Source organism: Lepidochelys kempii, chromosome 11, assembly GCF_965140265.1.
Source record: "Lepidochelys kempii isolate rLepKem1 chromosome 11, rLepKem1.hap2, whole genome shotgun sequence".
NCBI classification, from domain to species: domain Eukaryota; kingdom Metazoa; phylum Chordata; order Testudines; family Cheloniidae; genus Lepidochelys; species Lepidochelys kempii.
The window spans coordinates 53,183,720-53,255,808 of record NC_133266.1 but is presented as its reverse complement, the minus strand read 5'-3'; the positions used below and the strand labels follow the sequence as shown (position 1 = coordinate 53,255,808).

The 72,089-nt window shown below is 43.8% G+C and overlaps 1 protein-coding gene and 1 long non-coding RNA gene across 2 annotated transcripts; one reads left to right on the top strand and one right to left on the bottom strand.

Moving 5' to 3' along the window:
• Positions 1 to 43,112: 43,112 nt before the first annotated feature.
• LOC140895317 (uncharacterized) lies at positions 43,113 to 53,085 on the bottom strand. The gene is made up of 4 exons (XR_012154167.1): positions 53,016 to 53,085; positions 51,648 to 51,835; positions 48,333 to 48,527; positions 43,113 to 43,326 (listed from the first exon to the last, which is right to left on the bottom strand). It is a non-coding gene; the product is annotated as an uncharacterized lncRNA (long non-coding RNA).
• A 12,155-nt stretch (positions 53,086 to 65,240) lies between these two features.
• On the top strand, positions 65,241 to 66,074 carry LOC140895316 (testis-specific serine/threonine-protein kinase 6-like). Its single transcript, XM_073304759.1, has one exon. The coding sequence runs from the start codon at positions 65,241 to 65,243 to the stop codon at positions 66,072 to 66,074; it is 834 nt and encodes a 277-aa protein (XP_073160860.1).
• Positions 66,075 to 72,089: the final 6,015 nt, after the last annotated feature.

The following is a 72,089-nucleotide window of genomic DNA, read 5'->3' as shown; positions in this document are numbered from 1 at the left end:
AAGTGTCTGTCATTTATGTATTCGGCTCATGAATGCATATGCTCAGATACTCCAGGAACTGCCAGCAACATTGTCATAAATATAAAGGGAAGGGTAAACCCCTTTGAAATCCCTCCTGGCCAGGGGAAAGCTCCTCTCACCTGTAAAGGGTTAAGAAGCTAAAGGTAACCTCGCTGGCATCTGACCAAAATGACCAATGAGGAGACAAGATACTTTCAAAAGCTGGGAGGAGGGAGAGAAACAAAGGGTCTCTGTTTGTCTATATGCTGTTTCTGCCGGGGATAGACCAGGAATGGAGTCTTAGAACTTTTAGTAAGTAATCTAGCTAGGTACGTGTTAGATTATGATTTCTTTAAATGGCTGAGAAAAGAATTGTGCTGAACAGAATAACTATTTCTGTCTGTGTATCTTTTTTGTAACTTAAGGTTTTGCCTAGAGGGATTCTCTATGTTTTGAATCTAATTACCCTATAAAGTATCTACCATCCTGATTTTACAGAGGTGATTTCTTTACTTCTATTTACTTCTATCTCTATTAAAAATCTTCTTGTAAGAAAACTGAATGCTTTTTCATTGTTCTCAGATCCAAGGGTTTGGGTCTGTGGTCACCTATGCAAATTGGTGAGGCTTTTTATCCAACATTTCCCAGGAAAGGGGGGGTGCAAGTGTTGGGAGGATTGTTCATTGTTCTTAAGATCCAGGGGTGTGGGTCTGTAGTCACCTAGGCAAATTGGTGAGGCTTTTTACCAAACCTTGTCCAGGAAGTGGGGTGCAAGGTTTTGGGAAGTATTTTGGGGGGAAAGACGCGTCCAAACAGCTCTTCCCCAGTAACCAGTATTTGTTTGGTGGTGGTAGCGGCCAATCCAAGGACAACGGGTGGAATATTTTGTACCTTGGGGAAGTTTTGACCTAAGCTGGTAAAGATAAGCTTAGGAGGTTTTTCATGAAGGTCCCCACATCTGTACCCTAGAGTTCAGAGTGGGGAAGGAACCTTGACAAACATAAAACCCTAAAATAAGCAGTATAACTAGGCTTGGCAAAATTCAATTTTTATATATTTTTGATTTGATTACTTTTAGTAATCCACTAAATAACCGTGACTACGATATAATTACACTCAATATCTTCCGGGGAAGAACTGGACTAGACCCTGGCACTGTAACACTAAAATTTACTATTCATAATAGTAAGGATTAAACAAACAGCCAAGATTTTGGAAGGGATCTTTAATACACATAGAGGTCATAGACTTTAAGGTCAGAAGGGACCATTACGATCGTCTAGTCTGACCTCCTGCACAACGCAGGCCATGGAATCTCACCCACCAACTCCTGTAACAAACCCTTAATTTATGTCTGAGCTACTGAAGTCTTCAAATCGTGGTTTAAAGACTTCAAGGTGCAGAGAATCCTCCAGCAAGTGACCCGTGCCCCATGCTGCAGAGGAAAGCGAAAAACCCCCAGGGCCTCTGTCAATCTTCCCTGGGGGAAAATTCCTTCCCAACCCCAAATATGGCGATCAGCTAAACCCTGAGTATGTGGGCAAGACTCACCAGCCAGACACCCAGGAAAGAATTCTCTGTAGTAACTCAGATCCCACCCCATCTAACATCTTATCACAAGCCATTGGGCACATCTACCGCTAATAGTCGAAGATCAATTAATTGCCAAAATTAGACTATCCCATCATATCATCTCCTCCATAAACTTATCAAGCTTTGTCTTGAAGCCAGATATGTATTTTGCCCCCACTGCTTCCGTTGGAAGACAGTTCCAGAACTTCACTCCTCTGATGGTTAGAAACCTTCGTCTAATTTCAAGTCTAAACTTCCTGATGGCCAGTTTATATCCATTTGTTCTTGTGTCCACATTGCTACTGAGCTTAAATAATTCTTCTCTCTCCATGGTGTTTATCCCTCTGAAATATTTATAGATAGCAATCATATCTCCTCTCAGCCTTCTTTTAGTTAGGCTAAACAAGCCAAGCTCATTGAATCTCTTTTCATAAGACAGGTTTTCCATTCCTCAGATCATCCTGGTAGCCCTTCTCTGTATCTGTTGCAGTTGGAATTCATCCTTCTTAAACATGGGAGACCAGAACTGCACACAGTATTCCAGATGAGGTCTCACCAGTGCCTTGTATAATGGTACTAACCTCCTTATCTCTACTGGAAATACCTCGCCTGATGCATCCCAAGACAGCATTAGTTTTTTTCACGGCCATATCACATTGGCGGCTCATAGTCATCCTGTGATCAACCAATACTCCGAGGTCCTTCTCCTCCTGTTACTTCCAAGTAATGCATCCCCAGTTTTTAACAGAAATTCTTGTTATTAATTCCTAAATGCATGACCTTGCACTTTTCACTATTAAATCTCATCCTATTACTATTACTCCAGTTTATAAGATCATCCAGATCTTCCTGTATGATATCCCAATCCTTCTCTGTATAGGCAATACCTCCCAGCTTTGTGTCATCCGCAAACTTTATTAGCACATTCCCGCTTTTTGTGCCAAGGTCACTAATAAAAAGCTTAAATAAGATTGGTCCCAAAACCGATCCCTGAGGAACTCCACTAGTAACCTCCTTCCAGTCTGACAGTTCACCTTTCAGTGTGACCCGCTGTAGTCTCCCTTTAACCAGTTCCTTCCCACCTTTCAATTTTCATATTGACCCCCATCTTTTCCAGTTTAGCTAATAATTCTCCATGTGGAACTGTATCAAATGCCTTACTGAAATCGAGATAAATTAGATCCACTGCGTTCCCTTTGTCTAGAAAATCTGTTACCTTCTCAAAGAAGGAGATCAGGTTGATTTGACATGATCTACCTTTTGTAAAGCCATGTTGTATTTTGTCTCAATTACCATTGAACTCAATGTCCTTAACTACTTTCTCCTTCAAAATTTTTTTTCCAAGACCTTGCATACTACAGATGTCAAACTAACAGGCCCGTAGTTACCCAGATCGCTTCTTTTACCTTTCTTAAAAATGGGAACTTTGTTAGCAATTCTCCAGCCATATGGTACAACCCCTGAGTTTACAGCCAAAGACAACTCCTAATTAACTGGGGTCAGGAATAACTTTCCTTGTGGGCAGATTAGTCCATAGCTAGTTCCTTCAGGATTTTTTCACCTTCCTCTGAAATAGCCAGTGCTGTTCACTGTAGATGGCATGATCTTGGACTAGATGGACCACTGATATGGCAATTCCTATGTTCCTAAATTGGGATTTTTTTAAAAAGAGGCTAATCAAAAAAGACCCTGCTGTCATTAGTAAATACATTAAAATTCTTAGACTCAGCATGGAGGTTATTTAAGCAACCACAATAGAGACACAGAAGCTGTGCATACTTCTTTAAAAAAGGGGCGGAGGGCATATGGTTAAATGGCAAAGTTCAAGAATTTGCTTGTACAACATGTGTCTTTCAGGAAATGAAAATCCAGCCCAAGTAAAGCCAATAGAAAGGTGCATACAGTATGGCTGCCAAAATCTAAAATGGAAATTAGAGGGACTAAGTGGGAATTTGAAAAGCAAAGATAAAGAAAAATAAAAAATATATTCTGTACATATATCTCAAGCACAAAGTCTACAACAGAATTGGTGGGTCTGTTACTTTATCAAGGATCATGGATCAAGATACCTACCCCAGATATTCCATACGGGTTATAAAAATAAGGCACTATCAAAGACTGAGGTGTAAAAAGAGGAGGGGTAAGAACAAATGGGTAAACTATGGTCCTTTCAGATGATTTCAGTAGGAGCTGGACAAGATCCTAAGTACCTTATCCAAGGTGACAAGGGGAGTTTGTGGCACAGTCAGGAGAAGAACTCAGGTCTCCTAACTCCCAGTCCTCTGCTTTCCCTTTAAGCCCTTCCTTCTTGGGCTTGCATTTGGCATTCAGTCTGTGCAAAGACAATTATGTCAGGTCTCTCTAAAATAAGTTTAAAAATAAACGTAGAATAACGCCATATAGAATTAATCTCACCAGGAAAGACAGCATGCAGCAATTAGGGTCAATGCTGCAAATCTTTACGTTTACATTGCAAGTGCCTCCAGAGCAGGATGATCTCTATTTTTCATTTTGTACAGGGCAGAGCACACCACCAGTACTTAAATAAAATAAATAAATAATCACACTGAAATCCTCTGAGTTACTGAGTGAGTAGGGGAACCTATGTGAGTCAGGGTTTGCAGGATCAGGCCAATTCATTGTATTATTTAAGAAAGACAGATTGTGTCTTTAATAACAAGCAGTTAGAGAAATGTAGGTCAATTCCCCAAAAAGGAAAACAATTCATTGAAGAATTTGATCCTTAGTTTCAAAGAATAAAATTAAAGTAGATAACCCATTTTTAGGCAATATAAGTAAGCCACACATCATGATTCCTGCACTGTTAGGAAAAATCCTTAAAATGGAGTCACCGACCTACCACAGCATTCCACAAGGCAACACTGATGTTCCACAATAGTCAAAAAGGCCAAATTTCCTTGCCAGGATCCATATTTAAATTCAGCCTGCTGGAGTAGTACACGGTGTTCAATAACATATATTTGAATAGTCTCTTAACTCTCCCTCTCATGAGAACTGCCATGGACTCTGCATTGTTACAGAGACAGTTTCAACATGGAAATGTCAGGGTAAGCGTGGATTTATTTTCTATGAAAAACCCACCAAATGCAATACAAGATCTGTGTATCTGTGAGCCTGGTGTTTGTTTAGCTAGTGCTAAAATAATTAACTGTGGCCATTCACAGTGAGGTTGAATATTATTTGTAACAGTTTTAATCTCAGAAAAAATAAATTATATAAATTGCAGGTACACGCTACTGGAGTAACTGGAAAAAAAACCCCACCTCAGTTTGAGTCTGCACATACATTATCCAGCTAATTAGAAGCCATGTTCTGTAAGTCTCTACTTTAACCACTTTTATGAGCATTACATTTTGCCATCCACACTTTTTTTTAAAGGAGAAAACCAATACTCCAAAATAGTCTCCTCATTAAGTTTCATAAAAGAATCAGATATGACTAAGGATAGCATCTACAGTTACACTAATGAAGATTTTAAAAAAATATGTAAAGGCTATTCATTTTCATGCTTCAGGCTCTAAATTGATCAACAGCTGTGGGCAGGAAGAAATTTCCCCTTGATGTAATTGCAGAATTACAGTGGTCACTATTTAGAAGTCAATATTTGTCAGTAGAGAAACATGTAGCAGTTGTTTTCTTTGCCAAAGGACAGATTGTGGAATCCTTACTGAAGCTCATGGGCATTAGACTTACATTAGTCAGTGCTCACCTGCACAAATAAAGGCTCCACAATCTACCCCTAAAGAGGGGGAATAGTTGTGCTACCTATGGGGTGTTTTTGAAATGACTAGCTCCTGGCAAGAACAAACAGCATCATACGAGAGTGGTTCCTTCTTTTCTTTGGGAGAGGTTGGTGCCCATCTACTCAAAAGGCTCCAAATCTGACTTTAAAAACCACTTCCCCAGAATTTCCACACTCCAGTGGCAAAGTGCACGTTCTAAAAATGTTTATTTTTTTTTAAAAAAATGAAAGGCCTGAAGTACCTACAACAACATAAAACTTAGAACACTAAAAACTTAAAGAAAATCTTGGTTCCAATATGCAAGGCAGGGCTGAATTTTCACTGTGTGATTAGGTAATGGTGTAAGCCCTGTGAATAAGAGATGAGGAGTGCCATCTACAGGATATAATTAGACTGCACTTCACTTGCATACTCCAGTCCTCCTGAATGCTTTATCAATCACATTATACATTGGATTTGTACTTCCTAACCCCTGACCTTCTGAATTTAAAAGTGACATCTTGAATTTTCATATCTAATCCTTCTGTATTTAAGGTATGTCTCCTTTCTGGAGGTTTGCTCTCCTTAGCAGAGACATAAATGTTCTCTTTCCTTTGGTGTTCTATACAAATCACCAAGGCGTGCCTGTTTCTTGAAGGGACGCTTTCTAGCTTTTGTGGTACTAATTTTACCTGCTCTGTAAATAACTAAAATGTTAATCCTGCAGTCCTTATTTGTGCACTCCTTACTTGGGCAAAACCTCTGTTGAATTATTGAAGTCAATTGGTTATTTTGCCTGAGGTTCAGATTGTGAAGCTCTTACTGCTGTACCACCATTGGTTTCAGCGGGAGTGCTTGTGTGGGCGTTCACCAGTGAAAGTAAGGGCCCTGTGACAGGGCATCATCCTGCTCCGTCCTGCGTCTCTTCTAGATACCAACTGCTCGAAGACCTTCTGCTAGTTAAACACCATGTGCAATAGTGTCTCCCCCCACACCCACATCCTCCTTTACAAACTTGGGCAGCTCTGTACATACAAGCACACAACCCTTAGCTCTCTCAGCTGAGGACAGGGGAGACAGAAGATATCTCCCCGCTCCAGAGATCTCTCCTGGCTCTGACTCTCAAAAAGCAAGCCAGTCAGTCCCCTCCCCTGAGCGCTTCCTTCCTGTGACTTTTCTATTTTCTGGGCTAATTAGTCTTTGGAGCTCTCGTCTGCCCATCCCAATCTATCAATTAGGCACAGCTTTGCCTCTCAGATTTACTCTAGGACAATTAAAATTGTGCTCTGTCACAGGCCCTAAGAACACTTGGTTCTACGTAAGAAAAACAGGGACTTGGCCCAGTACATCCAATTCTGATCCACAGCAGAGATGTTTCTAACCATGTCTAATGCTGTCTGTGTTTAATGTTTTCTGCTGATTTATATAGGCAGTACCATCTTGCTGTATTCCCTGTATCCCATTTTTATTGCCATAAGACTTTAATTTTCTCCTTGATAAATCCTTCCATTGGGATCTACTTCTCTGTATTGGGTACTTTTACCAGCATCACAATTTCCTTCCACCCAGCAGATAACTTCCCATCCTATTATATTTATGTCTCTGAATCTCACAGCAAACCTGTTTGCTGAGAAATAACAGTCTTTTGGGGGAGATATTTCTTATATTTTGTGTATGCCTGAAACAATTGCGCCGAGTTACTAAAAAAAACCAAATGATAAAATTATACAATATCCCTTGTGATTTATATATCTTTGAATGAGCTTTACAAAAGGGCTACTGCTTCTCTTGTTAACTCTGGATTGTATAGTTCATCATCAAATACTGTCCTCTACTCCAGTGTTTGTAACATACAGCAAGAAATAGACCTGTGAATCACATTTATTCTGTCCTTATCTATTTGATTTACAAATATTTGCTTTCTTACAGTACCATAATGGAAGATTCCTCACTGTCTCTATTTTCCTTCACTGGCTATTATACAATTGAAAACAAGCCTGTTCTAGCCACTCTTTCATCTCAAAGAGATTTCCATACTTTCCTCTCACTGCTCTGTGCTCATTTTTCTGTTGTTCAAGTTTCTAAAGGACGTAGAGAGTAAGAAAGATTCGAGAGCATTAAAGCGCACCATAGAATCATAGAATCATAGAATATCAGGGTTGGAAGGGACCCCAGAAGGTCATCTAGTCCAACCCCCTGCTCAAAGCAGGACCAATTCCCAGTTAAATCATCCCAGCCAGGGCTTTGTCAAGCCTGACCTTAAAAACCTCTAAGGAAGGAGATTCTACCACCTCCCTAGGTAACGCATTCCAGTGTTTCACCACCCTCTTAGTGAAAAAGTTTTTCCTAATATCCAATCTAAACCTCCCCCACTGCAACTTGAGACCATTACTCCTCGTTCTGTCATCTGCTACCATTGAGAACAGTCTAGAGCCATCCTCTTTGGAACCCCCTTTCAGGTAGTTGAAAGCAGCTATCAAATCCCCCCTCATTCTTCTCTTCTGCAGGCTAAACAATCCCAGCTCCCTCAGCCTCTCCTCATAACTCATGTGTTCCAGTCCCCTAATCATTTTTGTTGCCCTTCGCTGGACTCTCTCCAATTTATCCACATCCTTCTTGAAGTGTGGGGCCCAAAACTGGACACAGTACTCCAGATGAGGCCTCACCAATGTCGAATAGAGGGGAACGATCACGTCCCTCGATCTGCTCGCTATGCCCCTACTTATACATCCCAAAATGCCATTGGCCTTCTTGGCAACAAGGGCACACTGCTGACTCATATCCAGCTTCTCGTCCACTGTCACCCCTAGGTCCTTTTCCGCAGAACTGCTGCCTAGCCATTCGGTCCCTAGTCTGTAGCTGTGCATTGGGTTCTTCCGTCCTAAGTGCAGGACCCTGCACTTATCCTTATTGAACACCAGAACTTCTGTTTAAGTTTGTTTTTCTTTCCTTAAGTCTGAGAGTCGGTCTCTCAGCAGCACAAGGGACCTGCTGGCATTAAAGACCTATTGTGCTGCCTATGCACAGTATTCATCAGATAGCCAGAGACTCTTCATTCTGTTAGTCTGCAAGATACCAAACCCTACTGTGGTCTTGGCTGCTGCTATTGTGAGCCTGGAGCAATGGAACAAAGTGATGTATTTTGGTTACTTTTTCCTTGGGGGGAAAATGGATGTGGTCTCCGGAACTGGAGACATCTTTGCGCCACATGCCATCTTCCTGAAGTAATGTTTAACGTACTAATAAAGAATGAGCAACTTAAACTGCTCCTTTCTCATTCTTCACAGGTGAACACAGATGTTAGCGATACTGCTGGGAATGGATCACTACAAAGCAGCTTGTACTGCACATTACATAGCAATTGCACATAAGGAATAAATATTACCCGGGGATTTCATCCTGAGTCTGGGGAGGCGGGGCCCGTTGCAGCTGCATGTTTGCCAGCACTGTCTGACCCAGCCTGGGAGGACACTGGTAATTGAGGGTGATGTGGTTTCCGACCTGCTTCATCTCAGGCTTTTGCCCTGAGATTCACGCTTTCAGAGGATTTCTCCGGTGAGCTTCAGAAAGATCCCTCCGCAAGTGATGAAGTGAGGCTGAACAGAACACTGGAGAAACAGATAAATGCGTCTTGCCCAGGCATCCACATAATCACCTGGATTCTCTTCGAGAGGATGAAAGTTCTACATATTTTGTGCCCTTTTTAAAAACCAAACAGCAGCAACATTGGAATTTTCATTCCAGATCAGACCAATGGTGTGTCTAAGCCAGTATCCTATCTCTGAGAGTGGCCAGTGTCAAATGCTAAGATGAAATAATAAAAAAATATATAATAGAAAATTCTGGAATAATGTTCTAAACAGTTATAATCCTCTTCTGATTCCTACTAAGCTGTCTCTAAAATACCTTGTGATAAGGAGTTCAACAAGTTAATTATGTATATTTCCTTTTATTATTTTTAACTCTGTTGACTTTTCATTTTACCAGGTGTCCCCCAAGTTTTTGTATTGGAAATACATGCCCCTGGTTTCCCTTCTCTATACCATTCACTATTTTATATATCTCTATGATGGCAGGTTTGAGTCTCCTCTCTAAACAGTCCTAATCTTTTTATTCTCTCTCCACATGGAAGCTTTCCCATGCATCTAATCACATTTGTTGCCTGACTCCAATCCCCTTCTATTTCTGGTAAAATAACCCAGCTGTTTGGTGGAGGGGAAGGGGGCTGCCATTTGACAGGAACACACCAGATTTTTCTCTTTCCCACTGTAAGCTGGTGTGGCCCTTTCCATAATAACAAGTGGACTGTATTTGCTTTTGGATTAATACTGTTCAGTTATGATCTTGTAAGTTTCAAAGCATCTGATTCATTCTTTTTATAATGAGTAATATATGTCTTATGCGTAGGCTTGCTGTTCCTTATCTGTAACAGTCTGTTGCAATTGATATTAAACAAACCTTTCCTGGCTGTTATGGCACACAGTGCAAATCTATCTTTCATATTCTAGACTCAAGATGCCCCTCTTTCCTGACTCATTCTTCCTTTAAGACATAGTAACATGCCACATGAGCATCATCAAGGGTTCACGAAGTGCTCTGGTGGCAACAGATTTTTACTGGCAGAGTCTTCCCACATCTATTGAATATCTCCACACTCTATACCCCTGAGACAGCTGTGATTCTCTGTGGACACAATATGGCTTGTTCTTAAAACATAAAACTACACTTGATTATCTTTTCCCCATAATGGAGATTTATGCATTGTTTTAAACATGCTGTCCTCCTCCTCACACACTATCTCTATGCATGCCGCAGCTGGTATTATCTGCTGACTGGTCCTCTTGCTTTTCTTAACATATTAGCTATTCCTCACATCAGTGCAGATTTCAATGGTTATGTAGGGTCTTTTGCATATTGGGTGATCAGAAGTTATAAACACAAACTTGTTTACAGCATTTAAGTTGATGTCATGTCTTTCTTATCTGGATATTTTGCAATCACTGAAATCACACCCACTGACTGATATACACCTTACAAGGTCTCTCACCTCATGTTTAAACCAACCTCTAAGTAATGGGGGTTAGGAGGAAATTTTCCCTGTGGTCAAGTTATCCCACAGCTGCCTACTGCAAAATGTTTTGTCCTTTTTTCATCGAAGGTACCTGGTGCTGGCCACTGTCAAAGAGATGAATCTCTGGTCTGGTCAAATAAGGCAATTCCGAAGTTCCACTAGAGCAGATGGGTGCTTTATACACTGCATGGGGATGTGTAATTTTTGGCCCATCTTTTCCACGTATGCATATTTTATTCTACAAGGGAAGTTACAACACCCAATGTTTTTGCCTCAGTCCTACACGAGTTACTTATCTTGCATACATTTGCTGCATTAAACCCCAAATTCTGTTTCCACAGGCCACCAAAATACCACGACTGTGCAGCTCTCCAGGAGAAAGTGGAGAGAAATCTACTCTGCAAGCCACAAAGCTGCTCCTCTTACATTACACCAGGCTCAGGCCTGGAGCAGCCCTTGGGACAATAGCAGCCCACTCACGGGGCCTATAGCCAGAGGATCTCCGCCGTGGCACATTCAGAGGCCCCATCTTCTACACTCTCTACACCCTAACTCCTGGCACAGTCGCTGGTTTTGGGTGTGTCTCCACAGCAATTACACTACCCGTGACTGGCCCATGCCAGCTGACTCGGGTACACGGGGCTCAGGCTAAAGGGCTGTTTACCTGTGGGGTAGACATTAGGGCTTGGGGCTGGAGCCCAGGCTCTAGGACCCTGCAAGGTGGGAGGGTCCCAGCCAAACATCTGCCCTTTAGCCCAAGCCCCATAAGCCTGAGTCAGCTGGCATGGGCCAGTCACGGGTTTTTAATTGCAGCATAGACATAACCCTTTGTCTAACAAGCACTTTCTTTCTAGGTCATTTAATATGATTTTTTAAAACCTGGATGGATAGTTTTTTTCTGTAGGCCGGATTGTGAACTGCATACTGACACTCACAACCTCACTGGCATCAGTGGGGACACTCACGCGAACATATGCACAGCACTGGGAGCAGGGGGTTACAATCTGACCCAATACGAACAGGAATATTCGCCCTGTCTGCGTGTTCCCTCCATCATAGTCTTCCTTGCAGTATGTTCACCTCCATGGCTTCAAATGGTGCAAAACACTAAATGAATCTCAACACACTTCACAGTCAATGAGATCTGAGGGCACTTAGCACCCTAATGGTCAGTTCCTAGCAAGGTACATCCCTTTAGTTTGAATCTGTAAATGCTGCTAAATTCCTCTATGATTTCATTTAAACTCTATCTGTTTTTTCCACTAGGCCTAAACAATGCAACTAACAGTGACCACAAATGGGAAAAGTTTGTCTGAAGTCGCTAGCAACATTCTATTATCTTATCTTTACATTGTTTTTCATGGATTATAGAAATGTAGAATTATGATTTTTCCCCCAACTTCTCTTAATCTTGTATTACAATATAATCAAAATCAACCTGTTATAAGATCACTATAGCAAATCCTCTTTTTAAAATGCCTCTTCAACATCCTCCCCAATTTTCATTTTCCCTGCCTTTTCTTATTGTGCTAAAGCCCAGTATCTGAAAATTGAACCAGAGCTTTAAATTTTATTTTATTTTTTTTTTAATACAGGCCATATCTGTTCTCTCTCTGGATTTTAATGCTGTAAACATATTGTAGGACTCTAGCCTGTCTGCGGTTAAATGTCTTGCATTCCCATTGTGTTATTGTAAATACCATAATTATGTAGAAATGATTGACTTTGTTTAATACTCTGTTCAAATAGTCTGCAGAGATGTCTGCGATATCAGTGTCATTGCCATAGTTTAATTATAATTTTAATCATCTCAGATCTTCCCTCTGTTTGTGCTATAAGCTAATTATTTTTTTTTCTACCACAAAGCACCGGAACCGTGACTTAGTATTAATAATGTTTATTATTAAGCAGATTAGCACTTTACTGCTGCTCTCTTGCCTATGTGAGAGTGGAGGTAAACTGGCTGTCTGGATTTTCAAACCCTGCTCCTTAAAAATACTCTACTTACTAATCTCCTCTTCCTCTGACTCCCACCACTTTGTATTATTTGTTTAGATTTGTACACACATTAAGGCCGTGTATACACAACAGGCTCTATAGCGGCATAGCTACAGCACCTTAGCTAATGCTACCATAATCCTGTAGCGCAGACACAGACGACAGGGACAAAAGAGGGTTTTTCCACGGCTGTAGGAATTCCACTTCTGCAGGAGATGGTAGCTAAATTGGCAGAAGCAGTCTTTTCTCAACCTAGCGGTGTCTACCCAGGGGTCAGGTGAGCATCACAACAGCATTTTTCACACCTGTAGATATGTCGACCCAAGCACTATAGATAGGTCGACCCAAGTTTTAAGGGGAAACCAGGCCTATAAAAAGGCTAATTCATATGCCCTTGATATATCTTAAAATACAACAAAATCAAAACCCGTATACCTAAATAAAGTGCAGTACAATTCAATACAGCTCACTACCAGCAAACCCAGGAATTAAAATCTCTCACCCTTCACAATCTATACCTACCCCGTCTTGGAACGCAGCGTAACAAAGTTGAACGTAGCCGCATGCCCTGAAAGTCAATAGATATGGATACCGGGGGAAAGGGGAAAGTAAATCCAAAGCTGTGGGGCGCTCACAGAGAATGCCAGCGTATACCACCAGCACGGCAGCTTCAACATCTCTGCTGATTTTATTGCTCTTTTCTGGGCTGGATTCTGGCCTCACTATGGTAGAGTAACTCCACTGATGTTAGTAGAGTCAAGCCAGCATCAGACCAACTGAAGTGATAATTAATTATCTCAACCAGGTGTGCCCTTTTATTTCTATAATTAACTGTTTCACCTACACAGATGGAAGTAACACCACCTAACTAGTGAAGTAATATATTGCCGAACTCTAAAATATCTTATATTCTATTGAAACGTTTGTAGGGAGCTATCTTCCCTAAGATGCAAGCAGCACTGTAGAATACAAGCACACAGGGTAGAGTTTTCAAAAGGGCCTAGATTTAGGAGTCTAACTCTCATTGACTTTCAGTGGGACTTACGGGCCTACGTCACTTAGGCGCTTTTGAAATTTTTACCCATAATTTCTCTGTTGAATCTTAGCTTTAGTTCTAATCTAACCTATAAAAATGCCAGGTGAAGCTCAGATGCATCCTAGTTTACAAATATAGGAAGCCTTGAGGCAACTTGCTGTATATATTTACCGTAAAACATTAAAAAAATGAAATTACAAAAATAACTGAAAATGCAGATTTTGTAGGATTTTCTGTACTAATCCCTGGAAAGTCAATTCACTTTGATTTGTTTTGATGGAAACTCCCCTTCCCTGAATGTAAGTCTCGAAATGCTAACACCTGATGTAAGAAGAATATAGACAGAAAAGGAAGGATCACTTAAGAGGAACATGCAAGCAATGTGCAGCAATTCTAGCCTGATCTTTCTGGGCTGAATTTGCCAAGTGACTAATGCGTGGGTGCAGTGATATGCACTTTTCTGCATCCTTCCAATTATGGTTTATTTTTCAAAGGTGCCTGCAGTCAGGCTTCATTCCTGACAAAAGGACATCCAAAGTCTGGGTTGTATGTACAGCACAGGGAGTTTGAAAAGAAGCTTTGAGTATCCGCGCCTCCCACTGTCCCTTCTTTCCTTGGTCCTAGCAGGTCTGGGAGAAGCCAAGGCATTATCCAGCTACCTTTCTGCTCTGCTGGAATATCCACTGGCTCTGCACTACTCTCTGGAAATTGCTCACTAAGTTTGGATGTCCAGATAAATTGATTAACATTGTTTGGCGATTCCATAATTAGAAGAGGTAGTGTTGATGGTGAGCTAACAGACCCATTTCCAGTCACAAATGGGGTGAAGCCAGGATCTGTCCTTGCTCCTAGCCTTTTTGGTCTATTCTTGGCTATGATGGTAGAGGAAGACCTGCATGGCTCTGCAAATAGTATCTTTAGATGCTTTTGCACTGACAAGCTTTTTAATCTCTCTCATCTACATATGACTACCAAGGTGATTGAAGCATTTTTCCAGAAACCGCTCTACACTGATGAATGTGCCTTGGTGACACACACTGAAGCAGCACTACAAGATCTTACAAGTCACTTTGCTGTGCAGCTCACAACTTTGGCCTTACCATCAGCTGAATGAAAACTGAGGCTATGTAACAGACAGTTCCACCACAACCTTACCAAGATCCATCGATATGCTTGGAAGCCGTCAAACAGTTTACTTATCTTGGCAGCATGTTAAACAATAATGTGACAATCAATCACAAAGTGGATGTGCAAAATAAGAAAGCCAGCATCACATACAATTACCTCTGAATCTGGAAGCAACATGGAATCTGTCTAGAGACAAAAATCAAAGTGTATGTCATAAATATAAAGGGAAGGGTAAACACCTTTAAAATCCCTCCTGGCCAGAGGAAAAACCCTTTCACCTGTAAAGGGTTAAGAAGCTAGGATAACCTCACTGGCACCTGACCAAAATGACCAGTGAGGAGACAAGATACTTTCCAAGCAGGGGAGGGGGGGGAACAAAGGGTCTGTCTGTCTGTGTGATGCTTTTGCCAGGAACAGAACAGGAATGGAGTATTAGAACTTAGTAAGTAATGTACCTAGATATGTGTTAGATTCTGTTTTGTTTAAATGGTTGATAAAATAAGCTTTGCTGAATGGAATGTATATTCCCGTTTTTGTGTCTTTTTGTAACTTAAGGTTTTGCGTAGAGGGATTCTCTATGTTTTGAATCTGATTACCCTGTAAGGTATTTACCATCCTGATTTTACCCAGATGATTCTTTTACTTTTTCTTCAATTAAAATTCTTCGTTTAAGAACCTGATTGCTTTTTTTCATTGTTCTTAAGATCCAAGGGTTTGGGTCTGTGTTCACTGATGCAAATTGGTGAGGATTTTTATCAAGCCTTCCCCAGGAAAGGGGGTGTAGGATTTGGGAGGATTTTGGGGGAAAGACATTTCCAAGCAGGCTCTTTCCCTGTTATATATTTGTTAGACGCTTAGTGGTGGCAGCAATAAAGTCCAAGGGCAAAAGGTAAAATAGTTTATACCTTGGTGAAGTTTTAACCTAAGCTGGTAAAAATAAGCTTAGGAGTTTTTTCATGCAGGTCCCCACATCTGTACCCTAGAGTTCAGAGTGGGGAAGGAACCTTGACAGTGTATAATGCTGTTCTCCTCATGACATTGCTCTATGGGTGTGAAATATGGACTTGTTATCAATGGCACATTAAAAAGCTTGACTGCTTCCATTTGCAACACCTACAGCAACTTCTCAGCATCAGATGGCAGGACCAGGTGTCCGACAAAAAAGTTTTGGCAAAAGCTGGTTTGGTCAGTCTTAACGATCATTTGATTTGCATTCAACCAAGACACGTAATTCTTATGCTTCGGACCTGTCTATCAGAACAAATTCTATATTCCAAATTAAACTCCATCAGCTGTAAGTGTGGAAGGCTGATGAAATGCTTCAAAGATCCTCTGAAACAAAATCTGCACAAGACAAATATTTCCGACTCAATCTTCGAGCAATTGGCTACCGCAGCTGGAGCCCGGCTTGATTTAGACCCGGGGCTCTAAAGGCCCTGCCTCTTCCGGTTGAGCCCATACCCTTCCAGTTGAGGCCCTACCCCCTGCTCAGGACTCCCGAGTACCAGTAAGTCCCTTAAGTTACTTTCACCCCTGGTGTGTCCATAGCTTTGAGACGAATCACATGGCATAGCTGGAAGCACAGCACGAGGTATGGAAATAACATGCAGCTCAGTCAACACAACCAGGCAAAGGCTCTGTTGGTCAGAATAGTAAAAGTTGTTCTTCCCGAATTGGTCTATGAAGCCATGTGAAAACCCATTAGTGGACATTGTGGTTGTCAATGTCACCCTTGAAATCAGGGTGACTACTAGTAGAAGTTACTTTGCTGGAATAAAGTAAATGGTAGGCTGTAACTCTGCAAGAGAAAGCATAGAAGAAAGCCTTAGTGGATTTAAAAATTGCACTGGAAAATTCAGAGAGACTGATTCATGCACTTTGTTTGGCTATTCAACCCACCTCCAAGAAAATAAAAAACACGAACTCACCTTGCATGGTAAGGTCCTGCTCCAGGATCCAGCCTAGCATCTAGTTGACCAAAAGGTCCCTTTACCTCATTTTCTTTATTTCATAGATTTTTAAGGCCAGAAGGGACCACTGTGATCATATAGTCTGACCCGTGGTGGGCAAACTTTTTGGGCCAAGGGCCACATCTGGGTGGGGAAATTGTATGCAGGGCCAGGGCAGGGGGTTGAGGTATGGGAGGGAGTGCGGGGTTCAGGTACGTGCTCAGAGCAAGGGATTGGGGCAGAGGAGGGGAGTGGGGTATATGAGGGGGGCTCAGGAAGAGGGTTGGGGTGCAGGAGGGGTGCAGACTGTGGGAGGGAGCTTAGGGCAAGGGGTTGGGGTGCAGGAGGGAGCTCAGGGCCGAGGGCTGGGGTGCAGGAAGGGTACAAGAGGGGTGCAAGGTACAGCCGAGGGCCCAGGGCAGGGGGTTGGGTTGCAGGAGTGACTCAGGCTATGGCCCGGTGCTGCTTACCTAAAGCGGCTCCGGGGTGGCAGCGGCTCACACCGGGGCCAGGGCAGGCTCCCTGCCTGCCTGCCCTGGCCCCACGCAGCGCTGCTCTGGGAAGCGGCAGGCACACGTCCCTGCATGGCCCCTAGGGTGGGGGGGGCTCAGGGCTCCGGCACTGCCCTTGCCATGCCTCCAGGTACCTCCCCTGAAGCTCCCAATGGCCACGGTTCCCTGTTCCCAGCCAATGGGAGCTGTGGGGGGCGGTGTCTGGAGGCAAGGGCAATGCACGGAGCCCTCTGTGCCCCTCCCCCCGGGGCCCCAGGGACATGGTGCCAGTCACTTCTGAGAATGGCGCGGGACCTGCGGGACCATGGGAGACAATCCCGCGGGCCGGATCCAAATCCAGATCCGGCCCGCAGGCTGCAGTTTGCCCACCCCTGATCTGACCCCTTGCACGTTAAACCTTTTCTTGGATCTATGGATAGGCACATGCATACACCCGCTATTATCCTATAAGCTTAATTGACAATTTTAGGGAATAAGAAGTCAGCAGTAGGCAAAGTCAACTGTAACGTTTTCCTAGTCCTAAACAAACAAACAAAAAAGAGAAATATCACTTAGAAACAATTAGAGATGCGCTCAAACCACAAAATTTTATTCTCATTTTGAACCCCTCAAAGTCTGGAGGTGTTTGGGTTTGTCCATCTCTAGAAATAATTAAACCAAATTTGCATTAAAACATTCTAGTTCTGGAAATTCAACATACGCACGCACACGCACTGCAGAGCTAGTAAATTATAAAATACTTAAATCTGAAATCTAATTGCAGTCATGCCTATATGCTTTCTATATTTGTGTCTTTAGATTTCCTTGAATGGAAAAAAACAAGACAGGCCTCTTTTCATTTGCTCATAATGGTCCATCTAAGGCCTGTTTTCAGTGTGCACCCTTTTCTGGACAGACTGGCATAACATGATAGACTTAGAGAACCATGTAGAAAAGTTACAAGCAGATGATTTCTGTCTTGAGAGAGAGACAATGAGCCAAACTGGCTGTACATGTGGTACTCATTGACTTCAGGGGGAACTGCACATTTACATTAAAGATCAAGATTTTGCCCATGGTGAATTAATCTTCCCAGATCTATGTTGAACTAGCACATTTTCAAATTTAAATTTTTCCTGTATTTATAAACCCTATGGATGAGGTGTTTAAAACAAAGGGAGAGGGATGCCTTTGAATTCAGTAAGCAATAATCATTTGCTCCCCTCATGTTTGCAGACATGTTCTTTTATCTGCCATACAGCAGATAACACAGCAGCCATTTACGTGGGCACGTTATCGTTGAAGAGAATCTCCTGAGGTGCTGTGTTAAAGTAATCAAATCAAAAGTTTGAAATGTACTGCAGCCATAGGCTAGACTCTAAAGAAAACTTGGACTAATCACATTTAGGAGTAGTCTCCTGCCAATGCACTTTAATGCATCTTGAGAGAAGTAGAAGCTCAGACGGGATGAAATCCTGGTTCCACTGAAGTTGACGATAAAACTTCCATAGACTTCAGTGGGGCCAGGATTCTCAATCACCAGGTCCCCCAAGCCTTTTTTGTATCTATCAGAGAGACTGGGATAGATCATTGATACAGAAGTGAACACACACAGCTTTAAGGAAGTCCAAACAATTTATAAAACAGGATGTTTTCAGACTAAATGTGGTTACACAGTTGTGCCTTCCATTCCCCATATTGGCATTGAATTGCACCACTGTAAAACAGGCAGAATTGTGTCCTTTAAGTCTTGAATCCCTGCAGGCACTCAACAGCATAAATCGTACTCATAGGTACTGACACATATGTTGCAGATTGTGATTATTAGCGGACTTTAACTGTCCTGGCTGTGTGTGTGTCTGGCTGTGATAGAACTCAAATAATATTAACAAGATAGAAATGGAAATATGCTCATCTAGAGCCCAATTCATTTGTACCATTTTGTTGGGTTATTCCACCCCTTTCGCCACCATGCACTTTCATATCAAATTACCTCCTGGAAGACCCACTTACTTATCTTCCTGGCCAATGTCCTGAATTAACAGATGCAAATAGTGCCCTATTTTCAGTACTCCCGCTGTGAGGCTATTCAGAATACAACTACACTACTCCTTAACAAGCTTACCTTATGGGAGTACATGCATGTGTTCAACTGGCTCTTATGAATATATTTGGCTCTGCTTTGCCTCTATGTATCAGTTCCATCTACTGGCCAGTTAGAGCTGCTGCTTTGTCACACTAAGCAGAGGTGGCTGGTTTGAAGCCAAGGTCTTGCCAGGATTTCACCAATGTCAATCTCAGGTTGTTGAGATTTTCAAAAGTTGGCAGGTATATGATGGTTACTGCTAAGATTTTTACAATTTAGCCTGTTGCCTAATTAACAGTACCATTGTATTTTCCATACTGAGTATAGGGAATACTGCAAATACCAAGGTAATGTTAATTACTTGCCAATGGAAATTAAAAAGATTTTAGCAGTAACTTAAGTCTGTACATAGAGTCGGGGGCGGGGGGGAATGTTCAGTATAGTTTGGAGGAAATTAGATACACCCCTATATCACAGTCAGAAATACCACAGTCTGAACTTTTGGGGCACTTGGTTCAAACTTGTCAGCACCTTCTAATGTTCATCTATTACTTTTAAGCAGTTATTAAAAATGCTTAAATGCCCTTCCCTAAGCTCATTTTCAAAGCAGGCTTCTTAACTATTAAGACACCTCACCCCTTCGACCTCCCGCAGTGTCACAGAGGAATCCAATTTTAGCTCTTTTTAACCTCTAAGCTTTTCCTCAGAAAGAATATTCTTCAAAGTTATAATATATGAAAGCAGAATAGTGCGATTTTTGCTCTTTACCTTCCTAGCAACTGTTGAAATTCATTTTAAAGTCAATCCACAATGAGGTGGTGAGGTTTTTTTTTTGGGGGGGGGGTTAATGGAAGAAAAGGTGAGTCAGATTTAGCTGGCACATCATACACACTGAATAATATGGTTGCATGAAAATAGAAATTTTTTAAATATCTGCCCATATTTCTGAAGACCATCTTCCAGTAGTCCAAAAAAAAAAAGGATCCAATGATACTTAACATATGCTAAAATTCAAGTGAGATTTTCAACAAGTTTGAGTTTCCTGTGTGTGTTAGTTTCAGACAACTGTGTGCGTTTCTGACTTACATGTAGAAGACACTGAAAAGCTGCTGGTGTGAGACAATTGTGGATTCTTTGGTTTGAGTATTTCACCAATTTTCTGTTTTCTGCACAATCTTACTCTTTTCCCATGAATTGTTTTCTTTCTTTTACTGTTGCTTTGTCAATCCATGTGAACATAAAATGGTTTCCACACAAAAAAACAGCAACTGATCTTTACAATTGTACTTCACCTTCCTCTTTTCACTTCAGGTGAGATATACATTCAAAGACAAGTTGGAAATGTTTAAAATGTTATTAGGCAACAGTAAGCCAAGAGGCATACGTTCACTTGCAGCCAGAGCAGGTTTTTGAAAAACCGCTGCCCCATTTTAGGTTTCAGAGTAGCAGCCATGTTAGTCTGTGATCTTTGCTTGATATTTGAAGCACGTCTTTCCTGTCATGCTGCCAAGGTTACAAGGGCACAGAAAAAGGTCTCTCTCCCCATACTTCTGTTCATGCATGTTTGGAATTTTTTCTTTTTCTCCTTATCAGTATCCATTTCAATACGGAATGTGTATGAGACTCCCTTTTAAACTATTGTATATCGCTCGGTAAGGGGATGCTGAAGCCCTACACCCTATGCTTGGAAACTCAGTATTTAACTGCGCAATGCCTTGTCTCTTAGGATATGTCTACCCTAGGGAATTAAGTCGAATTTATAGAAGTCGGTTTTTCAGAAATCTGTTTTATATATTCGAGTGTGTGTATCCCCACAGAAAATGCTCTAAGTGCATTAACTTGGTGGAGTGCTTCCACAGTACTGAGGCAAGCGTCGACTTCCGGAGCGTTGCACTGTTGGTAGCTATCCCACAGTTCCCGCAGTCTCCGCTGCCCATTGGAATTCTGGGTTGAGATCCCAATGCCTGATGGGGCTAACACATTGTGGCGGGTGGTTCTGGGTACATATCGTCAGGCCCCCGTTCCCTCCCTCTCTCCCTCCGTGAAAGCAAGGGCAGACAATCGTTTTGCTCCTTTTTTCCTGAGTTACCTGTGCAGAAGCCATACCATGGCAAGCATGGAGCCCGCTCAGGTAACCATCACTGTATGTCTCCTGGATGCTGGCAGATGCGGTACTGCATTGCTACACAGTAGCAGCAACCCATTGCCTTCTGGCAGCAGACGGTGCAATATGACTGGTAGCCGTCATCGTCATGTCCGAGGTGCTCCTGGCCACGTCAGCCAGGAGTGCCTGGGCAGACATGGGCGCAGGGACTAAATTTGGAGTGACTTGACCAGGTCATTCTCTTTAGTCCTGCAGTCAGTCCTATTCAACCGTCTTATGGTGAGCAGGCAGGCGATATGGATTGCTAGCAGTCGTACTGTACCATCTTCTGCCGAGCAGGCAAGAGATGAGGATGGATAGCAGTCATATTGCACCATCTTCTGCCGGGCAGGCAAGAGATGAGGATGGCTAGCAGTTGTATTGCACCATCTTCTGCCAAGCAGCCATGATATGTGGATGGCATGCAGTCCTTCTGCACCGTCTGCTGCCAGCCAAAGATGTAAAAGATAGATGGAGTGGGTCAAAACAAGAAATAGACCAGATTTGTTTTGTACTCATTTGCCTCCTCCCCTGTCTAGGGGACTCATTCCTCTAGGTCACACTGCAGTCACTCACAGAGAAGGTGCAGCAAGATAAATCTAGCCATGTATCAATCAGAGGCCAGACTAACCTCCTTGTTCCAATAAGAACAATAACTTAGGTGCACCATTTCTTATTGGAACCCTCCGTGAAGTCCTGCCTGAAATACTCCTTGTTGTAAAGCCACCCCCTTTGTTGATTTTAGCTCCCTGAAGCCAACCCTGTAAGCCATGTCGTCAGTTGCCCCTCCCTCCGTCAGAGCAATGGCAGACAATCGTTCCGCGCCTTTTTTCTGTGTGGACGCCATACCAAGGCAAGCATGGAGGCCGTTCAGCTCACTTTGGCAATTAGGAGCACATTAAACACCACACGCATTATCCAGCAGTATATGCAGCACCAGAACCTGGCAGAGTGATACCGGGCGAGGAGGCAACGTCAGCGCGGTCATGTGAGTGATCAGGACATGGACACAGATTTCTCTGAAAGCATGGGCCCTGCCAATGCATTCATCATGGTGCTAATGGGGCAGGTTCATGCTGTGGAATGCCGATTCTGGGCTCGGGAAACAAGCACAGACTGGCGGGACCGCATAGTATTGCGGGTCTGGGACGATTCCCAGTGGCTGCGAAACTTTCGCATGCGTAAGGGCACTTCCATGGAACTTTATGACTTGCTTTCCCCTGCCCTGAAGCACCTGAATACCAAGATGAGAGCAGCCCTCACAGTTGAGAAGCGAGTGGCGATAGCCCTGTGGAAGCTTGCAACGCCAGACAGCTACCGGTCAGTTGGGAATCAATTTGGAGTGGGCAAATCTACTGTTGGGGCTGCTGTGATGCAAGTAGTCCACGCAATCAAAGATCTGCTGATATCAAGGGTAGTGACCCTGGGAAATGTGCAGGTCATAGTGGATGGCTTTGCTACAATGGGATTCCCTAACTGTGGTGGGGCCATAGACGCAACCCATATCCCTATCTTGGCACCGGAGCACCAAGCCCGCAAGTACATAAACCGCAAGGGGTACTTTTCAATAGTGCTGCAAGCTCTGGAGGATCACAAGGGACGTTTCACCAACATCAACGTGGGATGGCCGGGAAAGGTACATGACACTCGCATCTTCAGGAACTCTGGTCTGTTTCAAAAGCTGCAGGAAGAGACTTTATTCCCAGACCAGAAAATAACTGTTGGAGACGTTGAAATGCCTATATGTATCCTTGGGGACCCAGCCTACCCCTTAATGCCATGGCTCATGAAGCCGTACACAGGCAGCCTGGACAGTAGTCAGGAGCTGTTCAACTACAGGCTGAGCAAGTGCAGAATGGTGGTAGAATGTGCATTTGGACGTTTAAAGGCGCGCTGGCGCAGTTTACTGACTCGCTTAGACCTCAGCGAAACCAATATTCCCACTGTTATTACTGCTTGCTGTGTGCTCCCACAATATCTGTGAGAGTAAGGGGGAGACATTTATGGCGGGGTGGGAGGTTGAGGCAAATCGCCTGGCTGCTGGTTATGCGCAGTCAGACATCAGGGCGGTTAGAAGAGCACAGGATGGCGCGGTACGCATCAGAGAAGCTTTGAAAACCAGTTTCATGACTGGCCAGGCTACGGTGTGAAAGTTCTCTTTGTTTCTCCTTGATGAAACCCCCCACCCCTTGGTTCACTCTACTTCCCTGCAAGCTAACCACCCTCCCCTCCTTCCTTCGATCACCGCTTGCAGAGGCAAGAAAGTCATTGTTGCTTCACATTCATGCATTCTTTATTCATTCATCACACAAATAGGGGGATGACTACCAAGGTAGCCCAGGAGGGGTGGTGGAGGAGGGAAGGAAAATGCCACACAGCACTTTAAAAGTTTACAACTTTAAAATTTATTGAATGCCAGCCTTCTTTTTTTTGGGCAATCCTCTGTGGCGGAGTGGCTGGTTGGCCAGTGGCCCCCCCACCACGTTCTTGGGCGTCTGGGTGTGGAGGCTATGGAACTTGGGGAGGAGGACGGTTGGTTACACAGGGGCTGTAGTGGTAGTCTGTGCTCCAGCTGCCTTTGCTGCAGCTCAACCATACACTGGAGCATACTGGTTTGGTCCTCCAGCAGCCTCAGCATTGAATCCTGCCTCCTCTCATCACGCTGCCGCCACATTTGAGTTTCAGTCCTGTCTTCAGCCCACCACTTACTCTCTTCAGCCCGCCACCTCTCCTCCCGGTCATTTTGTGCTTTCCTGTACTCTGACATTATTTGCCTCCACGCATTCGTCTGTGCTCTGTCAGTGTGGGAGGACAGCATGAGCTCAGAGAACATTTCATCACGAGTGCGTTTTTTTTTCTTTCTAATCTTCACTAGCCTCTGTGAAGGAGAAGATCCTGTGATCATTGAAACACATGCAGCTGGTGGAGGAAAAAAAGGGACAGCAGTATTTAAAAAGACACATTTTATAAAACAGTGTCTACACTCTTTCAGGGTAAACCTTGCTGTTAACATTACATACATAGCACATGTGCTTTTGTTACAAGGTCGCATTTTGCCTCCCGCCCCACCGTGGCTACCCCCTCAACTCTCCCCATGGCTAACAGCAGGGAACATTTCTGTTCAGCCACAGGCAAACAGCTCAGCAGGAACGGGCTCCTCTGAATGTCCCCTGAAGAAAAGCACCCTTTTTCAACCAGGAGACCATGAATGATATCTCACTCTCCTCAGGATAACACAGAGAGATAAAGAACGGATGTTGTTTGAATGCCAGCAAACATACACTGCAATGCTTTGTTGTACAATGATTCCTGAGTACGTGTTACTGGCCTGGAGTGGTAAAGTGTCCTACCATGAAGGACGCAATAAGGCTGCCCTCCCCAGAAACCTTTTGCAAAGGCTTTGGGAGTACATCCAGGAGAGCTGCGAATGCCAGGGCAAATTAATCCTTTCACATGCTTGCTTTTAAACCATGTATAGTATTTTAAAAGGTACACTCACCGGAGGTCCCTTCTCCGCCTGCCGGGTCCAGGAGGCAGCCTTGGGTGGATTCGGGGGGTACCGGCTCCAGGTCCAGGGTGAGAAACAGTTCCTGGCTGTCGGGAAAACCGGTTTCTCCGCTTGCTTGCTGTGAGCTATCTACAACCTCATGATCATCATCATCTTCTTCGTCCCCAAAACCTGCTTCCGTGTTGCCTCCATCTCCATTGAAGGAGTCAAACAACACATCTGGGGTAGTGGTGGCTCAACCCCCCAAAATGGCATACAGCTCATCATAGAAGCAGCATGTTTGGGGCTCTGACCCGGAGTGGCTGCTCGCCCCTCTGGTTTTCTGGGAGGCTTGCCTCAGCTCCTTAAGTTTCACGCGGCACTGCTTCGGATCCCTGTTATGGCCTCAGTCCTTCATGCCCTGGGAGATTTTGACAAAGGTTTTGGCATTTCGAAAACTGGAATGGAGTTCTGATAGCACGGATTCCTCTCCCCAAACAGCGATCAGATCCCGTACCTCCCGTTCGGTCCATGCTGGAGCTCTTTTGCGATTCTGGGACTCCATCATGGTTACCTCTACTGATGAGCTCTGCATGGTCACCTGCAGCTTGCCACGCTGGCCAAACAGGAAATGAGATTCAAAAGTTCGCAGTTCTTTTCCTGTCTACCTAGCCAGTGCATCTGAGTTGAGATTGCTGTCCAGAGCGGTCACAATGGAGCACTCTGGGATAGCTCCCGGAGGTCAATACCGTCGAATTGTGTCCACAGTACCCCAAATTCAACCCGGCAAGGCCGATTTAAGCGCTAATCCACTTGTCAGGGGTGGAGTATGGAAATCGATTTTAAGAGCCCTTTAAGTCGAAATGAAGAGCTTCATCGTGTGGACGGGTGCAGGTTTACATCAATTTAATGCTGCTAAATTCGACCTAAAGTCCTAGTGTAGACCAGGACTTAGAGACCTAGTGTTTGTTCTGATGTCTTCCATTGACTTCAGTACGCTTTGGAAAAAGGTCGCTAAGGAAAACTGAGTCTTCCCATTTACACCACATAAAACATCTTGAGAGATTGAGCTGCCACGTAAGTGTCTCCTAACAGTTCATTCTTGAGTGTAAAAGAGCTTTAACTGGTTTTATTTTGGACAGAGCAGGGTTGAGTCGCACAATCCAAACACATCTAAGTTCTTTCTGTGCTGGGAGATCAACATTTCATTGCTGTACTGGAGAAAATCACATTGCAAACAGGTTCCCTGACACGGAGGTTGTCCTAGCACAGACAGATTCTCTGTGGGTTTCACTTCTTTTTTTTTTTTTTGGTCCGTGTAGCAATACCGAGGAACTGCTTTGTTGAGCTGTTTTTGTTTTTGCCAGAGCATTCTTGCTTATGCCATTTCAAAGAGCAGGTATCACCACAGCAACAGTAACTGAGCAAGTATGTGAGTCACTATCACAACATACTGGTACTTTTAAAAATCCTAATAGAAACAATACTTGTTGATGGGCTATCACCAGCAGGAGAGTGAATTTGTGTGGGAGGGTGGAGGGTGAGAAAACCTGGATTTGTGCTGGAAATGGCGCACCTGATGATCACTTTAGATAAGCTATTACCAGCAGGACAGTGGGGTGGGAGGAGGTATTGTTTCATATTCTCTGTGTATATATAAAGTCTGCTGCAGTTTCCACGGCATACATCTGATGAAGTGAGCTGTAGCTCACAAAAGCTCATGCTCAAATAAATTGGTTAGTCTCTAAGGTGCCACAAGTACTCCTTTTCTTTTTGCGAATACAGACTAACACGGCTGTTACTCTGAAATACTTGTTGACAATCACAGCCCTCTAAATACTTCACAATTTCCCTTCCAAATCTCTGCTGTCCTGGCGAGGATTTGCCTGTTTACATCTCTCCACTTCCAGCCTCTACATCTGCATGAAAGGCTTAAAGTCAGATTCTTTCCTTAAAACCTTATCATCTTGTGCATCATCTTTCCCTACAAAATTCCATGACATTCCGAATGGCATCACACCACCCAGACAGTGAACACAGGTGGCAAACAGGAGCAAAGTGAAGAAAACCCTGATCTAGTAACTTCTAGTTTAAAAAGCGGCGAGTGAAGCCTATCAATAAAATGTTGCAATCTACTTCCCTACCCCTAGTCATTTGCATTTTGTGTTCATTTAGTCCTCATGAACTGGAGTGCAATAGGAGATTAGGGGATCCACAGCTCCTCGCACAATCAAACGGTAAGGAGGGCTACAACACAAAATCAAGCTCTTGAGATTGCACATGGCAGACACACTGGTTAGTTCCAGGAGTTTTGCTCTGTTTTTAATAATCCTAACATATGGCTTTTAAAGCTGTTTAATATTGCACAGTGTCAGCAGGGGTGCAGGAGAGGCGCAGCATGCTTCCAAAATATACACACTGTATGCAGGGGGGAAATTTCAAAATGGAACAAGTTGGTATATATATTTTAAAACTACATGGAGGAAAAAATATCTTATAAAAAAAGACAACTTTTTGCCCATAAAAATGTTATAGGCTCCACTACCCTCCAAGTAGGAGTGTGGCAAAGTTCAATATTGCACAGGTCCTTTTTTAAAATCATGTACAGGTCACTCTGGCAATGACTCCCTTCTGCGGAATAGATAAATTATACAGGATGTTGAAAATCCACATTGGTGGTAAGCTACATTAACCCTGACCCCAGGCAAGTTTAATGTACACACTGGCTTCTTAGAAACACCTTTTTTTTTTCCCCCCCACAAACGTATTTTGCTTTGTGAGCAAGAATTTTTTTCCCTACCGACTCTACCCCTCCCACCATAGGCTATACCAACAATTCTTGGGCCAAAAGAGCTCAGTGACTATCAGCAAGATAGTTTAAAGCACATTCCTTTACATAAGTTTCACAAAGTCTGCCCAATACAGTACTAAGTAAAAACAAGAGTTCATTACACCGACTATACAAAAATGCAGATCATTTGGCAAACACAGACTGGTTTCAGATATGCAATTCTGGATCCCTAGTGAGAATGCTCATTTCCACTTGTATGTTCAATGCTTTAGGGCCCAAACCTGCCATCATTAGTTCTGGGTACCACAACTCCTACTCAAGTCAATGGTAGTCGAGCCATTCAGCACCTCAAAGAAATGTACTGAGTGCTCCTGAGAGTTTCTGAACACCCTCAACTAACACTGAAGTCAATGCGAGTTGATGGCAGTCAGCATCTCACAAGAAGTGCTCCACATATTGCAGGGTCAAGCCCATACTGAGCAGATCTAGAGATAGATCTTCTTTTTTTCAAATCGGTGTCACACTAGTGATGGGAGAAGTTCAAAAGTGTCAAAGATTCTATTCAATCCCGATAAGCAGCTAATGGTTTATTTGAACCTCTGATCTAAAAATAGGTCAGGATACCATGGAAAATGTCCCCTTTTGCAAGGCTTTGTGATTTTTGGACTGGGTCTGAAATAAGAGAACAAGCTCTGTGGGAATAGTGCAACATTTCAACCAGAACCAGAAGGGGGAAGGGTTAAAAAAACCCACAAACGTCTTCACACCTCAGTTGGACCATAGTTCAGTTCAAGTTTTGATTGTAAGTTCTTTTTTATTTTATCCACCCTCTACATTAATAACGTGATGCCTCTAAATCATCTGCAGTTTGGGTTATTTTGAGATTAATTTAAAAAAAGAAAAGGACCTCTCCACAACAACATAGAACTCAGCCATCCCCGGCTGGCTGTTTTTGTGTAAGGATCACAGCAAAAGCGGCTGAAAGACGAGAGGGCAGTGTCCTTGCAGATTAACTGGGAAAGGGCTTTCCTTGCATACCAGGCAGCACAGAAGAAAGCAGAGGTGTTTGTGGGAGGAGGAGAAAAGTAGGAACTCAAGACTAGCATCATTGGTAAGGGTGACACAACAACAGGCAAGAGCAGATAAGTAGGGAAGCGTCTGTTCATGCAAGGCCATGTAGGTCAGCACAAGAAGCCTGGACCTTTGTAGGATGGGAATTCAAAGGAGGAGTGACATGGTCAGACTGATGGGTAAGGAAGATTGTTTTTTTTTTAAAAGCAGGTGCATTTTGAATCAATTGAATCAAAGGTTGATTTCAAGTTGCAGTGGGGGAGGTTTAGATTGGATATTAGGAAAAACTTTTTCACTAAGAGGGTGGTGAAACACTGGAATGCGTTACCTAGGGAGGTGGTAGAATCTCCTTCCTTAGAGGTTTTTAAGGTCAGGCTTGACAAAGCAATGACTGGGATGATTTAACTGGGAATTGGTCCTGCTTTGAGCAGGGGGTTGGACTAGATGACCTTCTGGGGTCCCTTCCAACCCTGATATTCTATGATTCTATGAATTGGAAGTGGTCTTTGGGAGACCAGAGCCAAGTGTGCACTAATCAAAATAGGAGATGATGTGGGCCTGAAGGAGAGTTTTAATGGTGTGGATGGCAGAAAAGTGCAGATTTTGGAAACATTCTGGAGGAAGAAACAACACAATTTAGACAAAAATGGATGAAGGGGTATCAGCCACCTGGAAACCCTTATGGAATCTGAGTAGGATCATCCTGGCCCCTCCCCAGGGGATGTTCAGAGCAGGAACCAGTGGGGTGGCACACAAAAGCATGACTCCACTGAGCTTGCTGTGGCAGCCAGTGTCTAAAAATGCTTCCTCTCTCATGGAGGGGGCTACATATCAAAAGGGTGAAGGCCCTGGAATTTCAGTTTCCATATTTGGCTTCCTTTGCTGTTTCCTGCGTGAACGGTTCTCTGCTTAGATGCTGAGATGAAACAGGTTTTCCATTTGCATTTTCCAAAATAAGTTGCTGGTTTTCTTTTTTAAATTCTTTCCTATGACCTTGGCTGGGGGCACCACGAATTACTTGTGCTATTTTACTTGACCATGCATAGAAAACAGGGAGAGGAATGTTTCAGCAATTCTCAGCCTGTGCATTTTTGGCAGCAGACCAGATCTAACTATTTATTTAGCTCACAGAAATAAGCCTTGCAGGCGAGGCAACTTGGTGTGTCAAGCTATCATATGGATTGGGAGTAGAGAATTGTGTGTACTTTGTTGTTCCTTTCTTGCTGCCCTAACAAGAGCTAAATTATGCTAGATTCTCTCTCTCTCTCTCGCTCCTTGATTTTATGCATTATCTAAGCCTGAAAAGGTTGATTTCACACTTGATCTGGTATACACACATAGAAAACAAAAAAAAGTTATTTGTTTTTAATTGGGCAGTGATTTTGTGAATGCTTGTGAAAGTCAGTCATCTGATTACAGTGCTCTGTTATAGGCCAGGAGAGGGAAAGAGTTGCATAAGCTTTCTCCCACGTAGCAAATACTAATCCATCCCTTTTATTCTAGTTCCACAAGCTTCTTCAAAAGGGCGACTGTGGATTTTGCTGTGCTGCCCATTTCATTTTGCTGCCAGGTGTAGAGATCTGAAAGTGTGTTGCGTTCCAATAGCAGAGCAATTTTCTAATGCAAACAAATAACCCCGGGAGTGGGATTTTCAAAAGAATCAACAGAAATGCAGTATTCCGCTCTCATTGAATAGGAAGTTGAGGTCCTAATTCCATTAGGCACCTTGGAGCCCTGATTAACTGTGACCCACTTAATTCCCCCTGTGGCCTAAAATAGTCCTGGATCCAGAACTCCAGAGTTGGAATAAACCACAAAACAATCTCTGCCCAAAGTGTACTCTTGAATGTAATTTATCTCCCTTAGCAAAGCAACCACTCTGTTTTACGCAGACTTATTGAGTAATAGCAAGAAATACATAGCACTGACAGAACATAATCTCACTTAAGAGTTGATGATCTTGCTAAATACAAGAGTGCAAAGCAATGAACAAGTAAAGGGTGTGGTTATGGTAGGGTGTGTGTCACTAGACAGAAATTGTATTAAAACTGCACCACTTTTGTTAAAGGAAATCTTAGTGGTTTTCTTTTCTCTGCTGCAGACAATGCACTTTCTTTTTCTTAATCAAAGGAAGCTGCATGGGGCTTAGTCAAGAACGGAGCATTAACCTGGAGATAGGCCAGCATCTACATGTACTAGTCACTCAGTGCCTACTTCCTGCTTGACCTACTTCTAACTTCAGCAAAAAAAAAAAAAAAAAAGCACATTGATCTTGCAGGTAGTTTTGCAAAACAAAACAAACCCAACCAACGTTTATTGTGCTCCCTGGAGATCTGTCAGAGAGATCACTGGAGAAGTTACAGAGATTTAATATGGGGATGGGAGGAGACCAGAGGCTGACGCTTGTTTAAACTCACCCCCTGTCCCAGATTTCCAATCTTACCCTCCCCGTTCCTTCCTACAGTACTTCGGTGCAGGAGTGAGCATTGCTACCACGCACTACCCAATCCCACAAGGTGTCAATGAAGTCAATAGGAGTTGAGAACCCTAGACCTAGAAGTAGGTGCGCTCAGCATCTTTCAAGGGTGGGCCGTCAGGAAGATGTGATAAATTATGAGCACTGAGGTGAATTTCACAGCCTCCCTAACAATTGACGGATCAGCCCTCCAAACCGATTTCTCTCTCACAGATGATTTCTAAGGCTATGTTTACACTACCCAGCTTTTAGTGATATAGATGCGTCGCTACTAAAAGTCGTGCAGTGTAGCTGCTGTTTGTCAGCTTTCCTGCTGATAGAAAACTTCCACCCCCAGCGAGTGGCATTGGTGTTGTCAGCAGGAGAGCACTCCGCCCGACAATGGGCTGTTCACACTGGCACTTCTCGTGGCACAACTTTTGTCTTTCAGGGGCGGGGATTAGATAAGGGACAAGCTTTCACGCTACACAGAGATTGATGCCCTTAACTGCCATTTTCTGTAACAGCAATAATCTCACCACATTTAGGGTTTTGCAGGAGCAGAATTTTGCTTGTGCAAAGCAAGGAGATATACACTTGATCAAAGCACAATCACTTTTTGCTCTGTTTTTGCTTGATGCAGTGCTTCTCTGTCTTGAGAGAAGAGCAGACCCCAATGGAATTTATTGAAAGTGACATTACACATCTATTTTGGTTGAAGGAGTGGAGCAGGTAATGTCTTTATGACAGAAAATCTCACCCATTTTACTAAAGGACTCTGACCTCTAATGATTGTTTCTGGGAAAAACAGAAAATGGGCAGATAAAGTGAGTGCTGTCTGCAAGCTGTAGTTTCCTAGACAGCAACATCCCTGCTGTGGGATACATCTGCAAGAAGTGTTACTTTTAAAGCATTTCAAGTTGAGAAAATTTGGGATCTTGTGAATTAATTGAGAATCACAGGAATGACAGGAGCCAGATTAGAAAAAGAGAATTACTACATATATAAGACTAAACTGGATGGATATCTGGGCATAGCACCCTGAGAACACACCAGTCACAGGTCTTTCCTCTTTAATTTTACCAATTCTCCATTGCCGTTCTTAGGATTGGAAACCCCAATACATCTGCATGAGACCAGCACTGGAGAACCAGAAAAGGAAACAGACAGTAGGCTCATTTAAGACAAAGCCCTGCTTTGTGGGCAATACAAGATACATCTCCCCAATGGGCTGTCCAGGTGACAGTGCCTGATGCTAGAGCAATGCTTCCAAGAGCTGCTTAGGAGAGCCTCACTTGCACTTCCTGCCCCCGCTCCTACTGCTGGGCTCTGATCTCTTGGTCTGCCATCTGGCATATCTCAGACTTTGATCTCCTTGGATCTGACCTGGCTCTTGACTCCCACTCCAGCCACTAAGTCAGATCTCCCACATCTCGGCTGTGACATCAGGGGAGCATTGTGTCTAGACCCAGGGTTGGTGCAGAAGGCTCCTTCTGACCTCACCCCAAACCTTGTGTACCCATGCAGTGCCCAGACCTACCATTACCCTATGAGTAGAAAGTGAAATCTGACTAGAGGTTTAAACACCCGATGGACAGAAAGAGCTTAGATCAGCCTCACACAAAAGACAATGGGTCTACAAGCGACTCAGGAAGCCGTTATCTGATTGTCAGGGTCTCTTTATGTTCAATGCTGAAAGGCTCTAATGGAGCAGGAAAAAATATATTAATTTATGCTGAAAAAGAATGTAAATTATGCAAACAAGTAAAATTATAGTGGGACAATCAGCTTTCATTAATTGAGTACTAAATAAGGAGATGAGAAAGCAAAAAATTGCTTCCCTTACCTCCTGCTAGGAAATTGGTAATTATGCATACAAGAAGAGTTAGCATAATTAGACATAGCTGCCTATTTTAGTTTGGCTCCAGTTATGAAAATGAAGTGTGAGCACTTAAAAATCACATTTCACAAAAACAGCTAGCAAAAAGGTGGCAGCAAGGGTACCAAATAGCAAATATACTGTCTACAAATCATTAACAACAGATATGTTTGCATTGTTGTATTTTCCTGAGCCGCTGACAGGAAGAACCCATTTTGGGGGCATTGTAACTCTATATGGATGCACCAGCTTTGGCAGCAGAATAATTTAATGTTTTGTATAGACTAGGGCCTTTTCCTGTGAAAAACTGACTCCATAGCTGCTCTCTGTTCCAAGAAGAGATACTCAGTCAGCTGCTGCTTCCTTTGACAACTCACCAGTAACTGGGTTGCTCTCTCTCTGAGGGTGGAATGCCTCATCACGATGTTGCAATCAGGCCTGACATCACAGATCTGGCTGAGAAGGAATTGCACAAGAGCTGTCGTAACCCCAAATATGCTCTCCCTGCCTGGAAGCAGTGCTCATCAATAGTAAGATGCTGAAAGGGCCATGCAGCCCACCTTCAAAGCAAAGGCAGTTGTACTGGGGAGCCCTTACCCACCGCAGCAGAGAGCACTGACAATGGCAGGGAAAGGAAAGAAAAAGAGCTCTCATTTCCAGCTCCTAAGTATCATTTTTAAATGATTCTGGCCCATAAACCACCCCCAAATCACTCACCTTGCAAAGGCGCAACAGCAAAGGCTTCAGCAGATCCCATAGGGTAGGCAGCCCAAGCAGGATGGAAGAGACATCCCAGATAGATTGACAGGATAGGGAGTACTGGAACAACAGAGACCAGTAGTTCATTCATGTGATCACTAGGCAGCGCCCTGTTTGTGGAGCTTTTTATTTCCACAGGACATGGGTTGGCAGATCCCAGATTAGCCAGAGCCTTCTGAAGGGAATGGAGACTTTCAGAGGGATTGAGCCCTGGAGCTATTACAGCAGAAACACCTGCTGATGGGATCAGCATTCACAACATCCATAATGAATCGTCTGTGTCCTGTAGAGTTTCCAGCGCCGTTGCCTCCCACAGAACTTTTCGTTTCTATCGTTTCTCAGAAAATAACTGCCAGCACCACCAGCAATATACCAGGCACTATACACGACCCCGGGCAGATTGCCTCTGCTCTCTCAGACAGCTTTACTCTTTGGCGCTGGGGAATTCGAGACACACTTATATTTCATTTTGAAATGCGGGGCGGGGGGGAATCAACATTGGAAACTACGCCTCAGCAGAGATTGTTCAAAGCACTGTCAGTAAATTTAGCATTGGCCAAGCTGATTTGCTCGGCTAGTCACTACAGAGGCAGGTCGTATATTTGCTTTTGAATTAGAAATGTACCTAGTGAAAAATTGACCAGACTGCAAAAAAACCAACAACCCAGCTTTTAAAACAAATAATAATAAAAACTCACTTCCAGCACAGTACATATGCTGTACTAACAGACAGCGTTCGTTTGTGTGCTGGATGATAGCCAAGTAATGGACATAAGACCGCTTTCTATGCCGATGTCAGATTTATCACCTGCCTTTCATACCACTGATCACAAAGTGCTCCTGCATCAGCTGCTCTGAGTTGCAGAGGTTCCTGGCATTGCTCCAAGTGACTTTGATCATTTATTCTGAGTAGGTTTTAGTGACTAGTGATCTCTAGTTATTCATTAGCTCTGAGGGTATTTCCATGTCCATGTCAAGCTGACTTCATATATATTTTGTGTTTGAAAGTGATCCAACCATACTGCACAATTGTCTGATTCTGACACTGCTGCTGTGCAAGGTCTATGTGAAGCCGTTCAGAGAACTGATAAGAGAGCATGATCTGATGTGCCTCCAGATTTCTATCCTTCTCTGCCTCGAGGAGGGAGATTCCATCTGAACACTGTCACACCCCCTGCCCAAGACTTCAGATTGACTCAGACGTTTTAGAGGAATGTAAAGGCTATTTTGGCAGGTGCTTATTATGCCTTATTGCCTTCATTTAAAAATGTTTTACCTTCATTTTTGTTTGACTCCAAAGACCTCTAGACATGGGGCACTGAAGAAAAAAAATTTGTTAGCAGACATCTTGGATGAGCTTTTCCATACGTCACGTGAATACCTGAAGAAAATCACCACAGGCCACACAGAGTATACAATACATCATTCCAGCCCTGATACTGACGGCTAATCACTGTTCCAAACATTGATCTACTTATTGGTTGCCCCATGCCATGTTCTTGTGGGCACTGTGACATTGCAGTCCATATGATTTTATGAAAATATGCTAATGAATGTGAATATAATGTAACCAGAATATGCCTCATGCAAAAGGTCTCTTGTAAGGTATCATTACAAACCTTATAAGCTACTGAGTGTGTTCATCTTATTTGTATAAATGTATCATTCTTGTATCTGAAACTATAAATATGAAATATAACTCTGAGGTCCTATTGTGACTATGCAAAGTGTGGGCCATTAACGGTGGTTTGGAATCTTGATGGCTCCCATTAATCAGGACAATTGACTGTAGGTGGCTCTGTTAACTTGCAAGCCTTCCTATGTGTCAGGCCCGGAAGAATGAAGGCTTGGGGTCTCACAGGACATGTGACCATGTCACCTGGTACTGGAATCCATCTGAAACCTGGGGTTTTTCCATTTAGAAGGAGGGGTGGGGACCCAGAGGGACAAAAGATTCCCACCTTGTGCCAAAGCTATATAAGGGGGTGGAACAGAACAAAGGGGGCTGTAGTCATGAGAAATCCCCTAGCTACCACCTGAGCTGGAACAAGGACTCTACCGGGGAAAGGATTGGGCCCAGGCTAGAAAGGAGTCTAGTCTGTGAAAGAAGCTTAGTGGAACATCTCTGAGGCTTGGTCTACACTACGAGTTTATGTCGGATTTAGCAGCGTTAAATCGAATTAACCCTGCACCCGTCCACACAACGAAGCCATTTTTTTGACATAAAGGGCTCTTAAAACAGATTTCTGTACTCCTCCCCAATGAGGAGATTAGCGCTGAAATCAACATCGCCATTTCGAATTAGGGTTAGTGCGGATGCAATTTGAAGGTGTTGGCCTCCGGGAGCTATCCCACAGTGCACTATTGTGATCGCTATGGACAACGCTCTGAACTCGGATGCACTGGCCAGGTGTACAGGAAAACTGACCACTCTTCAAGTTTAAATCCAAGTTAAACCAGAACATCTGGGGGGGGGGTAGGAAAAAACAAGAGGAAACAGGCTACCTTGCATAATGACTTAGCCACTCCCAGTCTCTATTTAAGCCTAAATTAATAGTATCCAATTTGCAAATGAATTCCAATTCAGCAGTTTCTCGCTGGAGTCTGGATTTGAAGTTTTTTTGTTTTAAGATAGTTTGGATGAGCTATTACCAGCAGGAGAGTGAGTTTGTGTGTGTATGGGGGTGGGGGGGATGTGAGAAAACCTGGATTTGTGCAGGAAATAGCCCAACTTGATTGTCATGCACATTGTGTAAAGAGTTGTCACTTTGGATGGGCTATCACCAGCAGGAGAGTGAATTTGTGTGGGGGGGTGGAAGGTGAGAAAACCTGGATTTGTGCTGGAAGTGGCCCACCTGATGATCACTTTAGATAAGCTATTACCAGCAGGACAGTGGGGTGGGAGGAGGTATTGTTTCATATTCTCTGTGTATATATAAAGCCTGCTGCAGTTTCCACGATATGCATCTGAGGAAGTGAGCTGTAGCTCACGAAAGCTTATGCTCTAATAAATTGGTTAGTCTCTAAGGTGCCACAAGTACTCCTTTTCTTTTAAAGAATACATGTTTTTTAAACGATAGTGACTTTATTTCCTTTGCAAGCAAGCTGTGATCAAAGGGGGGAGGGCGGGTGGCTTACACGGAATTTAGTGGCAACCAAGGGGGCGGGGTTTCATCAAGGAGAAACAAACGGAAGTGTCAGACAGTACCCTGGCCAGTCATGAAACTGGTTTTCAAAGCTTCTCTGATGCGCAGCGCTTCCTGCTGTGCTCTTCTAATCGCCCTGGTGTCTGGCTGTGTGTATTCAGTGGCCAGGCGATTTGTCTCAACCTCCCACCCCACCATAAACGTCTCCCCCTTACTCTCACAGAGATTGTGGAGCACACAGCAAGCAGCAATAACAATGGGAATATTGGTTCACTGAGGGCTGAGCGAGTCAGTAAACTGCACCAGCAACCCTTTAAACATCCAAATGCACACACTACCACCATTCTGCACTTGCTCAGCCTATAGTTGAACAGCTCCTGACTACTGTTCAGGGTGCCTGTGTACGGCTTCATGAGCCAGGGCATTAAGGGGTAGGCTGAGTCCCCAAGGATAACTATAGGCATTTCAACATCCCCAACAGTTATTTTCTGGTCTCGGAAGTAAATCCCTTCCTGCAGCCATTTAAACAAACGAGCGTTCCTGAAGATGTGAACGTCATGAACCTTTCCCAGCCATCCCACGTTGATGTTGGTGAAACGTCCCTTGTGATCCACCAGTGCTTGCAGCACCATTGAAGAGTACCCCTTGCAGTTTATGTACTGGCTGCCCTGGTGGTCCGGTCCCAAGATAGGGATATGTGTTTTGTCTGTAGCCCCACCACAGTTAGGGAATCCCATTGCAGCAAAGCCATCTAGTATGACCTGCACATTTCCCAGAGTCATTACCTTTGATAGCAGCAGCTCAATGATTGCGTTGGCTACTTGCATCACAGCAGCCCCCACAGTAGATTTGCCCACTCCAAATTGATTCCCGACTGACCGGTAGCTGTCTGGCGTTGCAAGCTTCCACAGGGCTATTGCCACTCATTTATGAACTGTGAGGGCTGCTCTCATCTTGGTATTCCTGCACTTCAGGGCAGGGGAAAGCAAGTCACAAAATTCCATGGAAGTGCCCTTATGCATGCAAAAGTGTCGGAGCCATTGGGAATCATCCCAAACCTGTAACAATATGCGATCTCACCACTCTGTGCTTGTTTCCCAGACCCAGAATCGGCATTCCATGGCATGAACCTGCCCCAGTAACACCATGATCTCCAAATTGCCAGGGACCATGGTTTTAGAGAAATCTGTGTTCATGTCCTCATCATCGCACTGCCGTTGCTTCCTCGCCTGGTTTTTCAGGTGCTGGTTCTGCATAAACTGCACAATAATGCACGAGGTGTTTACAATGGTCATAACTGCTGCGGTGAGCTGAACAGGCTCCATGCGTGCCGTACTATAGCGTCTGCTCGGGCAATCCAGGGAAAAGGGCGCAAAATGATTGTCTGCCATTGCTTTCATGGAAGGAGGGAGGGTTGACTGACGACATTTACCCATAACCACCCACAACAAATTTTTGGCCCCATCAGGCATTGGGAGCTCAGCCCAGAATTCCAGTGGACAGTGGGGACTGCGGGAACTGTGGGATAGCTACCCACAGTGCACCGCTTGGAACGTCAACGCTTGCCAAGGTACTGTGGACGCACAGCGCCAAATGAATGTGCGTAGTATGGATGCATGCACTCAACTTTATACAATCTGTTCCAAAAATTGACTTCTGTAAAATCAGAGTACTTTCGTAGTGTAGACATGGCCTGAGGGTGAGATTTCCCTGTATTCAGTTTCTTAAATGTGTTAGGCTTAGACTTGCGTGTTTTGCTTGGTAACTTACTTTGTTTTGTCTGTTATTACTTGGAACCACTTAAATCCTACTTTTTATATTTCATAAAATCACTTTTGCTTTTAATTGACCCAGAGTAAGTAATTAAGGCCTGGGGGAGCAAACGGCTGTGCATCTCTCTCTGTCAGTGTTATAGAGGGCAGTAAATTTATGAGTTTACCCTGTATAAGCTTAATACAGAGTAAAATGGATTTATTTGGGGTTTGGATCCCATTGGGAACTGGTTGTCTGGGTGCTAGAGACAGGAGCACTTCTTAAGCTGTTTTCAGTTAAGTCTGCAGCTTTTGCGGGACGTGGTTCAGACCTGGGTCTGCATTTCCAGCAGGCTAGCGTGTCTGGCTCAACAAGACAGGGTACTGAAGTCCTAAGCTGGCAGGAAAACGGGCTCAGAGGTAGTCTCTGCATGTCAGGTGGCAGTCCCAAGGGGGTCTCTGTGACCCAACCAGTCACAGGCATATTTTACTTCATTCTTATTTACACAAACTGAAATGCATAGACATCCCAATTCCCTTGCAGTGCTAGGCACAATGGCATGGACTGAAGGACTTGTCCTCCTAACTTTGAGGATGAGTCCTGTCTCCACACACTATCTACCACCCATTTCACATCCCAGCATCTCCTCACACCCAGTTCCATGCCCTCTGTACCCTTCTTCCACCTTTCAAGCCCCTTTTTCTCCCCAATTAACAGGACATTACAGGCTAAGGGCCTAGGAGTTGGGGCTGAAGGATCAACTTTTTTAGACTACTGCCTGGCCTCATTGCTAACATTTTAATGTAGGATAGCACCATAGAGAGTCTTCCTTTTTTACAACATATACCAAATGCCTATATTGGAGGTGATAAGATGAGAAAGGTTTTATCAGTCGATTGCAGATACCGTGTGCTCATTGCATTGGCTGCTTTTCCTCTAGCCTGTTTGTACCGATTTCACATAGCCGGTACGGCATTTTAGTTCCTGGGGGGAAATAAATAAATCACTCCAATCAGCTGCATTTCTTGAGGTGCTGCAAACAAACTGCAGTGGAAATGTTATCATGTGGAACAGATTTAGCCCGCAGGATCATGTGTTAATTTAAACTTTAGCATTTAAAAATAGCTTCCCATGGCACCATGTAAATACAGGATGTGGCCAGAGCAAGCAGATACAAATCAAGTGAAGTTTTATTGCTTGAAGTTGTTTATTTCTACATTTGACAGTTACTGAGAAAAACTCACCTCTTTAGTCTCCTGAGCCCCTCTGTGCAGCCAGGACTGGAACAATACTCTGGAATACAACGGACAGTATACAGACGTATATTATCACCTCAGTGGTTACCTTTCTGTCTCAAACTACTTCCAGTGCAAATGGCAATGGCAAACAGATTGGTTACTGTTTGATAAACTCATTGGGCCTGATTTAATGCTGCTAACAGCATTGACCACATGGCCCCAGTTGCAGAAAGCTGGGCCACTGCGCTCGCACTCTGGCTGGGAATCCCTGCAAACTAAGGCTGATCACAAATGTTTTGCTAAAACTGTTTTTTTGATGGAAAATTGGGTTTCTGACCAAAAACATTGTGGAAAGTGGCTGTTTTCTGTGTAAATCTTAGGGATTTATCAAAATATTTTGGCCAAAAAAACAGAAGTAATTTGTAAATATAATTTCCTAGGTTTTTAAAAAGCAAACTACAAAAAAAAACCCAAAAATTCCATCATGGGGCATCATATATTGACACCCCCATGGGTCAACAGCAGAGTTGGAACCTTTAGATCCACCACACAGACTTGTGCCACTTGCAGCCAACAGAGTAACCAATAGCAATAGTAGGTTGTCATTCTCTATGTGGACCAGCACTGCAGATGGCTGACACTCATGTTTGCTGGTGAGTTTCACAGATATTTGCTGACAGCAGAGGAATGGTGAGCCTCGGTGTGACGGGTTCGGTCACAGAGACCCGCTTGGGACTGTCACCTGATGTGCAGAGACTGCTTCTGAGCCCGTTTTCTCTGCCAGTTTTGGCCTCCAGACCCAGCCTTGTTGAGCCAGACACACTAGCCTGCTGCAACACAAACCCAGGGTCTGAACCACGCCCCCAAAGCTGCAGACTTAACTGAAAACAGCTGAGCAAGTGCTCCTGTCTCCAGCACCCAGACACCCAGCTCCCAATGGGATCCAAACCCCAAATAAATCCGTTTTACTCTGTAAAAAGCTTATACAGGGTAAACTCATAAATTGTCCATCCTCCATATCACTGATAGAGAGATATGCACAGCTGTTTGCTCCCCCAGGTATTAATTACTTACTCTGGGTTCAATAATAAACAAAAGTGATTTTATTAAGTATAAAAACTAGGATTTAAGTGGTGCCAAGTAGTAACAGACAGAACAAAGTAAGTTACCAAGCAAAATAAAACAAAACACGCAAGTCTAAGCCTAATACATTTAAGGAACTGAATACAGGGAAATCTCACCCTCAGAGATGTTCCAATAAGCTTCTTTCACAGACTAGACTCCTCCTTAGTCTCGGCCCAATCCTTTGCCTGGTACAGTTCTTATTAGTTCCAGCTCAGGTGGTAACCAGGGGATTTCTCATGACTGCCAGCCCCCTTTGTTCTGTTCCACCCCCTTTTATAGCTTTGGCACAAAGCGGGAATCCTTTGTCTCTCTCTGGGTTCCCACCCTTCCTTCTAAATGGAAAAGCACCAGGTTTAAGATGAGTTTCAGAGTGGTAGCCACATTAGTCTGTATCAGCAAAAAGAACGAGAAGTACTTGTGGCACCTTAGAGACTAACAAATTTATTTGGGCATAAGCTTTTGTGGGCTAAAACCCACTTCATCAGATGAATGGAGTGGAAAATACAGTAGGAAGATATATATATATATACACACACACACAGAGAACATGAAAAGATGGGGGTTGTCATACCAATTCTAATGAGACAAATCAATTAAGGTGGGCTTTCTCCTGCTGATTTGATTTGTCTCGTTAAAGTTGGTATGGCAACCCATGTGTGTGTGTATCTTCCTACTGTATTTTCCACTAAGTTATATATTCACAGCTGGGAACTGTGACAGGGTAAGACCAGATGGCTATAGAAAAGTAGTGGGAGATAGATATATTAGCTTGAGGCTAAACAAATCCCTGGTACCAGGATAAGTGAAATGGCAGCTGCTCCAGGTCAATTAAGACACCTGGGGCCAATTAAGAACTTTCCAGAAGGCAGGGAGAATGCTAGGTTGATTGGGACACCTGAAGCCAATCGGGCTGGCTGAAACTAGTTAAAAGCCACTCAGTCATGTGGATGTGCATGTTAGGAGCTGTGGGAGGAAGTTGTGCTGTTGGAGAGACTGAGTAGTACACACCATATCAGGCACAAGGAAGGAGGCCCTGAGGTAAGGGTGAAGTGGAGCTTGAGGAAGTGAGGGCTGCTGTGGGGAAGTAGCCCAGGGAATTGTACATGTCATGTTTCTAAAAGGTCAGCTACCATAGCTGATACTATTATGGTCCCTGGGCTGGAGCCTGGAGTAGAGGGTGGGCCTGGGCTCCCCGCTCCAACCTTTGCCCCCTGATTAATCACTGAGACTGGGAGACAACAGAGACTGTGCAAGGAAGGATAACTTCTCCCCACCTCCCTCGCTGGCTTATGATGAAAATGGCTCAGCAGACTGTGACCCTTGTCTCTAGAGAGAGAAGGGTTACGTGGAGGGCCACAATGAGCCTCTGAGGCTAGCGAAATCCGCCAGGAAAAGTGGGACCTACGGAGGCAAGGACAGAGCTCTGTCACAGGACATAATTTGGTCTGCAGAGGTTTTATTACTCGTAATGATTCAGGAGAAGGAAAAAGAACAGCTTGACTGCCAGAGCCCAGAATGAAATTTCAGACCAGGCACTTAGGAAATCTTTTTTTTTTTTTTTTTACTTCTACAATAACCAGACTAGATCTTGTCCATGGAGAAAGAGACATGGAACCTCTCGATGCTATTTGTACAGTCAATCACATTTTAGGGTAGAATCACACTTCAAGGGCACTGTGGACTTGACTATGAATTCCTTTGCGATTCAGCATGTATACTTCATCTGTATCATTACCACGATTTGATTTCCCCCCCTAATTTGTTCAAATAAAAGATACCATCAGCTTTACATGCAAATGTAAGAACAATGAATTTCACAATCTTGTTATTTTCTTAGATAAAGATACACGGCTGCATAGTCATCCCTAACAGGCTGCAAAAATAAGAAATTTTGGCAATGATGAGTCCACACTAGGATAGAAGGATTTGGGAGGATGGAGGAAAGGAAAGCATTTGTTTACATGTCTTAAGCAAGTCAAACTAGATATGAAAAAGTGTGTACCACATATTTATGTTTTGCGTTAAATGTAACAGGGTTAAAGCTAAAAGGAATTCCATAAAGAACGAGCTACCAGAAAAATGTCAGAGTATACAAAAAACAAAGAACCACATTTTCTTTGATATCATTAAAAAGAATCATTCCAACACTCAATGAAAGTGACATTATTTATTTGAGTTTAACTTCTTCGTGTGTTTAAGAAAAGATTGTGCTGCCAAAACTACAGGAAAAAAGTAACCTGCTATGTAACCCCCCATTCCTCCAGGGATGGTTCTAGCAGTCTGCAGGGAACAGCCATACCTATTGAGGCCCTTATTTACTGCTTCACTCATTCCTCACACTCTTTTGCAGGAAACCGCAGGGCTTCAAGTGAGGTCTACCAGCAGGTGCACTGGGACTTGGGCAGGCTGCAAAGGAATACAAACACCAGCTAATTAAGTCTATTGTTAAAACAATGTGTTTCTTGCTGAGACTGAGTCATCTGAAAACTTGCAAGATGACAGATTTCATTTGTGGGGGCAGAGTGCCATCTTCATTCTGGAGCTGTCCTTTCCCCTCCCCCACTCCATTGCTCTTTCATTGTAGAACTTACAGTTCCCAAAATGAGCGAGCAGGGCAGTGTTGGGGTTTTTTTAAACAAACATTTTCCATGGCCACATTTCTAAGCTCTTCCTTAGGTAAAGTCATTATTGATGGGGAAATAGCCCATCACTAATGTTGGGAATATTAGCTCCTAAAAGAAATAAAAGTAACAAACAAGATTTGTAGCATCCTTATCCAAAACTCTATTTGTAATGAACACCTGCCCCCAAGAGGCCAGAGGGGATATTTTTAACTTGTGGGTACCAACAATAGATAACCACAAACCATTTTTTCCATTCGGTATGCAGACCTGCCAGCAGAACCCCGCACTCTGGCATGAACAGCTTGAACAGTGACTGTTGATAAATCAAGCAGTATATTTACAACGAAGTTGACTTTTGGACCCTCCTGGGAAAACAGATGTGCTCCACAGCAATGAGAAAAGTCAGCTTATTTCAACATCTATATTCTCTATGAAGCAACATCACAGATACTAGTATAACCTTGATTAGCCAGTTAGGAAGGACACCCCAAACTTCAGATAATTGAGTGAGCTGAATCTGCATTCAGGATCTCCTGATCCAGTCTACTTCTCTCAGAAGTTTCTTTACAATAGTCTTTTATGAAAATGAGCAATGAACCTTCTTCCAGTTACATAATAACATGCATACATTTATAAATGAGAATTCTAGAACACAAAATTCTTTACTCAGCTTTTGAATTCAAATAAAATTTAACACACTATTAATATAATCCCATGGTGGCCTTTTTGCTCTCAAAGTTACACCCCTCTCTTTGTTTCTCAGAAGTTTTTTTTTTTTAAATCTTCTCTGTATTAGCTCAGAATACCCTTTAGAAACAGGAATTGTCAATATGGTACCTGTAAGCACATCGAGTTCCCACCTTCCTCCCAACAGGATGCACGCACACACACAGACACACAGCACATAGTCCAAAATTTCCCCCTTCCAAGAGTTTGGCTTTATTGATCATCCAAACTAGCCTACACCTAAACCTTATCACCATTCTCGACAGATCCTAAGCTAGGCTTTCCATGTAGGACCTCCTCTGTCCCAGTCCATAGCTCTTTTTACCTCACTCTCTCTAAACCCTCTTCTATTTTGGTTGAGGCTAATTAGATCCACTTATCAGTCTCAGTCAGTAGTAATTACTCTGAATCTATAGACAGGGTTCTAGCACCTAATTTTAGGGCAGCTCAGCAAAGGAACCCAGTTACCTTCCACTGTTCCAAATCCCATTGTACCATTTTAAAACGTTTGAAACATCTGTTCTGGGAGTCCATGACAGTGCATCTTCCCATCAATTCTACAAATGCTGTGTACAACAGATTGCCATATCCTAGTTAGGGACCAAAATCTGAAAGCCTTTAATTGAGCAAAACTTCCGTTACATTATTAAAAAATGTGGCCAGTTATAATGTGGGAGACAACAAAATCTCCTTCATATCACACATACCACTCCATAAAAAATATATTTTGGTTTGGGATAATCAAGTAAGTAAGTAATATGCGGAAGAAATGTAAGTGGTATTCATTAGGAATGGTTAAAGCACAGCTCAAAACACTCACACATTTCTCTGAATCAACCCCACATTGATTTTACACCTCCTTTAACTATCATAATTTATTCTGTTAAGAACCGTTTACTTCCTGATTCTCCTCCTCCTGCTAACTCCTTCTGATAAAGCTCTTGCTCCATTTCTATTCCCATTCTACTTCCTGTACCTGTAAAGGTGCTTTCCCAGGTCCAGTTGTGTTGGGTCCTGGCTCTCCTTCAATTCTCATGTGCTCTGCAGTTTGATAAAACCCAAACTGCATTGTGTACTTTAGTATATTCACCAGATCTGTCTTTGCATGACTGTTTTCTGTCATGCATTATTTAGTTCTGCAAAACACTTTGAGACACACTACTTATGAAAAGTATTTCACAAAATATAGCTATATTCTAAGTATATCAAAAAAACTATGTTTTGCCTCCGTAAACGAGTAAAAACAAGGAGGAGTACTTGTGGCACCTTACTAATTTCCCCATGCTAATTTGCCCCTACTGTTACTCACACCTTCTTGTTAACTGTTTGAAATGAGCCGCCCTGATCACCACTACAAAAGTGATTTTTCATCCTGTTGATAATAGCCCACATTAATTGATTTGTCTCGACCCCCCGCAACAGGGTAAGGCAACTCCCATCTTTTCATGTACTGCTATATATATCTTCCTACTGTATTTTCCACTCCATGCATCTGATGAAGTGGGTTTTAGCCCACAAAAGCTTATGCCCAGATAAATTTGTTAGTCTCTAAGGTGCCACAAGTACGCCTCGTCATTTTTGCTGATACAGACTAACACAGCTACCACTCTGAAATCTGTCACCAGTAAATGAGTAGTTATTCAATATTTCTTTTTATCCTTCTCATTCAGTGTGGCCACAGGCCACACTTACCATATACCATCTATATCCTGCTCTGAATACAAAATTATTTATTTCCTTCCGGGTGTTTCTGTCGCACTCATCACTATAGTATCTGAATGCCTCACATCAATACTCCTGTGAGATTAGGTGAGATTATCCCCATTTAACAAATGGGAAATGGAGGCACAGAGAGATTATGGTCAACATTGTCACATGTCCACTAATTTTAGGAGGTCAATTTGAGATACCTAGGGTGACCCAAGAACCTTTTGGTGACAACTAGCAAAGGTCCCAGGGGATACATAGGGTCAGTGTGATGAGGTGTCCTCCACACACACCTGGAAAGGATTAAAAGAGGCCAGATGGACCAATTAACCTATTCGGCTGAAGGCTGAGGAGAAAGCCCGAATTAAGGGAAGCTCACGTGTACGAGAACAGACAGGTTTCTATAAAGCCAGGGAGCTGATAGCAGGAAGGAGGCTGCAGGGATCTAATCTGCGGTCATTCCCTGGGAGAAGGGGGAGGTGTTTGAGGGCTTTCGAGACAAGTAGCCTCAGTTGGAGGAGGGAGTAGAGAGGCTGGCAAATCCCAAAGAGAGGGGAGTGCTGAGGTAGGAAGCAGCCCAAGGAGTAAGCAGCAAGGTTGGGGACTGAGTTGACCTTGGCTGCGTGTTGTAGGGTCCCCGGGCTGGAAAACGGAGTAGAGGGTGGGCCCAGGTTCCCCTACCTGCCACTGGGGAAATGGAACTGGCAGGGCAGTGAACTGGAAGATTGCCTGGATCACTGTGGGAGTGACAGAGACTTTGAAGGATTATACTTTGAAGGATTATACCCCAGAAGGGGGAAACTCCCCTGCCTTCTATCCAACCCCCTGTTCCCGCCTGCTTACCATGCTGCCTGGAGCACTGGTGGCTGGCAGTGTGGCTGCACCAGGACAGGCAGCCGTGCCATGCAGCACAGAGCACTGGGTCAGGCAGGGCTCTGCAGCCCCGCCGCCCAGAGCATTGTGGGCCAGGAGCTCAGGGGCTGGACAGGACAGTCCCACGGGCTGGATGTGGCCCGCGGGCCCTAGTTTGCCCACCTCTGCACTAGATTTTCTTAATGAAACAGTGGTACGAATGTTTTTTAACATGGCAAAACAATATATGTTTCTTAATCTCATTCTGATAAACAGCTTGGCCATTTTAGCTGAAATTTCCCAGAACAAATCAGCCTGAGGTGGACACCTGCCATGAAAAATTTCAGCCTGAACAGTTAAAGTTTGGCAAAGTTATAAACAGCTGAAACAGGGCTTTACAGTGGGGACTGTCAGGCAAGCTTAACTATAGGCAGCAGGACCAACCCTGCCTCTAATAAATAATGAAACACCATCGGTTCCATATGTGACAATTAAAAACAGGACTAACACGGGTAACCTACAACGCCTTATGGAGAGAGACATCTCATTGTAAAGCCTAATCCTTCATCATACAGTTGTGCTGTCAAGGTCTGAAGTGAGGAGAGGCTCTTGCTGGACCAGTGTCACAACCTTAACAAGTTTTGAATATGGACCTCGATTCTGCAACACATACTCATGCGCTTATCTTTACTACTGAGAGTATTCTATTGAAATCAATGGAACTACTCATGGTAGTAACGGTAAGCACAGGCATAAGGGTTTGCAGGATTGGCACTGTGTTTCAGGTCCATTTTTCTACATTACGCTCCATGATAAACATTAAATAGTTTCCTGTTAATTACATGTTTTCAAAATCTAATCTATCATGTATTTACCAGAGACATGAACAGCCCAGGGAAAGGAGGTAGTTGGCTTAATAAGATAGCAGTGAAATTTGTGATAAGAATCTGTATTACCCAATGTATTTCAGTACTAAAAATCAGTGAATGCTTAGTATCTGTTCACTGTATACAATACTATATTCTGCATCTTGTGAAAAGAACACTGTTTTTGCCATGTGGTATGTACATTTCTTAAAAATACATTTCACCATCTAGGTCACTTTCTTAGTTAATGTATTTTATTAATTATGTGTCTCTCCTATGTATGACATCTCATAGGGTGAAATCCTGGCCTTATGGGAGTTTTGCCATGGACTTCAATGGGACCAGATTTTCATCCATAATGTGCCTCTTTAACTTATATGCAATGCAGACATTTGAACACCAGAGGACAGTGTTTGAATGAATTAAAAAATACAGAACAATTGAAATGCACTTCAAAAACGTAATTTAAAATACCTACTACTTATTACCACACATATTCCTGGGAGCAGAGTTTTGTAAGAGACTGACACAACAAATTAATGTGAAAGATAATGAAGACTAGAATGATTTAGGAATAATTAATATGTGAGTTCATTCTGTATGAACTTATATTTGAGTATGTATTAAACCTTCTTACCATGATTCATTCTTTTACTGATGATTTTAAATATGCTTCTTTCTCTTTTAGCTGTGAAAACCCAATGATGACTATAGTTTTTTGACTCTTCTCATCATTTGAAATCATCTCTCTTTTCTTCTTCACGTTGATTCTTATGAAGATTCGATATCTCTTCCTAAACCCAAGAAACTTTGTACACATAATAGACAGTCACTGCAATAACATGAAAAAACAACAAAGTCAACAACTTGTGACTCTTATGACAGCAAAAGGCTGAGCTTACAAAAAGAGGAGGAAAGATATCAACTCTTCTTGCAGGTCACTGCAGAAGGGTCAAAGCTAAACGGATATGAGCTGTAGCTCACAAAAGCTTATGCTCAAATAAATTTGTTAGTCTCTAAGGTGCCACAAGTACTCCTTTTCTTTTTGTGGATATGAAAAGAAAATTACACTCATCTCTAGAAGCTGGTTCATCAGAATTAAAGCATACTGGTGGTATGGTGTGGGAGAACCCTTTGCCCATACTGTACCTGATCTGTGCCTAAAGAGATGCCCTTCAGTCTCCAGAGATATCCATCTACTGTATACACCAATTATAATGGGAAGTGTTAGGCATCTTTAATAACAAGCAGCACTATCAACCCCACCTATCATCCAAAGACTATAAAAGGTCAAATTTTGCCCTCAGTTTTATCTATAGAACTGCACTTGAGTCAATATACTGAAGTGAGGCCAGCAGCTGAAGTCAATCTGCTGTTGAGTTACCAGAGTTAACTCTACCAGGCTCTAAATGGAAGTTAGTGGGGTGCACACATGTAAGCTTGCCCCAGAAGATTTTTGAAAACAGACAAATTGAGTTTAACCCTTCAGTCTGTAAGAACCTTTTAAGCCTTGATCCACAATTCACTGGGATGGGTCTGTCATACTAACATCAGCTGCAGTCACTCAATGGATCGTAACAGGCACTTCAGAGATATTTCAGTCAAAGCAGTCAGTAATGTTGTACAAAGCAGTCAGTAATGGCTCAACTGGGTAAATCCATAATTGCATGTAAAATGTTTCTAATTTCATGCTAGCCCATTCCAGCTCCATAGGAAATACTCCTTTTAAGTTAACAGGACACATTTCATGAATATTACAGTGAGCACATATTAAGGATTAGACCCATAATGGACTAACAGCTAAGGAGTCATGTCCCAATCAGCTGGATCAACATTTCTCTTTCATGCTTTTTTCATTTTTTCCTTTGATTACAGCTGTAAAAGAGAGTCAGAACAAACGAACCTATCACAAGCTTATTCAAATGACACAAAGAATCTACATTAATGTCAGAAAATCAATAATGAAGCTTAAAATCCAGGCTCTTGCTCTGGCATGAATTCCCACCATTTTATACCTTTTTAGTAGGCACAAGATGGCAGTGAAAAGCTCAGATTTTCAGCCTTCTCCCTATATTTTCTGCATTTTATGAGAAGTAACATTACCTAAATATTCCAGGAAACAGAACAACATGTTAAAGACATCCCCACACTACCTGTAAGCATTATAGGGGAGAAGCAGCATTCTCCCATGGCTCGAGCACTGGACTGGAAGTCAGGAGACATGGGCTCTAGCTCCAGCTTTGCTGATGACCTTGGGCAGGTGACTTTTTCTTTTATTCTCTTCCCACCACTGTGTGTGTCATGTCTATTTTGACTGTGATCTCTTCAGGGCAGAGACTGTCTCTTGCTATGTGTTTGAATAGTACCTAAGACAATGGGGCCGTGATCTTGATTGGGGCCTCTAGGTGCTACTGACATCCAAATAAATAACAAATAACTTTTTCCTCAGTCTTCTCCCCTGCACCACCTACCCCCAAATCATGTGCCACATGACAACAGCCTTTGTTGCCCCTCCCAGATAATATTTTCCCAATATTTCCACTCCAGGAATGGAAATTCTATACCTAATTCTTGCAGCTAAATCTGGATTCCCCAAAACAAATTTCTAAATGCCTCAATTCATTTTTGCTGCCTACCTTTTGAATTTTTCTGCATGGGTTTTTGCAACAAGATGACCAAAACTAATGCAAGGAGAAAGTGCACTGGCTTTTATATAATGCTACTAAAATCCCTTGCATCTTGTTTAAGATAGCTGAATTTTCTTTTTTGGCTTCCCACTCAAACGACTCACATTGTTTTTTAGATATTTCTCCTGAGAAGTTTTGACTAATTTGTAATCCAGGATTATGTACAGTGTTTTAAATTATTGCTCCTGATGTGCATAACTTTGCCCTTGACTAGATTTCATTTCGGTCAGTCTGCTGCCATGATGTCCAGTTGCCTAATTTTATTAAGTCTTTCTGGAATTATTCACAATCGTCCATAGTACCGGCTGCAATAGCTAACCTAAATAATCGTGCACTGTCAGGAAATGTCACCACTTCATTATTTAACCCCACTTGCTAGAGAATTATTGAACACCAGAGGTCTTAGTAATGATCCCTGAGGCACCACATTGTTAACTAAGGTTAAGTGTGGTTTTGTGGGAACCACAAAGAAACTGATCCAAATCCTACAAACCCCAGTAATGCCCTAGAAATAGATTCAACTCACTTGGATGCTTCACTCCATATGTCTGCTTCACTCAGGAGGCCCCAGCACCTTTTCGCTTACCTTTTGTACTCACCAGTGGTGCAGAGGAGAGGCTGGTGGTCTTTATATAAACACCTCTTGAAGCATTTCAGGTTAGCCAGCTAGCCCACCTCACTAGACATATTTTGCAGGATGGTATAGTCACCTACGCCTACTACTTTCCCAATCTACAGGAAGCATTTCAGGAAGAATGGCCTTGAGCTCACCCTGCCATTCTCCACTTGCAAGACCAGAAAATGCTGCTCCAGTCCTGAAGCTGGCTCTACTAGTTACTCCTGAGGGAATTCTGTGCCCCAAAATTAGAAATTCTGCACACAAGATTTTAAAATGCTGCAAATTTTATTTGTCAGAATAGCACTATATAATCATGCCAGTTTCAATTATTTTGGTAATTGATTTCAAAATACAGGTCAGCAAGTCTGTCTGTAGCAATACAGACACAAAAAAATTCCACTAGGAGTAGAGCGGTAAAGAAACCCCAACGACAACCCAGTTCCTGTTTCTCTGCCCCCACCTTCCCAGAGCCCAGCCAGGGGGCCTGACACTCACACTCCCTCCTCCCCAGAACCTAGTCACAGCTTCCGCCCCCAGCCCAGACACTCACACCCCTAGTCCCCAGAGGCCAGCTGTAGCCCCCACCCCGCCCAGACATTCACACACTCTACCTCCCATAGCTCAAAGATCCAGAGGGAGAAATAACCTGATTATGGGTCCTGGGGTTGCATGCAGTTTCCTGCATGCTGCCGCCTCCTTCCTTCAGGGTGTGCTGGGAATGGCAGCTGCTGGGAACCCTCCAATTCCCTCCCCCTTCTTTGTCTTCTGTTTGTGAGCTGGGCTCTGCTGGGTCCAGCAGCCCCTACTGATGGCCAACGTCTCTGCAGCCCTTTTCTGTGGGGGAAAAAAGGAAATTCTGTGCATACATTAATTTCTGAAAAATTCTGCATTGCGCAGTGGTGCAGAATTCCCCTGAAGTATCTAGTAGTCCTTATTTTACTCTGGGGTGGAGATCCCCAGACTGAGATAAGAGCTGTTGCAGAAAGAGCACAGGAGCAATTATTGATCTTGCTGCTATAAATGGGGGATGGGTGGACACTTCTGAAAGAGTTCAGGAGGTGGGTTGGTAAAAGCCATTGCCTCTCCACCTCAGAAGACCACTAAGAGGTATGTGAGTTGGTGGAGAGGGGTAGAACCTAGGACTAAAATTCTCAGCCTTAGAGTCGAAGGTTCATGTGAATAGGGCATGGGTCTGGAAATCAGGATTCCTGGGTTCTTGTCTCCTCCTTAGCCATTGACCTACAGCAACTCCCTTAATGAAAAAAATTCAAGTCTTCACTAATTTTAGGTACCCCCAATTGGAGTGCTCAACCGGAGACACTTACCGCCTGATTTCCAGAGTTGCTGAGTGCTCACTGCTGCCACTGAGCTTTGGGTGCTGTTGCTGTTGGGGACTAAAGCTGTGCAAATAATTGATATTTCAGTTTAGGGGCTGGAGTGAAAAAAATAGGATCAGGTCTACCAAAAATAATCTTATTTTTCAGGTGAAATGAAAAAGTTAAAAAAAAAATGGTTTCAGGTCAAACATTTTGTTGTTCAACCCAAAATGAAACATTTAATGGCCATTTTAATCTTTTTTTAAAAAAACTTTTTAAAGAAAATTGAGTGAAATTCCAAAACAAAATAGGTTTCTGAAACGAAGAGTCAAAACATTTCATTTGGGGAAAAATATTTGGTTCAATTGAAAAAATTCACCAAAATCAACCCAAATTTGTGAATTGTCTTCGCATTTGTCAGCAAATTAATGATTTGCACAAAAAAATGTTGCCTCGCTCTGGTTGGGACTGTTTTTCTACCAGCCACTTTTAGATCTCCATTCTGTTGACACTGGGCAACTCTTCCCCTTCGCCCTTGGGGAAGTTTGGTAAAAAATCCCACTCCAAGTGCCATGTATGCAGGAGTCACTTCAGGGAAAAGCCAAACAGCACAGCAATAGCTAGAAAGAAAACCCATCTCAGCATAAGCTAAGGGGGAAACCCCTCTTTAAATGAAATAAAAATCAAAAGGTCAATACCTGAAGTCTGGAAAGGACAGGGGTCAGCTCCTGAGAGGCAAACAAAACCTCTCTTCCCTTTCCCTCAGCGAGGCCTGAAGAATCTCTTCAATTCAATAGACCTTCAAACATTCAACTCAAAAGGGAAAAAAAACATTTACAGCTGGTCTCCCTTAGCTCATAGGAATCTGGCCTGACTTCCCACTCACCACAGGGGTGAACAGCTTGTAGCTTCTCTTTCCCAAGAACCCTGTAGCTCTTGGGCCTCAGGGCCCCTGATCCCTTTCAGAACCACAAAAGAAATCCTCCCCCTTCCCAGGCAGCCAGCCTGCTGAAGCCTGCATCCTCCCTTTTGTCTTCTGTTCCTCTCTTGATTATTTCCCCAAGTCTGGGCATTTCTGGCAGGTGTTGTGGGGTGAAGCCATCATTTGCCTGCAGGTCAAATCATTAACCCCTTACTGCCCTGGCCCAGTGTAAGATTTGTACATGCCATCACAGGCAAACCAGAGCACTGGCTGTGTGGCATAGTACCAATACCATTTAAACTGGCCTATGATTCAATTCTATATTCCTGGAACACTTAAAATTCCCATTTGTGTGAATAGGAGTTCTGGATGCACAAGGAACACATAACCAGGCTCTTAATTTGCTGTTACAACAATATTGTCAATAAACTTGAACATTGGAAAAGCAACACCACTTCCCTGGTCAGCCCATGCTGCAGAATTTACATTGCAGCAGGAGAGTGTTTACCAGTTGTGAAGCTTTGGGGTTCAACCCAGACCAGTAAGGTCCTGTGTCACAGCCTGCCCTGCAACAGTATGCTGCTGTGGCTCACAGCCCTGACACGGATGGGTCACATCCTGGCTTCCACTGTCGTTACTTTTTACAGAGTGATGCCAACACACTCCCCCATCCCAAATTTCCCCAAAACCATCTGTCCTGTGATGTCCAGCCCCCTACTGAAGAGCCTCAGAAGTCATTATGTTTGTTGCTTTTTTAAAGAGACAATATACTGCAGCCTGTTAGCTTAACTGGGGTTAGTATACCCTTCCCTTCAATCCAGGCACTGGATTGGTTTATAGTAAAACTAAAACAAGTTTATTAAACAACAAGTCATGAGTATAAATGATATATCCATGTATAGGTACATCAGGTAGAAGGAGTAAGGATAGAAATGGTTACAAACAAAAGTAAAAATACTCTTCTAAGACTAAAATTTAACTTCCGCAAGTTCCAATCTTTGCCTAACCAGGTTTCTCACCTATAGTCAGTTCTCGGAGACTCCAACCCAGATGCACTTTTCTCAGCTGTAAAAGGGCCCTGGCCATATGTCTCTGCCCAGTAAAGGATAATCCTCTCTTTTCATAGTCCCAGTGAACCTTAGAAATATATTCTTTGGAAAGTAAACCCAGCCAATGCGTCTCTCTCTTGTTGAGGTGTAGATGCCATGCTGTGATCCCAAAGTTCATTGACCCTGCTTCAAGAAGCAGGAAGGCTTCCTAGGGTACCGTCTGCATATGTTAAGCATTCAGCTTTCCCTGCTTACTCTTCTGATGGCTTTGTTTACTATGCAGGTCAATGTACTTTTCTTTGCCTTTGGTCACACCTTGCCTAATTTACATTGGCGACACGTTCAAGCAGATGGAACCCTATTCCCTTGTCTGGAACAAGAGTGGCTTAGGCATTGCTCGCCACACACACTTTAAGAACACATTTGCAGCACATATCTGTAAGGTCCTGTGTGGATGTACATGTAGCACACAAGAACATTAATGATCATTGAGTTACTAGTGTTCCAATGACATATTACACACCACCTTTGGGGTACACATCATGACAACAGTACGCCAACTGGCATTGGGGAGGTCACAGCAATTGGGAGGTCACAGTCGCTCTTGCTCCTTTTTAGAGAGAGGCTGAAAGAGAAAAAGACAGCCAAAAGGGACAGAAGGAGGATGAGGATCACATCTACTTCTGAACAGTAAAAAAAAAAAGTTACAAAATCTTTTGATCTGCATAGGGAGGGGAAAAAACCCAGCTCAGAGTATTTAGACCACCACCCAGTTCTTGGGCAAAAGAATGTAAAATTATACAAAATGACCATATCTATCCTACCTGTATGACTTTCAAACCAAACCCAACCCTGCCTTTCTCTACGATCACCACTGCTGTCGCTGCTCACAGGGAACGGAGAGCCTCCAACAACACCAGACTGTCTCAGGCTGCTGCCACCTCCACACACACATGTTCATAAAACATTCATAGACAAGGCTCTGTGCTCAGTTATGTTTGTTTCTGCTTCTGCTTCTGCAAGTACAGCTCTGCCAAACAGCAGCGTTACTGGGCTAAAATAAACTAGCAGGAATAATCACACCTGCAGTTACAGTAGATTTGGAGTAGCCGTTCTACTACAGAAAAGGGACCCAGGCAATGAAGCGTCTTTGAGCAGTCTGGATTTGTTGTTCCTCTGGTACATCCCTTTTAAAGGGCCGGCTTGCTTTCCAACCACACCAAACCAGCACTGGGCGTGCTCAGTTATTCTAACAGTTCTGAGATTGGTTGCTGAATAGCATTTTGCAGTTTTAAAAAAGGGAGAATAACATTTTTGAAAGAAATAAGACCTGCTGCTATGGGCTGTGTTGCTTCCTTGTTATCTCCTATCAAAACACGCCTGCTCTGTGTTACAAACCGAACCTCACTTGTATTTGTTCCATATGTTAATAACCTGAGCGTGCTATTGGACTCAAAAAGGTACAGTATGTGATTCTGGCTGCAGAGCCAGACCAATACAAATCTTAGTGCCAGCACTAACCTAGTCACAATGTTTCATATGGACCATCAATAATGAAGACAACAAGCTGTTTTCTTTTCAGCCCAGGGCTCTCTTTCCAAATGACCACAAAAAAAAATCAAATACATTCAGAAATACGAAACACCAGAAAAATGTGGGAAAACTCATTTTAAAAAGCTAATCATCCCATTTATGGACAGCAATAGGATCCAATTATTCAAACACAGATGAACAGGAATAATTTATGGTGCCCATTTGCACAGTCTGAGACAAGGTCTGTAAGTCAGAATATTAATTGTCAGCTGCCTTTAATTCTTATGTATGTGTTTTATCTACATATATACATGCTGATCAATGAGATACCACAAAGATTAGATAGAGAGGTGACAGGTGCCTTAGAAATACCTAAGGCCCTGATCCTGCAAGTTACAACATGGGCAGAACCCCCTCAACTCACCTGAAGCCTCACTGAAGTCAAAGGGGCTCTATGCAAGTACGTTCACGCATTGTAACTTGCAGGATCAGAGTTCAAGGTATAGCGCAATAGAACTAGGTGCTACAGTTCTTTCATTAATAGAAATTGTTAGAATTAGTTTTTTTTATGCCATTGGTGTACTAGGTAGTGTTCACGCACACAGGAAATCCCCCAACCCAACAGCCCTGCAATCAGATCCATGCCAGCCAACCCCTGAGCCCATGCAGAGCCCTGTTGATTTCAGTGGGACTCCACATGGCCCTTTACAGGGGTCTGATCATGGGACTGGGACATAAGACAAGCAACACATGTTGTATACATTTTTCATATATTGAATACACCCAAGCTAACTTTCCACAGTAGTTTATAATGCACTTAGTCCTAAAAGCTTTGGATATTTAAAATAAACTTTAGGTAAATATGCAAGCTGTAGTGTCCTTATTTGATTGACCAGAAGCCCCAAACCTTTTGAGGTTTGCCTATCATTAATATGGAGAAACTGCTTTAGATACAACCCTTGCTAATGGTGTGATTATCCTAAAATATGTTTTTACATATTATCATCTCTTTAGTATGTGATGCCGTGTGTGAAACTTCCAGGAAACACTTTACTAAATTATTAATTCCAAATACAGGGCCAAATGCTGCACTCCCTGTTCAGCTACACCATGCATTGTCCTCACCTAAGGACAGTAAAGTTTGGCCCACAGTACATAAAAATGTTGTTCATGATTAAAAAATTAGAACATTTTAAAACTAAATGGAAAACAGAGGTTTCCTTTGAAATAAACCACAGTCAATCATAATAGGGACTTCAGCGATAAATAAGAATGCAAAGAAGTGGACAAATGATCCTAAGTAAACAAGTTCTCATGTCTGTTTTGTTAGCTCAGTTGTTTGCTGTAGTGAATGACAGCTGGTACTTCACAGTCCAATAATTAAACTGACATAGCTCTAGCAATCCGGGAGCTCAGGGAAAGGGCAGCCACAGCAAAACACACAGCACAGAGACATGTTTGATTAGCTGAACGTTGAGATTAATCTGCTTTTGAATTCCCAGCAACTAACTCCACCATAGGAGAGATCGTCTCACAAGGGAAGCACCTCTCATTCCCTAATGAAAGGAATATACATCTGTGCGGCCTCCCTAGGGTAAAATTACAATGATTACCTAATACAGAAAGTCAAAACATCCTCCAGCCACATGACAGGGGCCTCCCAATTATACCCCCAACTTCTTTCTCTCTCTTTGCTCTGAAGCTCCTCCAAGGGGCCTAAGAGGCACTGATTTGTTTGTTGGTCAAGCTCTCATCAAGATAAAACTGTTTTGGGTTTACAAAATACCTTGCACTTATGCAGTGACTGTTATGCAAGTGTAAACAGAACTCTCAGAGGAGGGTTATTGTGTTATAATTTGTAATACACCTGAGGGTCACCATGTCCCCAAACTACTGAACAAGATTTAGTAATGATCCATCACAGTGGTAGTATAATTTAAACAGCAGGAGAGGGCTGGTGAGGGGGGGCAGGTTTTACATCATAATAAAGGGTTATTTAATGGTAGCCAAGATAATACAACTGCTTGTCAAAAAAACGAGGATTTTATTAACTAGAACAAACAGAACTCGATTCCACCTCCCTACAATAACATTACATTGATTAATACATATAATAAATAAATTTATAATGGTTCAAATATACACACACACCATAACTTACTGCTAAGTGAACTTAACTAAATATAACCCTCTTAATAAAGAAATATTCCTATAGCTATCTTTGTATACACAGGCTATTATTTTATAGGTTATTTTTTTCCAATTTAAGGTTCCCCTTTCCCCAAATATCTCACTGGATGCTGTCTAGCACCCAAGTAGTCTTTGAGCCTCAAAATGCCTCATGACTTCCTGAAGAGATGAACTCGATTCCAGTGATTCTTGCTTGCATGACTGCACGTTAGACCAAACCACTGGATCAGAAGGATCTCCTGTTCCAGATCTCCAGGGCCACATGAATTAATGATAGGAGATGACTGGAACTGATGATTAGGAACAAAGAGGAAGGGATGCTCAGGAACACACCATCCAATGTGGACTGACTTGACCAGCCACCTTTAAACTAAAAGAACCCTCATCTGCATGTATATCTTTCCTGCCCAATCTTAGCCTCTCACTTACTCTCAGTTTCTCTCAGTCGGGGTTTCCCCCCATCCCTCTGGCTGCTCCCTGTTTGACTCAGTTTACTCACAGAGTCTCTGTTTCTCTCAGGCTCCCACACTGCCTGCCTCTATCCTTCAACCATCCCCCTCTTCTCCTCCAACTGTCACTTCCCTCTGAGAAAGTGAGAGGAGGTGGCTGCTCACCTCAGAGGGCGGAGAAGGCCTACCTCCTCTCCACAGAACAATGACAGTGCATTCACCCTGGACTTACCCTAAATCATATGTCCCCATACAGGGTTGCATCCCTTTGCCATATTTACACAGGATCTCAAAGCACTTTACAGAACAGTGCGTAAAAAGATTCCCCATTTGTAAAAAGGGGACAATGAGACACAGATTAAATGACTTGCCTGTAGCAACATAAAAAGTCACTGACAAATCCAGAGACTAAATCCAGGTCATCTGAGTCCCAGATCCCTCTCGTACCCCCATTTCTGTTCCTGCTATAAGTTAGGTTACATTTTCAGAAGTGCCTCTACGACTAAGGAGTCAAAATCCCATATTCAGAAAAGACTTGGGCATTTAGGAACCTAAAGGAACTTTTTTAAATGAAACTTTGGAGTCTAAGTCATTAGGTGTGTTTGAAAATTTTAACCATATGTCTCAGAACAACAGTATTGCAGGCTTATTATTATTTAGTGAGGAAAATATTCTTTATTCTTTACAAAAGTTTGGTTTAAGTTCTAACTTAAGTTAGAACTCAGAGCTCTTTCCTCCTCCTCTGTCTAATGGTATTCTCCAAAGAAGAAATATCTCATTCCTTCCTCTTGCTGTCTCAGTTGAGTGCTTCTTCTGAAAGTCACATGTCATACTGCAGACTGTGGGTTAGGAACCAGGCTAAGAATAGAGCTGAACAAGAACATCTGCACCATGAACAGCAGCAGCTAATATCAGTTTAGCCTTGGGTTTACAGAAAGACCAGAAATATATGTTAGTATCACATTGGATACCCCAAGATTCCCCATCTGGGGAAGAAGCCCTTCCCCACCCTATTCTTCAGCTGGGCTCTTCTCTCCTAACCATCATGGCATCGCTTTATGGGAGCTTGAGATTTATAACGCATCTATGGTTTCTAACTGGTAGGTATTGTTCTGAGTAGAGCATGGCTGAGAGAACAGCTCAGTTGCCAATTTGAACCTGCGTAGAGCAGCCTCGACCAAGTTTGCTGGAAACATGAAAACTGGGAGCTCACTTCAGCAGATGTAGGTTTACCAGTATTACAAGGTACAAAGCCACAGCAACCTTTACCATTTGGGTATCGTTCATAGCAGCTACTCCATTTTTTCTCCCACAGTGCTTTGGGCCACATCTCTTCTGGGAACATCACAAACGGGCTTCCCCTAAAAGATGATTTTGCCATGGACCCCCTGTGATCACCATGTATTCCACTGCTTGAACTACAGTTCAAGCCCTGCTTTAGCCCAAAGTACTGTGCATCATCAGAATCACTATGCTTACACACATATGGAATGGTACCTACCTATTCACTGAGAGATCTGAGGACTGCTTTTCTCCCTGGCACTAATATAACAAGAAGGGAATCTATGTAACCAATGGGAACATGGGGCATCATCTTCCCTCATAAAAATTCCTCAAATCTACTACGTCAGCTCAGTGGTGTTTAGTCACCTAGGAGCGCTCACTTCTTACTGACAGTGCAGCCTGAACCTCATCTGAAGTCACTGTGGTTATGAATCACAGTCTAACTGCAAGTGCCAGGAATTAATCTGTAGCCCGCAGAAATAAATGACTTTCCACAGCTCTCTGGCCTACTGAGTGCTGTGCTGTTTTTCCTGTGTTTAAATAAAAGCATTCGTGGCATATGGTTCAAGCTGCAGTTCTTTCCTAACTTGAATTTTTGTCAGTTTTTGTTCCTGGATTTCTTTTCTTTTTTTAATTGTCATCTTCAGTAGTTTGGCCAATTGTTTCTTCTTCATGCTCTCCTTCCCCACCCCCATGCTGCCAATGTCATCCAGTGAAACCAGGAAACTGGGCAAATTCTTCTGCAGAAAGAAGTTTATGACTTAACCACTTCAGAAGCACGAATTCTAGGTTTGCTCATTAGACTGCCTGCATGGAAAGAGTCTGTGGGCAGTTTGCATCTGGCACCACATGGACATAGGAGACAAGAAACCTCCTCCCTTATGCCTCCATACAGATGTGATCCCCTAGTAGCTATACTGACTCCACACTCTTCAAAGAAGTTGAGGACGGAATGGGAGTAAGGGACCCACTTCCCACCCCACCAGCCAGCACAGTTGTCCACACACTGGAGGAAGCAAATGTTCCACCTTGTAACTGACTGGTGCAGCATTTATATCGCTCCTCTGTCTCAAGGCATTTCAGGCAGTGTGGTGCCTGGCTAACACTGGATGACTCCTCCAGCTGTTACTGGAGTGACGCTTCTCTGCATTAAGCCTAATAAAAAGCTGTGCTTTCAAGGCACAGTGAATTCCTGTATTTGCAAAAGGATTTAGAAAAGAAAAGATGGCTCTTGGAGAGAGGGTTTGGTAAAGCCAGCAAGTACTATAGCAGATAAAAATTAACATTGTGCTTATAATGCAGTAGGTGCCAGCAAACGCACCACTGTAACCAAAGCTGCTTTAATAACTACTGTTTGTTCAAGTGGTTATATAACTCAGTGACTTTAAAAAATACTGAAATGACTGAATAAGGGAAGATAGTGCTCAGTCCTGGACTAATTTTTTTTTCTTTCAGCACTGATTGGCAAAAGTATTATTAGAACCATGAAGGGTTTTGTGGTTTCAGACTTTTTTTTAAACAAACTAAATAAAAAATACAATTTTCAGGCAGCTGTTCCCTACCGTGGATTAGAACCTTGGAATATCCTGAAAAACCAATAGTGCTTAAGAACTGAAGGTAGGCAGCCCTCTTTCCTCTGAGTCAGTTACTGGATCTGAAATCCGGCAGGCTGTTTGAGGGGCATTTTTGCTGATATCTTTCATGAGAGACCCAAAACAGAGGTCATTAAAGATCCCACTTCACTCTTCGCAAAAGTAGGGCGGCTAATGCTGCAGTTCTCACCAAATCCCAACTCAGGCAATTGCTTCCTGCCTCTCCAAATACCTCCTGCCCCTGCTGTTTCAGTTAGATATAGTGTTCTTCACTTCCCTTGCTGGGGCTGTATTTTATTCCCCTCCTCCCTGCCCCATTGAGTTCGTAACAAGTGGCCCATGTGGGTAGCTGGAGGCATCAGATGCCCCTTTTGTTGCCCTTACTTAGGGCTACCAGTGACGTTACGCGTGTGCAGGCAAGGACTCCATGTGATTGCCCAAATCCCTTATTCTCTTCAGTACCTAGGGCTCTCTTGTTGCCTCCTTGGGCTGTTCAGAGTGTCTAATTAAAAAATTAGAAAATACACACACAGAATCCAGACAAGCTACATTTATACCAAGAACCACAAAAACCATTTACCTTCAGCAAACAAGTGCTCAAGAAAAGAAAAACTGGAGAGGGAAGTTAAAATATTTCATATAAATATACCCTATCAATAGTACGTATTCTAAAATACATGGTACATTTATTCAAATGTAACCTCAGAACAATGATCATTACCCGCAACAAAATTAAAAATCTAAAATTAAGTAGATCTCTAAGAGGCCTTTGGTCTGAATTTTCTTATGCAGCCCCAATTATCATCTTTTTAAAAATTCAAAGGACTATGATTCCAAGTTCAAGAGCTTAGGCGAGAAGGAGTTCTTTGGGGATTCTTCACGGGAAGATAAATTGAGAGTCCTCCTCTAAACCCTTAGGAGGAACCACCATAGCTGTAAATATGCTCCTCCAGCTGTGACCAGAGATTTTGTCTCAGTTGCCTGAAATGCCTTAAAACACTTTAAATTGGAAATTTGCAGAAAAACTTCAGGATGTAAAAAATTTCAGGGTGTAAATTTGGAAAAATTATATGCTGCTTAATTGAATGTAAAAGGAGTGGTGATCGTATCAGGACCCTTTGGAATGCTCAGAACAGTAATTAGTTTTAGGAATAAATCTGTAATCAAATAAAAATTAAGAATAGTTTAAATTAGAAAATCTACTAATGATGACTGTAGGCTGATGTAATATAGTGAGAGATCCCATTTCTAGGGCACACAGGAGTCCATTGCCTATGATGCAATAATTCCACTTCCTGTGGGGAATGACTCAGCAAAATCCCATAGAGATACGTTGAAGCCCATAGGAATACATGGGACTTTCAAACAGGAAGTAGCTGTTCAGCTGCAAAACTCCATAGGAACACATTGAGCCCATAGAAGTCTATGAGAGGAGGAGGCGCTACTAGGACACATGACTAATTAGCATACAATCAACATATGCTAATCTCTAGAACCTGATTGGCTGAGCTTGAGTGTCAGGTTGGTACACATGACATAATTTAGCATATGCAAATCCCTGAAAGCAGATTGGCTGAATTATGATAATAAATTATAGCTAATGCGCTGCAAATCGTATATAAAGGCGACCGCCAGCAGGCTAAAACCTTGTAGGGGACAAGGACCTGAAGGAGAGCGGAATGCTGCAGGACACGTGGAAGAAAGACGAGGCTCACAGAGCTGCAGCAACCACGCCAGTGGAACTCTGCTGGATAAGAAAGCTAACGACCCACAGTCACCAGCATCAACAGCACTCGCTAGCCTCAGACAAGGCTCACTGGCGGCCATCGCTCACAAAGCAGTTACTACTGCAGCAGCACCACAACCATAGCAAAGGCTTCTGTAAGGAGCTAATGGCCTTTCCATCCTAGCAAAGCAACTAGAACAGCACCGCGACCCACGCTCGCTGGCATCGTTCCCGAGCAGCCACGACCAGCCCGGGACCCACGCTCGCTGGCATCGTTCCCGAGCAGCCACGACCAGCCCGGGACCCACGCTCGCTGGCATCGTTCCCGAGCAGCCACGACCAGCCCGGGACCCACGCTCGCTGGCATCGTTCCCGAGCAGCCACGACCAGCCCGGGACCCACGCTCGCTGGCATCGTTCCCGAGCAGCCACGACCAGCCCGGGGCCCACGCTCGCTGGCATCGTTCCCGAGCAGCCACGACCAGCCCGGGGCCCACGCTCGCTGGCATCGTTCCCGAGCAGCCACGACCAGCCCGGGGCCCACGCTCGCTGGCATCGTTCCCGAGCAGCCACGACCAGCCCGGGGCCCACGCTCGCTGGCATCGTTCCCGAGCAGCCACGACCAGCCCGGGGCCCACGCTCGCTGGCATCGTTCCCGAGCAGCCACGACCAGCCCGGGGCCCACGCTCGCTGGCATCGTTCCCGAGCAGCCACGACCACCTCACGACCCATGCTCGCTGGCATCGTTCCCGAGCAGCTCTTGCAGCAGCAGTAACAGCAGTCCACTCAGGGTTCCAAGGTTGCCCCTGGCAATGGCCGTTTCTGCCACCCAGCCAGCCGAGGCCACTGCAGCAGCTACCTCCCGTATCTGCTCCCTGAGGAGAAGCTTCTCCTCAGTGGAACAGGCAGCTGCTTGAACAGCGGCACAGATTGCTACCAGCGCTCCCAAAACACAGACCGAGCAGAAGGCCCTCAAAGATGGTTCAGAGGGATTGTTAAGAAAGCCCTTGTAAGTCCAATCTTCCTTTTATTTTACCATCCCCTAGAATGTATGGGCTGCAAGTGTAAATAAAGTTGGATTTTGTGTCTGAGTGAGATCTGCTCCTACCCATTTAGTAACCACCAAGCCAGCGCTTCCTAGATGCTTATTTTTAAGTATTTAATATTGACCGGTTAATTAATATATTGTTACATGTTTAACTATTATATTGTTATAAGGTATATAGTATTAAGTGAATGATCATATTGTTATATGCCATAGAGTTAAATTGAAATTATTATTGTAGGGTTGTGTTTTTATTTGTCGCGTCGCTTCATTCCCTTTTTAACTGTAACCTTATTTTATCTATCTCTATTCTTTTACTGGAACCACTCATTTCTAAATAAATATTACTTGTGTTTTCAAAGATTCACTGCCTGGACTGTCTATTCTTGATCAGAGGGCTGTATCCGTGTCCTTTCAAGGGAAAGTTAGCTAGCTGTCGCTTTCCCTGGAACCTCCTTTAGGGCAGGCCACAATCTTAATTACCGGAACAGATAAATTCAAAATAAAGGTTTTAAATTAAGAGCTGCATTTGTAGGCAACATCACTGGCTAAATACAATTGTTTTAAATCTTCCGGTAACACAGCCTCAGAACTACAAAATAAATATTCACAGCCACCCAAAACAACTTGCAGTTTGGCAGGGTATAAAACCATTCTTTTTGTACCACTTTGTGTAAATCCTGACTTGAACATATCTAGTTTTCTGTGCAGAATATGCATCAGTCTGGCAAAACCCAAAAATTGCTCCTTCCAGGATGCTCATGACTGAGCTCTTATTATTTCAAGGAGCCTATCCCAAACTCAAGTGGAAGAGACAATAACCTCAGGAAAATTAACATGAGGAGCTTTCCCCCTTGCTTTTGTACATGATATGCCCAGGATCCCAAAGAGGGGAGGAAGGAAAGGGAGCTAACTTGACACCCTTGGCAACGCACAAAGGGAGTGGCCCATGACACTCCTAGCACATCACAATACCCGGGTGAGCAGGGATGGCCCTAGACCAAGTACCCAGTGGGAACATGGGAGGGGGTGAAAGTCAACAGCTGCCACGCACAATGGGTTAAAGCTTTCAATCCCTGGAGCAAACACCAGCCCCAATCAAGCCCATCAGAACCCATCAAGCCGCACTGCACCATGTCAAGAACCTCCGGAGGAGACAAACTGCTTAATGAGCTTGGTTACAAGCTAGGCCAGACCCTGGGTGAGGGCAGTTACTCCAAGGTGAGGGTGGCCACCTCAGCCAAGTACAAGGGCTCGCTAGCTATCAAGGTGGTGGATCGGCGCCGGGCACCCCCCGACTTTGTACACAAGTTTCTACCACGGGAGCTCTCCATCCTGCGGGTGATCCGGCACCCCAATATTGTGCGGGTCTTTGAATTCATCGAGGTCTGCAATGGGAAACTCTACATCGTGATGGAAGCAGCGTCCACTGATCTGCTCCAGCTGGTGCAGCGGCTGGGGAAACTACCTTGTGTCCCTGAGGCCCGGGACATCTTTGGACAGATTGTGAGTGCCGTGCGCTACCTTCATGACCGGAACCTGGTGCACCGGGACCTCAAGTGTGAGAACGTCTTGCTCACCTCTGATGGCCGCCGGGCAAAGCTCACTGACTTTGGCTTTGGCAAGGAGGCACATGGCTACCCAGATCTGAGCACCACCTACTGTGGATCAGCTGCCTATGCCTCCCCTGAGGTGCTGCTGGGCATTCCCTACGACGCCAAGAAGTACGACATATGGAGCTTGGGCGTGGTGCTCTATGTGATGGTGACCGGCTGCATGCCCTTTGATGATACCCACATCCACAGCATGCCCCGCCGCCAGAAGAAGGGGGTCCTCTACCCTGATGGTCTTCCCCCTCTGCCTGAGCCCTGCAAAACCCTCATTGCCCAGCTGCTCCAGTTCAGTCCAGCCTCCCGGCCTGGGGTGGGACAGGTGACCAAGAACAGCTGGCTGAAAGGGGATATCTAAAAGGGCAAAGCTCCCCCATATATTCCAGCCCTAGGACATGTGCAGGGACAGCTGGGGCACCAACCCTGTGAAGCTGCATGTTAAACAGATATTGACAATGAGGAGCTGGAAAGGACTAGGGTCATTTACAGGTGCAACAGCCACATGAAGCTGATAGTAAGATTTAAAGTGATGATGTGACCACATGTTGCTAGAAGACGGTTAAAGGCCCAACCACCCTATGAAGCTGCTGCAGGTTGGATTTCAAGGTACCGGGACCATGCTGAGCTAGTGGCAAGAATGATGAATGGGGCTGTTTAAAGAAGCATTGACCACAGGGAACATTGGAGTACCATCAACTTGCCAGTGGCAGCAGGAAGGAGATGGTCTCCCCAGCAGGCAGGTTTGGACTTCATCACAAAGCCTGAAGGCGGCAGTGTGCGGATGAGATGGTGGGACAAATAGCAGCAAAGATCTTTGTGTCACCTACTCCCTAACGGACAATAATAAACTCTGAAGTTCCCATGTGGCTGACTTTCTGTGCTGCTCCCTGATTCCTTTCTGCCAAAAAGCGTCTTGAGTCTGAGTCACCTGATAGCATTTATAAAAGGGGCCATGGCCAGGGCTTTGCGGGGGCTGGAGGAGACCTTTTTAATCTCTTTCCCACTGCTCTTCAGCCTGTTTTCAAACACCATTTCCTAGGTTGCTCCTTACCTCACTCATTTGGAGGGAGATTCCCTCCTTTTGGAACCTGGGATCTGAACAGTCTCCAACTTTGGTGATGTCCAAAATCCAGATCTGATTCCAGGGCCAAAACTTTGGATTGGGCTCAATCAGAGCTGCATAAAGCTGGAAAATGATAGCTATTTTGCTAAAAATGGGGACTTTTGCATTTCCAGCTCCAAAAGGAACTTGAGAACTGCACATAAAAAGTTAGCAACTATTCTTAAACCGGGCCCCAAATCTCTGCTATAAATCTCCATAGCCAAACCCCCACTTGCAAAGACTCTTTCACTTATGGGGGAAAGCGCTTAAAAGACCTTTTAATAAAATCTTTAACGTTTCCCTTATTCAAATGAAGCCTGACTCAAACTTCCACTGAAGTCAACGGAAAGGCTCCCATAGAGACACGTATCAAGCCCACAGTCACATCCTGTTAGACAAACGCTTCTGTTGTTGTTTAAACCAACCAAAATCAATGATAGCAGCTTCACCATCCAGGATCCATCTTTCACTAACCAGTGCACATGGCTTTGCAAGAAGCAAGGTCAATTTTTTTGTTTGTTTGTTTAAGAAACAAATTTTGATTTCAAGCTTCTGAGCTTTATAAAAGTAGGGGGTTAAATAAAACCACACTTAGCAGTGTACATTTCAATCCAAAAGGGTTGTCCAGAAAATGGTCTCTCTGCTGCATGATGGAAAATGCGTTCCTTGTGAGATGACTGTCCCCTCATCTCAATAAAAATATAACCTCTTGAGTTTCAGCACTGGAGGGCATGGATTTATGGAGTCATTAGTGCCTCTGCACATTTTAGCTTTTTTTATTCTCAGCAAAGAGTGCCAGGGAAGATCTTTTATGGAGATCTCACTGCAGAAGGTAAGTGCCTCCAAAGGTGGAAAAGTCCCCGCAAGGCAGTGCATCTGTAAAATTGCAAGGGAGCAGTCTCCATTAGGTGGCTATTCATACTGATCATCTGCAGTGGATGAGAAAACCCCAGCATGGATGCAACCACCTACATAAGGCGGGGATCAATTCTACAGGGACATGCTGTCCATGGGGTATTCTAGGGAATTCTCAGGCGGTTTGAGGTTTGGATAAAGATCCAGAGCGTGGATGCTCATCTGAACTTCCAGAAGCCAACCACCCCCCACCCTATGACACTCTCCTATAATCTGTCCCTAAAGAAAACCACCTCCCCTATGGCTGTCTTCATTGGGGAAGTAGAAAAGGCGGTCCCCTCCAGGGTGCTGAGAGGGCAAATAGCAAGTCTGTCACCATACGTACGCTGCAGCTCCCCTCAGACAGCAGCTCCCCTTTTGTTTTCTCAGTGTTGACTCTAGTTTATCCCCTTTCCCTCTCTCTCTTCCCCTTGGTGACCTCCAGGTTTCTCTCCATTTGACTGTCCACTGGGAGTTAAAGTAGGAGGTTTGGATAAACATCCAGAGGACACACTCTATGGCACTCCATAGATGGCCTTATCCTCCAGTGAATCCTTCTGTGCTCCCTGCCTAGCCCCAGGGTGGTCTCAGTTTCCCAGCTCAAGTTCTTAAGGGCATTTGCCTTCTAATGCATCCCCTCATTGTCCTCAAACAAGTCTCTGCTGCCCTCTCCCCCATTCTCCCGCTGTTCCCAATTCTTTCCCACTCAGTCGTGAGGTGGGAACCTGGTAGTGTAAGTAGGGTGGAAGCTAGGGAAGGAAGCAAGGCTAATGGCATGAAAGAGAAGTAGAGAGACAGGAAAGCAGGAGGCTGGGTAGGTCTTCAGGGAGCTGTTAGGCAGGAAGAGTGATTGGGTATCCGGCAGGATGGGAGGCACAATACCTGGGGAGGTTGCAAGCAGAGAGGGGCTGGGTTACCCTTTGCTGGAGAGTCCCATCCCTATTGGATGGGATTTCTCAGCACAAGGAAGGTTCCTTAGCATGGTCGATCTGTGGGCTGGACCATGTGGTAGTGGTAGGAGAAAGGAAGACAGCTGTCCTTCCCATGAAGATCTGCCGTCCTCAAGGATTGGGAGGGAGGAAGGGGTCCCCCTGTGGCAGGTGGGGAGCCAGTCAGCTGTCCTCAGAAGACAATGGGATGGAACGGGAGTCAGGAAGACACTGCCCTTCTCTTCCAAAGATCCCAAAGTTAAGTGGGGAGCAGTGGGAGGCCCTGGGAATAGGGAGAGGGGCTGCTGGGGGAGGAAGAAGAAAGGAGAACATCATCTTGGGGTGAGGAGCTGGGACAGCAGGAGGAGTTGCTGTGTTTGAGACCAGAAGGATTCCCCGGGTTGAGGAGAGCTGGGTGAGGTATGAGAAGGGCCCACTAGGTGAGGAAGGGGTTACTGATTGCAGGGGCTGTTGGCCTCCCTGGCCACTTTCCCTTGTGCCTCTTCTCCTCTGTGCCAGGCTGCCACAGGCCCCAGCTTAGGTGCTCAGACAGGGATAGGCACCCTCAGGCCTCCTGCCTGCACCCCACATGGTGGCCACTGCTAGCTGCAGCCCAGAATTTCCCTTTTTAAAATAGTTCTGCCAACTGCCAGAGCCCCTTGGACAGGGGGTTCAGAACCCTCTACAGAGGAATGTGCCAGAGAGTGTAATTTTACCCAGACCACCCCAAGGATCCTGGATGCTCAAAGCATTTAGAGGAAGCAGTGCTGGGAATTTTCCAGAAGGGCCACACCAAGCTGAAGATCAGTGAGCTGATGGAGAGAGAGACAGACATGTTTAAGAGCAATATGTAACACCATGGTCTGAGCAAGCCCATGGGCTCTGATCCCAACACCAAATATACATGCCCAACCCCACCCAGCCACTACACTGTCCTCATTTCACATCCCTCCAGGAAACTCACCTCTTCTCTGAGGCCTACAAGTCAACGTCATTCATTACTTGTCCCATGACATGCACATCCCTACATTGAGCTTCATGTGATTTTATTGCTGTAGCCCTCATCCTTCCCAACCCTTGCCTGCTGTTTGATCATCCTCATTCACTTTGCCACATGAAAAAATGTAAACTGAAGTTATCCTAGGCAGAGATTTTGTCTGACCTCTGGGAAGAAACTAGCACTCATTTCAGATGCTATAAAATAGTAATGTACATCGTTCTGTGATATCACAATTATCATGTGTGATGTCACATTGTTCTGTCAATCATGACATTTTACATAGGTATTTGATGTGGACACAGTGGCAAAAGGAGGACAGACACATGCATGGAATTAAGTGGCAGGCTGAAAATTTTATTAAATTTTAACACGGGGAGAGGCATTATGCACCCATACTCTCCTGTACCAGGCATTTAATTGGTTTTAGTGCAGAGATTACAGTGCTCCTTACCATACAGCCCGTAACTGGTGCCAGGGTTACAGGGCTGCTTACCATATAAGCCATAATGGAGGATAGGCTCTCCTCAGCCTGGCCCCCAGCACTCAGCTCTCTCTGAGTCCTCGTTCCCCCTTCCCCGCACCCCCACAAGGAGCACAGAGGGTGCAGCAGGATGGGGACCTCAGCCCGCAAAGGCCACAAGGTCTCACCTGTGACATGAGCCCAAAGCCCACCATCAAAATCCCAGCTCTTTTTCCTGTTGGAACTATTCATTTTAGTCTCCTAACCGCAGTGGAAACTGGCCGCAAGTTGCAATGAATAACCACCAACAACCCAATGCCTCAGTTAGGTACTAAACGTGTTCCCTACTCAATCCACCATCACTTGCAGGTTCTGTGAGGAAGGCAAAAAGATCCCTGGTCCTCTGCCAATAAGCCCCGGGAGGAAAAAAAAATCCTTCCAGACCCCCTGAACAGGCAATCGGCGAGACCTACAGCATCTATCAGGCTGGGTTCCCATTCCTAGTTCAGGTGGGAAGTGTGGGCTGCTGGAGAGGAGCCAAAAGAGGCTCCACATGGCCCCCACACTGAGTTAAATCCTGGGAGCTGGGGAATGCTGGCCAATCAGCACTTCTCCCTCAGCTGGCCAATGGATGCCAGCGACTCCCAGGGGGAGGAGCTACCCAGGGGCCTTTGGCAAGCGTCTTCCTCTCTTGCTACTGGGACTGTCCCCCTTTCACAGCCAGCCTCATCCATTTCCCTCACCCACTGATGTGGGTGGATGTTATTTCTCTGAGTGGCATCCTCAGCCCGGGTATGGGGGCATTCAGTGCTCACATTTGTACTTAACTGGATTTCCCCTTTTTCTCCTTCAATCTCTCTGACTCAGAGTTCCCATCTATGAAATGAGAATACCTACCTACCTCACTGAGGAGTTTTGAGCATTAGTGACTTTGTAAAGTGATCTGAAGATGAGAAGTGCTAAGTGATAGCATTGCTGTTACTTATGACTTATTATTGAAAGATGCTGAAGATTTCCCACTTAGCGAAACATTTACAGAGTTTGTACTTTCACATTCCATCCCCTTATAACTTACAAGAGGGTTCCAAATTCAGTGGCAGCATCTTGGAAGCTGCTAGCCTTGTTTCAGTTCAATCCCCATTTACAGTAATTTGTATACAAGGAAAAATCCTAGCACTTAAAAAGCCTTCATGTTTCAGCACATGAATGGGAGATCTTTATAAATCCATGCAGTGCCTTCCTATTTGTTGTGATTCATCTCTGAATTCAGTGCTGTCATGAATTACAAAATAACTGTGTTCTCCAGTCCGTGCAACAATTTTCCTTGTGTAAGCCTTCTGCCAGGTGATTAAGGCCAGCAAAGAGGGCTGAGTTCAATATATCTAAGGTTCCTCTTGACAAATAACTAAACTGGCTTGAGCCTCAGTGCCCCACCCAGAGGGAAACTAAAAGCACTCTCCCCAGCTGCCCTTAACAGGCAGAATTTCCCCACTCACAAGCACTCAGACTGTGTACAAATAAGGAAATCCTTACTAGTGGAAAGGGAACACAGCCAAACCAAGCACAGAATATATATGCAAATCAGAAGTAAAATATATTCCTCCCTTCAGGAATTTGGCAGTAGTCGGTCTAATTCCCTCCCCACCCTCAGGTGAGAATGTGATAATCCCTTGGCTAAACCACCTCACCCATCCACCAAACCCCGCTCACAGTTTGGATCAGCTAGTAGCAGTAGTTCAAGTGTTTCTTTGTGGGTTTCTCTGCAGTCCCAAGGGAGCTGCTTGCATGGTCATGCCAGGAGGTGCTACCAGCTAACCCGGCTTAGTGATTGTCCACGTGTTTGTTGACTCACTCAAAGAATTCTAATAGATTGAGGCTGCATGATTTCCCTTTACAATGCCGTGTTGACTCTTCCCCAACACATCATGTTGATTTATGTGTCTGATAATTCTGTTCTTTACCATAGTTTCAACCAGTTTGCCTGCTAC

Excerpts from the sequence above, each read along its gene's own strand:
- LOC140895316 (XM_073304759.1), top strand. The coding sequence starts at position 65,241 with ATGTCAAGAACCTCCGGAGGAGACAAACTGCTTAATGAGCTTGGTTAC.